The following is a 63,935-nucleotide window of genomic DNA, read 5'->3' on the forward strand; positions in this document are numbered from 1 at the left end:
GTGGAGAGAATTATGCAGCTACTATCAGGCAACTTTGCGTTACTTTATGGCTCAAGGAAGCACCGAATTAATGAACAGTTTACAGCCCCGTGAAAAAGTTCTTTGAGACAAATTCAAGAGTCTAAGTTCTGACGTCGTCATTCTGGCCTAACTGAGCAGAATATAACAGTGTGCCCAGCGAAATCAATATGTCGCCTTTCTCAAAAGTTTGGTTTGAAATATTCTTCTTTACTGAGAACTCTTCTGTACGATATAAAATTTCACCCCTATAAAATTCAGTTGACGCAACATTTGAAAGTGACAGATCACTAGAAGAGACGACAGTTTGTTGACTGGGTATTGGGAAAACGGCAGAAAGATGACAGTTTCGTAAACAAAATCATCTTCAGTGATGAATTACACTTCCATTTAAATGTATTCGTTAACAAGCTGCCGTTTCTGGGGTTCAGAAAACGCTTGCACCATTAAAGAAAGGGGAAATGTAAATCGAGTGACAGTTTGGTGCAGCTTTTGGTCGAGCGTCGCCATCGGCCCTTGTCTTTTGAAAATCAAGAACAGACCGTGAAAGTAAATGGGGGCCAATACCGTACGATGTCAGCAAGTTTTTTGACCTCATTTGGATGGAATGGACATTTACGAGTTGTGGATGTCCATTCATACGAGTTGTGGATATCAAGCAGGATGGTGCTACCTGTTACGCTGCCCACGAAACAATTATGTTGCTTCGTGGACGGTTCCAGGATCGCGTCATTCTCGGAATTCCAACCATCAATGGCCACCAAGATCGTGTGACTTGACACTTGTGACTTTTATCTTGGGATTATCTGAAGTTATAGGAGTATGCAATAAACCCCAAATATCATTGACTTGAAGGAGGAAATTCGAAGGGTTGTCGGCGAAATGGAAGTGAAAACTTATGCAGTCATAGTGGATTTCATGGACAGAGTTGTTGCGTGCCAACGCAGTAGAGGACACATAATACCAACATCATTTTTCATACGTGAAATTGGAAGGTTATATAAACATGTTGATTTATTTATTTTTAGTTTGTATTGAAATAAATATCTTCATTTGATGTATAAAAACCGGCGCTCTTTACAATTATTCTTTACTATACTTACAAATGTATAATGGTTTATATCGTAAAATGAATTTTTTGAGCATATTGGTTCGTTCTAATTGCCATTTGGCTCTGTAGAGCTATTAAATTTACTTAGACGCTGGAATTTAAAAAAACTAAATGGTCGAAATTACTTCTAGGTAGTAGTCTTAATTATAAGAAACGAAGGGTAGTATGTAACATTTATGTACTCCTCTTTGCATTCTTCCTTAGTATAATCTGCAGTGTTTAAGAAAGAGCTAATAGGCCGGTTGGGGCGGTCAATTCGACTCATAGTCTTATAGTAGAGAGGTGTTGATTTGCGAATAACATCAAAGTTAGTTCTGTTATCACTCACAAATATCGGAAAAGTTAAACGTTCATACTTGTCCCAACTTGTAATCTGTTCCGATATTACATTCATTTTCCATCACATACGCAGTTAATTATTTATATGAGTGTTTTAGAGGCTCAGATGTGGAAGCAATATTACTTTTGCTAGAACTAGGCTAGTTTAATTTAGTATTTTTTCAAACTAGTCTATAGGGCTAAGTAATTTTATCGAGGTTCTTAACATAACCTATTGTCTAAACTTGGCTAACTGTGCCTTAAATAATACATTGCAGTTTTAATACGGTTTCTAGCTAGGAGTCCTACTTGGGCTGTATTTATTTTAACCAATGGATTTACAAGACTGCAACACAAAGGTAAGTTATGCTGTTAATTTATCAGGGAACTCTTGGATTAAGTTTGATTTAGCCTGTTTAGATATTATTCAGTGTTCTTAAAATTTATATATTCCAATTAATTGTTCTGACCTGCTTCTAGTTTAGCAAGACAAAGTATGATAAGTGAACTCTGTTTTTATACATTTAATGTTATTGATATTTATTACATTGAATGACAGAACTATTAATCGATTATCATCAATTCTAAAACACTAAATGGCCACAGTATAATAAGCAGATACAATGTCAGTCGAATCATTGATATTCATGATATCTAAAACTACTGACACCAAAATGTCAAACAAATGATGTTATTGGTATTTCAAATTACAGTAAAGTTTAGTTGTTATTATATCTTGAAATGTAATAATTTAATGATGAAATGGAAAAACTGTCTAGAGTATGTATATTTATAAAATATAACAAACAAAACCATGTTTAACCTTAGTTACTATGTTAAGGATAAAAGTGTCCCAACACCTTTTGACACAAACACATGTAAATTGGCTCGTACTTTTGGCCATTACTCAAATAACACACATAATTTTACTTTGTTTGAATTAATTTGGAATGATAGTGTTGTAACTGTATTACGTTATTGGCATTAGGATTGTATTATAGTGAATCTATTTTTTGTCTGTAAGAAAAATACACGTATTTAATATTACAGAAATGGTGGGTAGGGTACGATAAGCGGACCCAGTTTTATTATATCGAAATTGGCAAACGATATTACTTAATCACAACCATCGATATAATCAATCGATACTGATTAATTATTTTGAATTATTAACTTAAATAGTCTAGTATATATCAACAGCTGTAAACGCTTTAAAATAATACACGTAGGGTAATATTTCAATTTTACATAAGTAATTTTAATTATTAAAAATGGCAGTCTATTTTAGAAAACTATACGACATTGCTTTGAAAGATGATAAGACATAAATAAAATGTATTGTTTTTGTGGCTTCATCGTGTTGGACTCGTTAACGAAAACCCCATTATGTCAAATTTATGGGAAAGAAACAACTGTCAAATATAAAAACATTCGACCTATAGATTTTCATAATAATAATTGCCAGCTGTTTTTATTTACCATAATAGTAATATTGTTCAAAATTAATTAAATTTAATAAAGTAAAAAGGTACTTTGGGATTATACTGACCACACCCAGACACGAATCGTTATTTGACATTTTGCTCTACTGATTACTAGATTAGCGTAGAACAATATTTCGTCAATATAAAACAGGAATTGTCTTATCGCAAATCCCTCCCCATCCTCAGGTAGAGGTCAAAGTCGAGCTGTCAAGTAGGTAACGTGATTGTATAGTCTCGCTGCCCGTTCAGCTGGTGCGTCGCTTTGTTGTACTTCCGTGTTTTACCTCTACATTTCTTCAAACACAAAAATTCAACAAAAACAAACATTACCAAACTAAAACAACTCTTTGTTGAAAAAGCGGTACTTTGGGATTATACCGACCACACCCAGACATGAATCGTTATTTCACATTTCGTTTCTACTGATTACTAGATTAGCGTAGAACAATATTTCGTCAATATAAAACAGGAATTGTCTTATCGCAAACACCTCCCCATCCTCAGACAGAGGTCAAAGTCGAGCGTCTAGTAGATAACGTGATTGCAGAGTCTCGCCGCCCGTTCAGCTGGTGCATCGCTTTGTTGTACTTCCGTGTTTTACCTCTACATTTCTCCAAACACAAAAATTCAACAAAAACAAACATTTACCAAACTAAACTTTTTATTAAAAAAACACTCAAAAACTTGTTTTTATTCTTGATCACATTCCGCCACCCAAAATGCGAGTGCCTCCGGCCATCAGCGCGGGCTTCGGCAGCACCTTCGGTGCTGCCCCGCGCTGATGTCGACGAAAGAAAAACATCCCTCGAGATAGTACCTATCAGTAAAATATCAAATTCTAGAGGGGCTAATCAGAAATATAAATTGAATTGTAATGGAAAGGCAATGATGTACCGTGCAAATCACGTGATGCCGCGCGGCCTGCCGTAATCAGGATTCTCGAGAAAGATAAGATAACAGCGACAACAATACCGATCACAATACCTGGAAATGCTTGTAAGTTTGTAATTTTGTAATTGAAGAGTTGTTTTTTCGTTCTATCATGTTTGTTTCTATAAATTTCTATTTTTGTGTTCTTCATACTGGTGTGGTCGGTATAATCCCAAAGTACCGAAAAAGCACTTAAAACTTGTTTTTATTCTTGATCACACTCCGCCACCCAAAATGCGAGTGCCTCCGGCCATCAGCGCGGGCTACGGCAGCTGATGTCAACGAAAGAAAAACATCCCTCGAGATAGTACCTATCAGTAAAATATCAAATTCTAGAGGGGCTGATCAGAAATATAAATTGAATTGTAATGGAAAGGCAATTATGTACCGTGCAAATCATGTGATGCCGCGCGGCCTGCCGTAATCGGGATTCTCAATACCGATCACAATACCTGGAAATGCTTGTAATTTTGTAATTAAAGAGTTGTTTTTTCGTTCTATCATGTTTGTTTCTATAAATTTATATTTTTGTGTTCTTCATACTGGTGTGGTCGGTATAATCCCAAAGTACCAGTAAAAACATTTACGTAGTGAGTAGGCTAGTGACATTGGCAAGAACTACATGGTGATAAATGTGCGATTCTTGTCTCAGTTGTTTTAATCATTGAACAATGGTTTAAAGATAACCAGCAAATTACCTAGATAGTAGTAATCCATCCAAGCATTTTTTTTTAGTGCTGCCAGACATATTTAACCTGTAAAAGTAATCGTAAGTAAGCTGCTCAAACATAGTATAAATGAAGTTTAGTTATTTGATATAATTTTAAATGGGTAGGGTACGATAAGCGGACCCAGTTTGTTATATCGAAGAATGTAGTCTTCGATACCTAATATTCGCATCTCAAATCCTAGACTATCAATCGATATAAAAGTATCTATAGTCCTCAATAACAATCATATGTTTTAAATTAAAATATGAATTTAATATTTACAGTGATCAAACAAGTAATTATAACAAAAATTAGGAAAACTGAAGACGACCATATTTGTTCCTCTCACAGTTACAGTTGTTTCTTTCCCATAAATTTGACATAATGGGGTTTTCGTTAACGAGTCCAACACGATGAAGCCACAAAAACAATACATTTTATTTATGTCTTATCATCTTTCAAAGCAATGTCGTATAGTTTTCTAAAATAGACTGCCATTTTTAATAATTAAAATTACTTATGTAAAATTGAAATATTACCCTACGTGTATTATTTTAAAGCATTTACAGCTGTTGATATATACTAGACTATTTAAGTTAATAATTCAAAATAATTAATCAGTATCAATTGATAATATCAATGGTTATGATTAAGTAATATCGTTTGCCGATTTCGATATAAAAAACCGGGTCCGCTTTTTGTACCCTACCCTTTTAAATACATACTTTTCTTTTACATATAATAATATAGCTTTACCATAATACAATTTTAAAAGCCTAATTTTGTTTGACATTATTGTTCCAAATGAATTTAAAGTAAAACATGTGTTTGGTATTTGAGTAATGGCCGCAATTACAGTTGCAATGTATATGTATGCTTTGTATCACAAGAAGTCAGACATGTTTATTCTAAAAAATAGTAAATGTAAGTAAATATTACATTGTTTTGTCTGTAACATTTTATAAATATACATAGTCTAGATAGTTCTTTTATTTATTGTTAATATATTAATTTATAAGATGTAAAACCAGCAGAACATTATTATTTGAAATACTTTTTACGTAATTTGGTTTGATATATTGTTTTCAGTATTTTTAGATATTCACGATTATTGAGAATTCAATACTCATAAATATTGATGATTCGATTGTGGGGGTGGCTGCTTATCATACTGCAGCTATTAATACTAATTAATTTATATGTTTTAACTATACAAAACAAACCTTTCAACAAAATGATCTATTCAATCTACAATGGTGTTTCTGCACGTACTAATGATGTCATAATTGCATACATTTATTAGAAAGTCATAGTTGGTTTAGTTCCAACTAAACTAGTATACTATGATTGATAGTATATTCATTTAAACTACATTATTAGAATGAAACGACTTTTTTTTCCTGAAAATGACATCATTATTAGGATTGGTTCTTGTTTTGTGCCTCCTGAAAGGAAGCGATGTTGGCGAGAATGAGGCCCACTCTGTCTCCTAAGCTCATATCACGTGAGCACTTGTAAACATTTTATATTTATATTACGTATATATTTACTTACTTATATAGCCTAACTGCAAATAGTGGATAGGGACACAGTGATCTTCTTGCCGACATAACTTCCTTTTGGAAGCAGAAAACAAGAATCAATCGCCATAAAGTTTTATGGGCTGAGCATTAGCAAAGCCTGTCACTCGGAGGTGGGAAAACTTTCATTTGTCTGTATGTCTGACCTCACTATATCTAAAATTCTATAGTGTTATTCACGCCATGGGATTTCGCTAAATGTTAGCGAATGTATTTACATCGGTCTTATGGGTAACCATAATTTATTGTAACGAGAAAAAACAGAGTAAATAAATTTGTAAACAAACAGTACACTCGTAAGAGATTTTGACATGTAACATACAACAGATACATGTAGCCTAACTATCGTAACTCATACAACATCATTTTACAGTGACGTTTTGTGTAGACTTTTATTATTTAAACACTGATATAAAATCCAATTTAATGACAAAAATGTGAAAGTATTATGTGGCAAGATATCTCAAAAAATATTTCATCTGTAGACTTGAAATTTTGTATGAAACTTTATTTATACATGGCAAGAACGAGTTCTATAATATAGCATATCTAACCATGGTATTTGGTTTTAAAAAGCGTATTTGTATGTTTCATTCAGTAGGCTAATCCAATTTCTTTTTGTTAGTGTGTAAACATTTATTTTCTCTTTGATTATCTGCCAGCAATGAAATGAGCTATAGGCTTGAAATTTTGTATTGAACCTCAGCGAAGCCTGTTACATAACACATGGTGTGGCATACTTCTACTTTGTAGTATTTAGTGAAATAAAACATTTTGCATCTGGAATTTTTTTAAAGAACATTTTTTCTAGTCAATGAAAAAATATATTTATTTTTGTTTGTCCTAAGTACATTTTTCTCTATTACTTTTTTTGTTACTCTTACATTTACATTTATTTTATTAAAAGATCCTAAATTTATTGTTTTAAAAATGTATATTATGTTCAAGAGTTAAAATCATGAACTTATACCAAAGAATGAGAAAGTTACAGAAAAAATGAAAAATATTGCACAACAGCCAAAAAAGAGTCCAGTATTCTTCGGTAAACCCAGGACAAGAGTCACAGATATTTCTCAGAGACAAAGACAGATTTTTGTCTGATACCCAAAGGGTCCAACCCTTGATAATTTTGCTTAGAATTAATTCAAACATTAAGTTAAATCATTTATGTAGTAGGTTTTTTTAATAATAATCACAAGTACAATGTTGATGAATCTGTGTTATTTGTATATTATTTCAAGCTTTCAGACACGTTTATTCTTCAAAATAGTAGGAAGAAGTAAGTTCTACACTGCTTTGTTTGTTACTTTTAATATATAGACTTAGATAGTTACAAGGACATTGAATTATTACTTTTTAAAATATAAAAACATAGCTGATCTATACTTTAACTGGAAATACCTACAGTATAAAATTAGATTGACGTTTTGGTTTTTTTTATTGTTGGGCATTTTAGATAATTTGAAATATTAACTGTTTGATTGTTGTATTGGCCGCTTATTGTGCTGCAGATATTATAATAGAGTCAATTTTGAGATACTAATAAAGTCATATAAACATTAAAAGTATAGAATGTTAATTACTTTGATTATTCTAATAGCTTAGTTTTTTTTTACATACGTAGCCTTTGAATTTCAAAATGTATCATACAAATAAGCCAGGTTCATATCTAATTAAATATTTACTGTAAAGGATTGACAGTTTTCTGAGCACGTCAAATTTATTTATGAGAAGAACATTGCATTTTTGCATAAAATAATGTCTTGTGATAACATGAGGGCATAGTTGATATTTATTTTTAAAAGATATGAACCTTCATCTTTCAAAACTTGACGATACCATAATATTTGACATACCCAAATCTGTGAGAGGAATAATAACAGTGGGGCATACCCAAATCTGTGAGAGGAATAATAAAAGTGGGGAATACCCAAATCTGTGAGAGGAATAATAACAGTGGGGCATACCCAAATCTGTGAGAGGAATAATAACAGTGGGGCATACCCAAATCTGTGAGAGGAATAATAAGTGTTGATCTATATTTTATCACTTCACTATTATATAGCAACATGCAAGTATATTGTTGTTTTTCTTACTACAAAAGTAAAGTATAGACCAGTAAACGTTATTAACAAATAAAAAGACACCTCCCTATAAGACCCTGACAGGGCCTTGTATTCCAAATTCATTATTCTTTAAACATTTAAAATTAAACTGTGGAAGAATTGATTTCCCTTTATCTTGCTCCACTTGAAAACTCATACATTTAAATCAACATTCATAACCAAGCATACAGAAATCTCTAATGAACCAAAATAAAAAGGTTTAATTTGAATTGAAGGCATAGTTTGTCTTCTAAAATATGGTGACTAAAAAAATACTGTATTGTATACTGTATTACTTTGAGATTATCTGCTCTTTTTTTTAATATGATCTTTAAAATTATTTTGTGATTACTGATGTGTGTTTTTCAGGTTACTCAAAAGAGGTCTATAACAGAGGACAGTAATGTGAAACGGAAGAAAAAACTTAAAGCTAATCCTAGTATAAAGGTAACAAAATAATGGGCAGTATTATACTAAGGACTGTTATTGATTGTACTTTCTTTTATACCGTTACCATTTATTTATCTCAGTTCTTCGCAGTATTAACTAGAGTTGTGTGTGTTCCCGTGAGAGCTTTCCATTTCTCATAAGACATTGTTAGCATTCAATAAGATATAAAAAATAGCAAATATGTACAAAAAATTACTTGATTAATAGTTTTAGAAATTAAAACATTCACAATGACATGTACCCCATCGAATGTATGTAATCTTCGACAGCTGATGTCACGTACCCTTCAGATACCTGACAAAGGGTACTAATAAATTATAAAATTTGTTTCGCCTTTGTCATTTTGTAGAACATAAACTATGATTTAAGTTAGTCTGACCAGTATTATAGATGGAAGAAACAATTATTTTTGTGTTTATAACATGAAACTCAAAAATGGTTTGAACTAATAGCTTTATTTGTGCATTAAAACATAGTATCCTTTGGAACTAACATCCAGGTATAAATAATCACAATGAAAGATAGTCAAATCCCATGGGATACACAATAAACGTTGAAAGAAGACATTTAGTTAATTTTTAACAAAATTTCAAAGCCCACACATTTTTTTATAATACCTAAACGTTTTACACAAGAAAGAAACATTATTTTATTACTGTACACTATAGCCTACTATATAAAAAAAGAAAAAAGGTCAGGACTAGTTGTCATGAACATGTTGAAATTAGCAATAAAATATTGAATTATGGCATTGTTGTTGATATTTTATATCTTCTTAAAGATTTTCTAAATTTCCTAAACAAATGTTCAACATTATATTTTGCTTGGAAATATTTCCATACAATCATTACCTTCCTAGATGTTGATATGTTTTTAGAAGAAGGCTTTCTTAAAACAAACATTCATGTTAGATATACCAACACTATGAAATACCTAAATTATACTAGTTGCCATCCTACAGATGTAAAAAAGCATTCTAAAAAGTTTAGCCATTCAAGCAAAGAATTTATGTAGCAGAGTCTGATTTCACAAGTTACATTAACAAATTAACTAACACATTCAAAAAGTTAAATAATCCTGATAAACTTGTAAAAAAATCAAATTAATAGGCCAAGAAATTTTAATTGTAACAAATCTTTTCCTCTAGATGAACCTAAATTGACTACCAAATTCTACCCCGGACTTAACAAATTAAACCCTATAATTCTCTTATTCTACAATCATTGTTGGAAACTAAAGATATATTTTCAAAACCACCTATAGTCATCTTTAGAAGACCAACAAATCTTAAAAATATGTTTGTCCAAACCAATCTTAAAAAACAAAAAACGGGGAAAAAATGTAACAGTTACCTGTTAGCACCACATTGTGCTACATGCAAAATCATGTCCTCCAGTCAAAGGTTTAGCAGCAACATAACTAATAAAACATATCCAGTTAAAGGAACTATTGATTGCAATTCATAATATATCAGCTAAATTGCAATTTTTTTAATAAACAATATATTGGCCAAACCTCTTACCCTCTTCGTATCAGAATGACAGGTCACCGTTACAGTATTGTTCATGGAGATGACAAGCCCCTCGCTGTACATTCCAGGGAACACAATCAGGATGAAATTAAAAACTGTTATAAATTAAAAGGCATTAATAATGTTGCTTTGTATACAAATGAAAATATAAATAGATTTAATTTGAAAAGGAGCGAAACTACTCATCAAGTTATGTTAAAATTTAAATTTCCTTTAGGTTTGAGCATTCGTTAATTTCTAAAAAATTTTATTTTTACTCTTTGGTAATTTTGATGAAACATCAACTGTGAGGTATTTGTTCACTGTTTATTTTTCAATTACAGTTTTTCTTGTTTATTTCTAGTTAGTTTATAATAATTCAATTTTGTTAATATTTATTCAATGTTACATCTGAAGAAGTACTCTGGCAAGTACGAAAATTTATAAAGAGTTTACAAATATTTGGTTTTTTTATTCTTGTACAAAGAGAATTCATATATATATATATATATATATATATATATATATATATATATATAAATTAATTCACACTGTTTATTTAAATACCATTGTTTTAGAAATTGATTGAAAGATGTACAAGAGAAAAGAATGATCTCACAGATAGCTTCAAAATGTACTCACAGACTTTTCAAGAATTTGCTCGAAAATACCACTTGGTTCAAGAAAATTTCCTGAAGTATGATAAATCGTATACAGCCTTGGTAGCTGGAGTAAGGAAAGGATTTCCAGAACTGTTAGATACTCAACTAAATGATGAAGTAAGTCAAATGTGTTGGATATCATCATGTTATCGTTGCATTTCACTACTACTGTATAGTGTTTTAATAATATAGCTCTACTACATTGTTTGAATTAAACTTGATCTCTAATATGCTCTGATTATGGATATACTATTGATCCAGGGACAGGTAGCATGCAACATTAAGTTTGCAAAAGAAATTCATCTGTACTTTATATGGAGGCAGTAATTATATACACTCAAATTTGTCTTGAAATTAGGATTTTTTATGACTATTCATGTATTTGTTTTTTTAAGTAGTATACAATCTAATCATTACACACACAAACACATTCTTTTAAAATTTAAAAGATTTTTAAAAGGGAAAAATATAGCGACAAATACCAAAATATTTTTTTAGTGTTTCTTATTATAAGAATTTCTGTAGCTTTTTACTAATAATATAAGAGTTAAAAAATAAATTTGTAAAAAATGTTTCACCAAAGAATTATTACTCTTTTATGTTTAGTAAATTATTTCAGTTATTCAGAAATGTAGTGTTGATAGATTTTTGCTGGCATTTAATGAAATATGGAAATGTTTACAAGAAAATTAAATTAAATTTATAACAATTATTCTAAATTATATATTTTTTCAGAATGGGTATAACTCGTATAATGGTTAAAAAGAAGTATTGAAAACGTTAAATACTTATTCACTTGAAAAACATAATATGTGACAGAAAAATTACCTCAGAACAAAGTAAACATTTTAGCTGTGGTATAGTTTATAACCAATTTTATTAAAATTTGTTAGCTTTACTCAGTTTGACCCAGGAGGTATTACGAGTATGAAAAGTGCAAGATTTTACAATATCCAATATCACTTTTTGTACACTTTGCACAAATCTTTGGTTGCAAAATCTCATTCTAACAATGATTCAGTTTTTGTAAGGTCAGTTGAAGTAGTACTGTAACAATTTTGTAATATGACTTTCATTTGCTTTTAATAGAGGATATATTGAAACAATGACGTAGGCAACACACATTGCATGTAAAAAAGCAGCTGCTGTTTAGCTGAAAGTAGTTTCTATTCAAGAACTTTTATTGATTATATACAGAGTGTTTAGGAACCCTCCAGCAATATTTTGCAACTTTGTTCTTTGTGTCAATATAAACAAATAGTGTAACATAAACATGGGTCAGAAATGCTTATTTTACTTATGTCTGCAGGTCCGTATCTGTGTTTTTTGTTTGTTTTAGAATCCAGTAAGGATTTTAAAAAATCCAATTGGCATTTTTCTTTCAGTGTCAAGTCAAAAGAAAAATTAATATTATCTTATCATATAATGTTATAAGATGGCAGATAGTTGACGATTTTAAATCTTAATAACTTAAAAACTAATCTAGTTACAGACATTTTACACCCAATATATAAAAAATAGAAAAATTTAGATAAGTTTTTATGGCTTACAGCATCATTAACTGTACATTACAACGAGAAAAATAATTAATTGTGCCAAATTTTAGTTTTTTTCTCGGGTTTTGTTATTTCTCACACAATGTCCCAATGTTCAGTCCCATATTGCATATGGAATTGGTGTGTATTGAGGATCTCTTTACATTTTAGAATGTATTATGTATGTATGTCAGGACTCATACATTTACTTTTAAGTCATTATGAAAACCATTTTTATAACACTTTGAATAAGAAGGAATTAGTTGTAGCCTACCTAAGCTTAATTTAGAGTATTTAACATAAAATTCTTATGCTGGAATAATAATTCTGAAATCAGTTCCAAAAATAATAAGAATTGTTTAAGAGGTTAAGAAGTTAAAAATAAAGTTAAAAGAATATTTAATCAAACATGCATTTTATTCCTTTCAAGGATTTTGTACAATGACAGTGTTATGAAATCTATATTACTGTGATTATTAAAGTAACTTATTTGTAGTTTTGTTGTACTCATGTGCATAATATAAATAAATATATTTTTACTTTGACTTTACTAATAAAATCAATTCTTTATTTATATTACCGAACAATTGAGTCAGGTTTATGTTTAAATTAATCTACAAAATTTCATGCAAAGCATTTTTTTAATGGCAGGCCATTGCCACACATTTTAAATTTTAAATGTGTTTTTATACAGAGGGAAGGTTTCAATCCTCAAAACCAGGTGTTATACCTTTCGTAACATATAACACAAAATGGCACACACATGTGGCAAATGCTCGAAGTCTTATTAAATGTTTTATTTAGACAAGTTTTAAATTTTAGAGTATAAGGAGCCTTAAATTAAGGTTACTCTTTATTGCTCTATGGATAGAAATTGTATTTAAATAGTTACAAAATAATAAGTTGAATACATTTTTTTTTTCAAAATTGACAACCGTTTTTTGTAGTTGTAAATTAATTTTTTGTTAAAATGAATAGTATTTATTTCCACACAATATTATGAGACAACTTCAGAATAAAGTAGATAAATTGTATCAGTCAGTAAAGGTTTAGTTGTTGTAACTTCAAAAAAGTGTTCTTAACATAATCTGTTGCAGCCTTTACAAAATACAAAAGAAATTGGTCGTGAAATGGATTGTGAAACTGTAACTAATCAGACCAAACCACTCGCAAATATGGTAAGTATGAATTTGTAAAATAAATCAATTTTTATTTTACATTATGTTTATCAGTTAATGTATGCATTACCCCTCAAAGTGACAGTTAAATTTTGTTTGTAGTGGCACAGTAATTTAGGCTTACTGGCAGTATCTTTTTGAATAATTATTTAAACCGTAACTAATGCACTGAATGTAACATGTTTTATATATATATATATATATATAAAATATACGGAGTGAATTTTATGTCCCGGCACACCTGGATAATTTAAACGGCCCGAGATATCTATGTGAAACCTTGACCCTACCTATTATAACATATTTTTTTAATTTTTCAAGTTGTTGAAAATTTTGCCCCCCTTTTCTAAAAGGGGATAACTAAACATTTTCAAATACAAACCCCTATCATGTGACACCTCATTTTAAAGGGAATAAAAAAAATCCAATAATGTAAACTAGAGGTCTCTATGTTTATTTTAACAGATTTTATGACAAATTTACAATAATAAAATCAGTAACTGTCTTGTCCTGTTTATCGTAACATGAGTCAATACTAACGCAAATTCTAAAAACAGTTACCTGTTTTAATGTAGCAGGTGTTCAAACTGTTCACCTTCGGCTGTTTGACAGTGTGCTAGACGTGTGTAAAAACTTGAGACAGCATTCAAGAAATGATGTCTAGGAATTGTTTGAGATAAGTTCAAAATTCTTTGCGTTAAGTCCTTGTGATTTTTTTCTATGGGGTTTTTTTTTAATCCTGTGTTTATGTGAACCGTCCAAGGACCCTTCAAGATTTAAAGAACTACATCCAGGAAGAAATTGCCAACCTAACGGCTGCTATACTTGAAAAGGTAATAAAAAACACCAGAAATCGGTACACTCAATGTGTCTAGAATGGTGGACATCACTTACCTGATTTACTCTTCAAAACTAGGTAAAACAAAACTATGTATATACCTACATTGTAAAAACCAAATAAAATATTTTAACTCATACAATGCGTTTTATTAAGTTTAAAAAAAAAAGTTGTGCTGCCCCACCCTGTATATTCAGTTTTAAACATCAGTAATCATTTAACTAGATATAGCATTGAATTATAATTTTATATGTGAATTTCATTCATTAACCCTTTTAGTGCCAATGACCGTATATACAGACATTGTGAAAACATTTGTATTCTTTGTTTCAGGAAATTGTCTTTGAGATGATGATACTTAAAGAAACTGCTACAAGTCTTTTTGATATGTATGATGTCTTACAGAAGGAAGCAGATCTAAAAAAGGTGATCATATACTTTAAATAAGCTACAAATATTTACTATTCCTGTTCTTATCACCTAAACCATAACTTAATATTATTGAAGTGGTCTTTGACCATTGGAAGGAAATAAATAAAAATAAATAAAATTTATTGTAATAGTTACTAAGTCCTAGAATAGTTCTCAGTTCACTTACATAAGTTCGACTTTTGCTGCTTATTATTGCTTAAACTTGAGTCTTGTGGAGTCCATGTTCATCAATCTTGTAACCCAACTATTCTATATTTTTTTGGAAAAATGTATACTTGTCTCAGTTAAGTTTTTGCTTCTTAGGCATTCAAGTACAATGCTTAGTATTGAAAGAAGATCTTCTGAAGAACTTTCTTGAACGATTATATAATCAAAGAAGCATTGTACATTTGAAATTCCTTGTAATGTTTTGTCCATAAATCTTTGCCAAATGAAAGGAACAACCTTCACACCAAACATAAGTCTGTTGACTCTGTGTGCTTAAAGTTTGCATTTTAGCGCTTTCCTCAGACATGTTCATATAAAGGTAAGCATTGCTTATGTCAAGAGTATAAAATAACTTGCCACTTTTCATTTGAGCAAAGATATCCTTAATTCTGGGAATATGATATTTTTCCAACCTTTATAATTTTATTGATTGTCAGCATAGATCCTCATATTTTATTTGGGCTTGGCTATAGCTACTATCAGTGTTCCCCAATCTGAACATTCAACTTTTGTAAGAATTCCAGCATCTTCTAACCTATTGAGTTCCTTCTCAACTTTGTCTTTCAGTGTGTAAGGCAATATTCTAGGCTTTATGAATGTAGGCTTGGCATCTTCAATATACCAAGAAACGAGAATGGAATATTATTAGATTAAGGTACATCTTCAGGCTTGGATATTCTGAAATGTGCACTTTCAACAGCAATATTGATCCGATGCTGTTTTCAAAAACTTCTTTGAATTTATCTAATAATTTATCTACTCCAGTGAATTTTGCTACACAGCAAGCTTTTATTTCAGCCCAGTCGAGTTTTATTCTTCTCAACCAATCTCTCCCAAAGATTGGATCCACAGTCTGATTGATTAACCCTTTAAGGAGTTTGGACGTCATATTACGTCCATATTACGGATGTGAGCCAGATTTGTTTGTGGGGTTGCCTTATACACTTTGTATGTGTCAGAGTTTTGTGCATTAGCAAGATCCACATTGTTTTGAACTAAGCCAGAGGTGGACATGAGTTTGTTTTCAGATTTTGCCAACTCCATAGAAATAGCCAGCAGCACTAAATCTTTGTATGATGTTTTGGTTTGATCTTGGCAATAGTTCGGTTCTAATATTACTATCACACATTCCATGATAAATTGCAGGAGCAAAAGCATTTCTGCATACATTTTCTAAATACACAGTTAAAAATCCCAATTTACTGTTCATTTTTTAAAGTTATGAAAAATCATATACTTTCAAACTCTTGTTGTGTTCTTGTGATGACCTTGTGTTGTAATGTTCATACACTTGATTTGGGCTCAACAGAATCTTTCAACTACATTACTAGCTCAGTGTAACTTTTGTCAAAAGGTTTTTCTGGTGTGCAAATGTCATACAATTGATGATGTAGTTGAGTGAAAGTGCATGGGAAAATGTGTAAACTTTTAATTTAGGATCTAATTCATCAGATGTAAGATGCATGAAAACTTCTAGCCTATGAAATTTGTAAAAGTTTCATCTTTTTGAATAGGTGTAAAGTTGAAACTAGCCACGTAAGGTAAACGTGGATTATAATTTTTATGTTTACCATTTGAAAACGTACTGGACACTATTTTACCATGTAACATGTTGTTTAGTGTAGTTTTTAGTTGTAGATACTCATCCTCAATAGTACATCTGTAATTTATTTTATCATCTATTTTGATCTTATCAATTAATGAATCAATTTCGTCCATCTTTTGATAATGATCACAATATTATTCTATTATTTCAACTTTTGACTTAACCTCATTCGTGGTTAGAGTACCCTCCAGCATTTGTTTTTCTTTTGTAATTTGTCCTTTTAAAATAGCTTTCATTTTGAGTAGCCTTGGTAGTTCTTTTATGAGTTGGTCATTATTATCACTTGTTTTCCTCGTTGCCATTATTATATCATACTTAAAAATTTTAATAAAACACATTAAAAACTTAAAATGATGAATTTATTCTCAATCAAACAACGTAGATAAATTATTATGAGTAAAACATATGTTATCATAAGATAAATATAAACACGTGTTTAAAGGGACATCAGATCAAACTTGGAATATGTACACCACTACCTTTACTGGTTGGAATGGAACTCGCATAAAATGGTAGATACTCTCAGTAATTGAGATATAACTGACATTTTATAAGAATCTATTAATTCTAATTTTTTACTCTGATTCTTCCAGAGCAGAGTCTTTATAATAATTTAAAATGTTCTAAATTCTTATATAAAGTCCAAATTTACAGGCATTTTTGAAGCAGTTGGTGGAACAAGAGGAGTTATACAAGAAGCATTTTGAAGTTTTCAAGAGAAACATGATGAACCCTATCGCTGTTGGCAATAACCATGTAAGTCTGGAAACACACTTTTGTAATGAAAAGTTAATATAATTTCAAATTAGACTTAAAATAAAATGTTTATTGCTTGAATTTGAAACAATAAAATAGAATAGAACTTTTTATTGTTCACAGTACATGTGGGTTTATATATTAATTGAGATATCTTGATAAACCCTCCGTTACACGCGCCGCGGACTCACAGTCCGTAAAAACCAGTATTTATAAATATGTTTAGTTAGTCGCATCCCAGCCCACCTTGTGGTCGTCTACCTTCCCCCCTCTACCCCTCTGAGAGGGAGGCAGTGTTGTTTTGACCTTGGCGGTCAACATTGCGTTCCAGTTGTTTGTCTGTCAGAGACGTGGACTGCCGCTCTGCGCGCATGTATTGTCTAACCTGATGTTTGGATTGCGGGTCCGCGCGCGTGTGGTAATTCTCCAGATATTTAAGTTTTTCAGAGTTTTATGTTGATGTTAAATTAGTGTTTTATTGTTATTGAACATAGATGACGCGCAAATTGAGCACGTGCTTGATGAACTCGGAGCATATGATGACAGTGATGTGGACGAAGTGGAGGAAAGTGAACACAATACGGATAATGAGTTGTCTGATAATGAAAACGTAGTGGAGTATGATCCTGTTCCTCCGGGTATTAGAATATTACCCGATTTTCCCCCTGCACAAGAGATGGACATTGCAGAAGATACTGTTGAAACGTCCCAACATAAACTAGAAAATGACCTAGATGATTTTCCTCTAGCCTTTCGAATATTACCTGATTTGCCTGATGCTCAAGATGTGGATACTAACGCAGCAGAACCTCCTCAACAAGGAATAAACCAACAACAACAACTATGTGAGTTAGTCTATGTCAATAGTAATGAACTGTATATAGCTAAAAATGGAACTATGTGGAGGCATACTCAAACTCGAGCTCGACGCTGTGATTTGCTTCGTCATCTCCCTGGTGTCAAAAATGAGGCAAAAAATGCTGATTCACCTCTGAAAGCATTGAAATTGTTTTTCCCTGATGAAATTTTAGAAGAGATAGTTCAGTTTACAAATATTTATATTGAAACTAAAAGGGATAGGTAATTATTCCAGGGAAAGGGATGCAGCTGATATTGCACTAGTGGAACTAAAGGCATGTCTAGGCTTGCTCTTTCTTGGAGGTGTTTTGAAAATGTCTCACACTGACCTGCAAGACTTGTGGAAAACAGATGGAACGGGAATAGAGTTTTTCAGGTTAACAATGGGAATAAATAGATTCAGATTTATACTTAGAAATTTGAAATTTGATAACTTTAGAACCAGAAATGAAAGGAAAGCAACTGACAAATTGGCTGCTGACAGATATTTGGTTGACCATTTCAATAACAGTTGTAAAAAGTATTATAGTCTATCTGATCAGGTGACTATTGATGAAATGCTTGAGGCATTCAGAGGAAGGTGCGGTTTTCGCCAGTACATACCAAGTAAGCCCGCTAAGTTGGGTTGACAATCTTTGCATTATGTGACGCAAAAATGTTTTACACGAATAACATTGAAATATATTGTGGAAAACAACGTGATGGACCTTATGCACAAGACAATGATGCATTTAGTATTGTCAAGAGATTAGTGAAGCCCATACAAAATAGTGGACGAAATGTCACATGTGACAATTGGTTCACATCCATACCTTTGGCACAGGACCTAATGCACAATGAAAGACTCGAGGGAGGTGCTTTTTCTGTGACAGGAAAAAGAACAGGCCAACCAAATATATGTGCACTAATTGCAAGAAGTATGTATGTTTGGAGCATGTGGTCTCATATGTGTGTGGTGAATGCATTATGCAAGCTCAATTCATTGAACATGGACATAGTTCTGATTCAGAGTGAATTGCTACAAACAAATTTAAACTATTGTTTCGTTACCTCCTTATATTCCTGTAATAATGTGCCTGATGGTAGGTTATTATGATTTTATTGTAAGTGATTGTCTGTTATATATTTGTGATCTCGTTGTAATCATGTATACCATTTTGTGTTCTATATTCTCAGTAATATTTTATATTTAGTTGTAAACAAAACCTTTCATAGTCGTAAACTTGTAATAGTTAACATCTTTAATATTTCCACATTTCAATATGAAATATTCTGCATATTTGTTTGTTTAGTTAACACGTTCGCTGCTTACAAATTAAGTAATGTATGTTGCATGAGGGCTAATTTTTTTTTATTAGGATTTCACTTACCAATTTAGTTGTTGTGACACGGGTTGGTACAGAAAGGTCAAATTCCCCCCCCCCTAAACACCAAAAGAGCCGAATTTCGCCATTTTGAAACGTGCTGTAGAATCTACCGCACACGCTCATGGGGCCTGTATATCTTCGATGGCGCGCACCGTTTGTCCTATTGTTTTTGAAAAACAGGACACTAACGATTGTTTATAATAATACTGGGAACAATCAGCTTAGTATAACTAAAAATATTATTGATAAAAAACACTAAATCACTACTATTTTTCAACCCACCATCCTCCCCCAAGGTACGCTTCATTACGTCATGGAATGGTTCAAAAACAATGTGGGACACACATACCAGGCTGTCATCACATTCTAAAACTCCTGCCACATCACGTATTCTTTCTGCCATTTGCATAGCAAAACTCTGCACCTCTTTTGTTTACTTCTCTTTCCACAAGCCACGTTTTCTGTAATCCGTGTGGGTTCACATGGGGGGACGCGGCGGCGCTTCAGAGGTTGAGGAGGCTCGGAAACGTCCGGGGGAGGTAGCTTGTCAAAATCCTCCAGACGGAAGTCGTACAATGGCATTTTGTTTTTCTCCACTTTGATGATTGCGAACTTCGTTATAGAGATAGGGTGCAGTCATAACATCATCTGAATTACGTGGACAAAATCTTTTTATTACCAAAGCAGTTGTTTTCCTTTCAGCAAGGATAATTTGACATCATTTGGTCACTGCGGTCCACGCCTTTCATAATGGTTGTTATTGAACAATTGGTAGTGGTTTTAGTCTCTCCAAACCACCTCGATTAATTGTTTTCACCATGTCTTTTTCAAATTTCAGTGGATATGTAAGAGACAGACGGTTTTGTCTTTACATTTGGCCGACAACAACACTTTAGGCGTAGAGGGCGATGGTTTCACCTTTTTCAGGGTTGCCAGATTTGACGTCAGGAGATATCGTATTTTCGTTCAGCCGAGAGTTCCAGTGCAATATGTTTTCCTACGGAGCAGGGCTTGAGGCGAAGAGTAAAACTATTATAATAATTTCCATAAATAAACTGTGGCCACAATTGAGTTTCCTTGCATCAGCTTCAATCAACTTTGGCTGTCATGCCCCTTACCACAGTAATCAATCTAAAAATCCAGCAATACATAAAAAAACGAAGTTTTAGGCCATGGGGGTCACAAAAATCTGTACAGTTTGAGCCGTACTTATGGCGATTCCTTTTATATATGCCTAATGTAATTCCGTCCCCTCCATATAAACCATTCCACTCGTCCAATGCACAACTTTTTTTTGAGGGGTATAATTAAATGAGTCCATTTTATTGTTGAAGTAGTCAGTAGAAAACTGTACTTTAGAAGCTCTGTTGATTTTGGGTTAGGGTACCCTTTTCAAAATTAATGCAGCGCCAAAATTAAGCCATGGAATTTGTCCCTGGCCATGAATTGGGGGATAAAGCACGTTGAAAAACAGCTTACAAGTTTTCCAATAAGTCTTGATTTCGGGGTATTTGTATTTTTACCATGTGCTGCAATAGGGCCCAATTAAACATTTGAGATCCTCCACGGTAATGTCTTTACCATTTTTGGATTCGTGTGCCTGGGTTGTAGTAGGTCACTGAATATACTCCATCGCGTATCTATTCGTAGTAGCCACAATGCCCTCCATAATATATCACATCCACCTGAATCAAGTAAAATGTGATTGGGTTATTATTAGGCAAAAGGGACTAAAAAAAACTTTTCCTCTTTTGTAAACGGTACATCTTTCTTTCATATTGGTGGTGGGATAGCCAGTGCTGGGCGCCCGGGGAGGGGGGGGGGAGGGGGTGGGGGGGGGAGGGTTGGGGTGGCGGCGTGGAGGGTTAGGAAGAGGGTTGGTAGGGTGGGTGGGGCGGGAGGGGGGGGGGGGGGGGGGGGTGGAGTCGATGGATGGGGGGGGGAGGTGATGGAGAGGGAGGGGGGGGGGGGGGATTTGTGGTAGAGCGGGGGCTCGAATGGTGTGGGTGCTAGGATTTGGTGTTGCTTTGCTGGGGGGTGGGGGATGTCGTGGTGGATTGGGGGTGTGGGGGATTGGTGTGGGCACGCAGGTCGCAGGTGGGCGGTGGGGTAGGGAGTCTTGCTGTCGGGGGGGGGCCTACTGGGGTGGGGGGGGTGCGGGGGGGGAGTGTGGAGATTAAATTTGGTGTTTCGGGGGGAGGTTGCGAAGGGGGGAGGTTAGAGTATGGGATGTGGCGGTGGGGAAGTGGGGTTGGGGTTGCGGTTAGAGGGGGTGCTGGTGCCGGGGGGGGAGGATCGATTGGGAGGCGGGTGGGGGGGAGGGGGGGTGGGACTTGGGTTGGGGGGGAAGTTTGCGGTAAGGGATGGGGTGGCGGGTGGTGGGGGGGGGTGGGGGGAGGAAGGGAGGGAATGGGGGGTGGGGTGAAGGAAAGGAAGGGGGGCGTGGGGGTAGGATGAGGCTACAGGGGTTGGGAGTAGCGGGGGGTGGTGGGGGCGGTGAAGTGGTGTAGCGTGTGGGAATGCTGGGGGGAGGGGGGTGAGGTTGGCACGGGGTGGGGGGTTGGGGGGGGTTGGTGGGGTGGGTAGGGGTCGGGCGGGGGGGAGAGTGTGGGGGGTGGTGGGGGTGGGTGGGAGTGTGGGGTGGTAGGGGTGGGGGGGGGGGGGGGGGGGGGTTGGGGGCGGGATGGGCGATGGTTGGGGGTAGTGAGGGGGTGCGGTAGGAGGATTTAACTTTTTGTTTTGGTTTTCTTGATTGTGTATGTGTATGCTTGGAGTAGGGGGGGGGGTCGGGGTAGGCTGGGATACGAATTTCGCTGGGGTATGTTCATGCGGGCTGTGGTTGTTTGTGGGTTTGGTTTTTACGTCATAGTCTGGGTCTTCGACCTCTGACTCATCAGTCTCGTATTGTTCATCGTCGAGGTCGGGCATATCCAGGGACACCAGGGTCGTCTTTCATAATCTGAATCACTATTAGCAAAAATGACGTCTATTCGGGATTCCACTAGTTCAGGAGCAAATCCAAGTCTATTGTATTTTAAGAATAACACTGAAACACACAACAAAAACGGTTTTTTTTTATTAAATTTGAAGTAGTCTAAAAACTAAAACACAACGCTAACTGAGAACGGCGACCACAAAAAACGCGGGAAAAGTATATCCCCACGAGCGGCAAAAACGGACAACCATACCACGACGAGGGAGTGCTGAAGAGCACACTGACTGGGTTTCTAAACAAATGGCGCTGTGCAGTAGGATTGTAGTCATGCGCGCCTGGCGCGAGGGCAGCCGTGCAGTAGATCTACCGCAACCGCATTGAACGTGTTTAATTTGAAATAAAAATCAGTTTTGCTAACGACCAGACTTTTAATTCAATTCCTTGTAAAAAAATAAATTAGAATATTTTTTGTAACTCTGTGTACATTTTTCACATATTACAAATAAATATAAATACAATGAATATTTAACGGATTCCTGTGAAAAGTTGTTTATAAATAAAAAAACCAATATTGCGGACTGGCAGTCCGCGCGCGTTTGCCCGCGTTACTCACGGCCGCGCGTGTACCCGAGGGTTAAGATTTTTTAAGAATTAAGTTTTATGTTGAAACGGATAATCCTCTCTCAGTGTACGGATCATCGTAACTATTAATATTGTTGTCATATCAATATGTATAATATAAAGGGAGTCCACTTTGTCTGTGGTACCATTGGTATCTAAAAATTGACTAAATTTACAGGAAAGATTAAATGGGCAACTTCACCTACTTTTGAGTAACAATTCTAAAATATGATTTTAGAATTTCAAAAGTTGGCTGTCATTTTCCATAACTGTGACTAACTTTAAAATGTATTCTGTTCACTGTGTAATGTACGCTGTTTTTTAATTGTTAAATTCATTTTACCTATGATTCTATTCCATCCATAAATTGTTTACCTTGAAGAAATTTACAATATAATTTGTATTTTTCCACTGTTTTATGTACACCCTGCTCTGAACTGTGTGATGTGTAAATTAAATTGACGATTTCTTGTAGAAATGTTACTGTAGTGTAGGAGATATATGGGAGATTACATTTGTTCCCAAAACACCATTTATCAAAAACAAATCATGTATAAAACTATATCTATGTCTTATGATTTACCTAAAGTACAAATTTATTTGCAGCCTGATTTTATAGCCAAGAGCAGTTATTACATCAACAAGCTGTGTAGTGGCTTAGAAGAAATGAAATCAAAACGGGAGAAATTGGAAATTAATTGTGGCAAAAATAATTCTGATTTAGTTAAATCATCACAGATGAAAGAAAATGAAGTAACTATTTTGAATAAAGAAAACCCACAAGCAAAATATGCTGCCTGTTCAAAAACCACTGAGACTCAGGTAAATGAGACCCAGTTCAAATAGTTTTATAGTTTAAATATTAAGAAAAAAATGTATGGGTGTCAACTATAAACTCTTAGTGGCAATTATAATTTAAAATGTGAAGAAAAATCTAGAAATTAAGATCAAGATTTCAGAGAAATAGATGAATTTGGAGGGGGTTAAGGGATAATAATTTAAGTAGACAATGTGTCCTGTAGGGGTAGAATGGTACTTAATACACAAAAATTACCATGTTCATCCTTAACCCTTCGCACTCTATAGTCCAGTCTCACTGGACATGGTGGATTCATTTGTCAGTTCGGAATTATTTAGACCGTTTGGCTTCACAGCTCTCCAGTCCTGTATCACTGGACATGGCGGATTCATTTGTCAGCTCAGAATTGTTTAGATCCTGTTTGTCTTCACAGCTCTCCAGCCCTGTAATCACTGGACATGGCGGATTCATTTGTCAGCTTGGAATTGTTTAAATCCTGTTTGTCCTCACAGCTCTCCAGTCCTGTATCACTGGCCATTGTGGGTTCATTTGTGAGCTTGGAATTGTTTAGATCCTGTTTGTTCTCACAGCTCTCTAGTCCTATATCACTGGACATGGCTGATTCATTTGTCAGGTCAGAATTTTTTAGCCCCTGTTTGTCCTCACAGCTCTCCAGTCCTGTATCACAGGACATGGCGGATTCATTTGTCAGTTCGGAATTGTTTAGACCCTGTCCAGTTAAAAGTATAAAGAAAGAATAAAACAAAATTATTAATTGTTTGATTTTAAGTTAATAAGAAGTTTATTCAATAAAGTAAGGATCATCTACAAATGTACAAAAAGTTGTTTACATTAGCAAGATTCAAGCATTTCTTTGTTCTATATGTAGAATATTTAAAACTAATAAAATATTTATGAGCAGTATGAAAGTACAGTTAAATGAATTACATTAAATTTGTAATAGTATTAGTAACATGCTTTCAGTGTACAAACAACACTGTTGTCAAATTTGTTATTTAACTGACAATTACTCAAGGAAATTCTATTTCTTGTTTTGAAATACTTGAGATATTTAATTGTGCTATATAATTGTCTTGATACAAACTAATATATAATTATTATTTCTATTCAGAGTTCACAGAGTTCAGGAATATGTGAATTGGATGAATCATTGTCTTCAGTTGAAAATTTACAGTTAGTAACAGATAAGGTGCTTCAGCCAAATTTTCAGAATTGTGAAAACAGTAATAATCAAATAAACAATGAAGGAAAAGATGATATTAATTACAAAGAGAAATTCAGTGAGAAACAACTGATGCAGAACATAACAAAGGTACTGTGTTTCTATTACATTTTTTATATTAATTTGTTTAATATTTGAGAGTAATTTTCAGCCTTGATTACACCTGAAGTTCTCTAACATTATTTTATTAAAAGTTAGAGTTTTAATACACTTAAATGGTTTCATTTAATCAATTTAAAAAATCACTGTATCTCAAGTGTTGGTGTTCTCAGCCATTTTGTTCATTGCATTTGTTAATAATTTACTATAGATTAATTTCTTTAAAAAAGTTGCTGCTTTTGTTGATGACATCTCATTTGAGTATAACTTTTATTATTATTATGTATTATATGATAAAAGTAATATATGTAATTGGTTTTCTTTAAATCTTTTTGATTTTAATGAGAATTCTTTAATACAGCTTTTAAATAGCCTACTTATATTATGAAGTAAGAGCTTTAGTACTTTGTAAAGCTAGGTAAAAAATTGATTTATAATGTGATTGAATAAACAATAAAGGTATGAGAGTCAGTTTTCTCTTTGAAATTATATAAGCAATGGGATATCAGATTTTTATGTTTTAATGTCAATTTATAATCTGTGTTTATGTAAAGTAGTAAAGTTTTTTTTATGTTATGTAATTTAGTAAAGAAACATTAACAGTAGTATATGTTTGAAATAGTGTTTAATTAAATCAACTGTAGGGCCCCTGCACTAGCAATTAAAATAGCAAAAATTACAACATTCTATTGAAACGAAATCATTGTAGTTTTTATTTAGTGTTGCAACTAATACTAATGTGTACCTACTTCAAAACTAAATTATCTACAAATTAATATTTAATATATACCATCATCCGGAAAGTAAGATCCGTATCATGGTAACTATTTTAGTGGCAAGGGAACAGCGCAATGAAGCTATTAGCAATGAAAATTGTAGAGTACTGTTTACTTTGTGAACTTAAGATATTTAAAACAATTTATCAACCTGTGAAATACGATCAGTTATCCAGATTTTGACAGCGAGGACCGTTCAAGTAGCGGATATTCAGAGACAGATAAGTGAAGTGTACAACCATAATGCGGTGAGTGACAACAAAGTGCGGAAGTGGGTGAGAGCTTTCTTCAAAGATGGATGGGGAAATGTCCACAATGAACAGCGATCTGGCCGGCCAACTGTGATCACTGAAGATTTGGTCAATGTTGTTGTTGAAAAGATTCTTGAAAATCGGTGATTTACCATTTCATCATTAGCACTGGAACTTCTGACCATAAGTAAAATGACACTGCAAAAAATTGTCTCTGAACATGTGAAATTTCACAAATTGTGCTCGTATTGGGTTTCTAGGCTGCTTACTGAGAAACACAAAATGAGAAGAATGGGTTATGCTCTTGGATGGCGATACAAGTTTAGAGAACATTGCTATAGGTGATGATACATGATTTCTCACATAACCCCAGAAACATAATACCAGTCAATGAAATGGTATCACATGATGTCACCAGTTAAAAGTCAAGGCCAAAAAACAATCTCGAAACGCAAGGTTATGGCGTCCATGTTTTGGAATAGACATGGAATGTTGTTAGTTGAGTTTATAGAACGAGGAAGAACAATAAATGTAGCCAACTGTTTTGATACTCTAAATTTTGACGTGCAATACAGAATAAGCGACTTGGCCTATTGACATATAGAGTTTTCTTGTTGTATGACAATGCCAGACCCCACTCTGACATCCAAACCCAAAATCTCATCAGATCATTTCATTGGGAACAGATTGACCACCGCCGTACAGTCTGGACTTGACGCCAAGACTTTCACTTGTTTCGCTACCTCAAAGGGTTTCTCGACGGTAAGCGCTTCAACATTGATAATGAGGTGAAAGAGGCAGTCTAAGATTGGTTATCCTCTAAGATATCAGCATTCAAAAGGTCTTAGAATGTGATGAAAAATGTTTAACCAGAAATTGAAACAATATTGAAAAATAAAGAAATATATCAGGAGTAAAATTAACCCTTTTAGTGCCAACGTCCGAATTTTCGGACGTTGGATTATTGTACGTAGTTTGCCAGCGTCTGTATTTTCGGACGTTTTGTAAAAAAAAATAAAAATTACTTTAATTAGTCAAAATAAACATACTTGTAATGTTTTAGAATCGCAATACAACGATCTTTCTGATAATTACATTACCCAGTGTATAAGTCATACTAGGTAGCCATATTTTGATTTTAAAGTTGGCTATTCTGTGCATTTCGTTTCTCAGCTGTCAACATTAGACAGCATTGTCGTTGTTGTTTACAGTTGTACTTTAGTTGTTCGTGAGTGTTTTAAGTGAAGTGAAATGTGCTAATGACTTCTTTCTATCAAAATGAAACGTTCTCATTCACCTGTTAGTGATAATACCATCGCTAGATTAGTAGAAAGTGAATATCTTTCAGACGGTTTCGTGAGTGAAATTTCAGAAAATGAAAAAGTGTCGAGTTCAAGTTCGGTTGTTGACGATACAGATAATGACCCGACCTACGATCCCGTTGGACCGACAACTTCCTCAGGTAATCAAGGTTTAGGACTGAATCGACTAAACTTGGTAATTGATACAAATTCAGAAGAATCTAACAGTGATTCATTTGATAGTGAACCATCACGTCGTCATAGGGCTAGGCCTAACCAACAAGGTCATAGACTTGAGGCCGTAGAGATACCTCAAAGATCTAGGCCTAACGATAGGAATAGCAGTAGTAGCTCTGCAGAAGACTCTGAGAATGAACCTGACTGGGTGGAAGTGAATGAAACCAATGATATTGAACACAGGCCTCTCCATTCCATACACTTTCAGGAACAGCCAGGAGTCAAGCACTGTCCTCCAATGAACTCTCCTCCAAATGCTTATTTCAAAATTTTCATTACCATTCCTTTGATTGAAATAATGGTTCGGTTTACAAACAAATACGCCAGGAACTTTATTGATAAAAATCGCGATAGAATGAAAGAACACAGTAGGCTAAAATCTTGGAGACCTGTGACTGTAAACGAAATGCAAGCTTTCCTTCTGGTGTTGATAAATATGGCTATCAAAAGACAAAACACTATCGCTTCCTTTTGGTCTACTCTTAAAAGTCAATTGATTCCTTGGTTCCCTAGAATGATGACGAGGAACCGTTTTCAGGCAATACTGAAATTTTTTCACTTGGTGGATACTACAAATTTACCTAAGTCAGGCCAACCAAACTACGATCCTTGTGCTAGGTTCGAACCACTGATTGATCACATGAACCGGATTTCCAAATTGCATTTTACACCAGATAAAAATTTATCTATTGACGAAAGCATGATTGCAACCTAAACACATTCACAGCTTCTCCAGTACATGCCTAAAAAACATCACCGGTGGGGTGTGAAGTTATAGATGTTGGTTGATGCTACCACTCATTATTGTGTAAGTTTTTTTTGTATACAAAGGAGCCAAAGGTAATGAGAAGACAACGGTAAAAGAAAAAGGTTTAGGCTTTACAGTAGTGGATAAACTAATGAGTATGTCTACTTTGTACAATAAGGGATACCACGTTTTTGTGGACAATTTTTTCACCTCCCTGACATTGGCAACACATCTATATTCTAAGGAATCCTTTATAACTGGCACTCTAAGGCACAACCGTTAAGGTATCCCTGCTCAATAAATACAAAAGTTTAAAGTTGGAGAAACAAATTACATGAGGAAAAGTGAAATGATTATTCTTGGCTACAGACAAAAGCAGGCACAAAAAAAGCAGGTTTTGCTGTTGTCTACAAATGATGTCGCTGCTTCAGAGCGTAAAGTAAAACGCAGAGTAAATTTTACTGTCATATCTAACAAACCAAAAATGATACGTAATTACAATGCTAATATGGGTGGGGTTGATAGATCAGACCAAATGCTACACCAATACCTGGACGATAGGAGAAATTTTAAATTTTGGAAAAAAAATACCTTCAATCTCTTATCCAGAATGCTTTTCAAGCAAAACACTACAAAGCCTATATCACATCTAGAATTTCTGGTATCCATTGTTGACGAGCTAGGTGATCAGTGGCTTCAGTTGCAGGAAAGTGCCACCAGTCCTAGACCTATGGCAAGCATCCGTGGTGGTGGTGGTAATGCTGACGTCAGAAAATTATTTGAAAAAATTGGAGTAAAAATGGATAAAAACTGTGGTGTATGTAGCGTAGCAAGCACTAAATCAGGAGGAAAACGAAAAAAATCATCCAATATGTGTGTTAAATGTAACAGAGGAGTGCACACCAAGTATTACCCTCTACACTTCTGCTGAACGTTCTCTTCAAATTTTCTATTTTGTACATTTTTATGTAAATAGTTACTTGTTATTTTAAGTGATCCCTAGAGAACAATATTTATTTATTTCAAGAGAGTTACTATCCTATTGATCTGTGAAATATTTTGACTCTTGTGTTAAGTCCTTCAAGAAAACAAGAAGACATTTAACAGATTAGGCAAAACGGAGTGTTTTTTCAGGTTAGCACACTTTTGATATTTTTTTTGTACTTTCACAATTTTTAATTCATCAGTTTGAAAGTTTGTAAATTTCAATAGAATAAAATTAGGAATTCAGTGATGTAATCAATGTTTTTCCAATGTTCTTTTTACTGTTGTGTATCACAAGTTAAACTCAAAAAAGTAAAAAATAAAAATTTTTAAATATTAATAATTTAATTTTTTTAAAGTAATGAACACAATTTTTTGTCAAATAAAGTGCAGGATACAAAATACAACTATTTAAGTTTAAAAAAAAAAAAAAAACCATGAATTTATCTTAAAAAATAATGTAGTTACAATTGTTTAAAGAATTACGGTACATTTTGGCTAAACGTGGCTGGCAATCTTGGTACAAACATGCATGTGTACGCCTGGCTTTCCTGGTACAAATTTCAAAAATTTTGTTTGGCACTAAAAGGGCACAAGTGTTTTTGAAAAATCTGTTTTATATTTTTTATAAGAAATCAGACCCTCATATTTTTAATATATACTTATACATTTTTTTGCAAATTATATATAAGTATATATACAAGTTTTTGTTTATTGAGGGCAAAAAATATTTTAGTATGTTTTATTACTGAAAATACACATGGTTTTACATTATTATTATATTATTATTACTTCCCTTTAGGGATTTCGCATTTCAGAAATATGTGAATTTAATGAACCATTGTCTCCATTGGAAAGTCCACCACCACCAAATGAAATAGCGTATCCAAATGTAAAACATTTTGGAGACACCAGTAACAAAGAAGAAAAAAAAGCAGAAGACAATATTTTGTATAAGAAGAAATGTAATGGACAATTGAAAAAGCAGGTTGTCCGTTTTATCACTTGATGTTACTATTAATTTCTCTACTAACCTCTTGAATACTGTCACTTTTAACCGTTATTCTGTTTAGAGAGATAAGAATTGTTTGTTATAAATCTAGACTTAAATAAATAGTTCGTATAATATTTATTCACATTTATTTACGTCAATTTCTATATAGACAACATTGAGTTCGATTGTGTTACGTATCCCTCAAGGGACTTGGTTGAGAGTTAGCAACACTTATAACTCAGGGTGATATCACATTAATGAGTTCAGCTATAGACTTGAAATGTGTATATTTTGTTATCACTCAGCGGGTTGGAAAAGTTTCTTTTGTCTGTCTGCGCGCAGGATATCACGAATCAGTTATAGATTTTGCATGTAACTTCAGAAAATCCTGCTAATAAAAATAAATAAAATTAGTACACATTTTATATTTCATGATATTTTATCATGTTTTTTCCTAAAACATTACTACATTTTTCAAAATACATACTAAAAATAAAAAAAATGTATTGCGTAAACATGTATTTACACAAAAATCACCATCATAATTTCTACATTAACATGTTTATAGTTTACATGTATCAGAAACTTGATAAAACTTGGTTTATGGTTGGTAAACAGTCCATTCCAACATTTAAGGATTTTTTTATTACAAACATTGATTTATAATTAAATCATAGAGGTCTTATTGATTCTGACTGCATTATCACTTTTCGTAATTTAAATATTACATAATTGTTGTTTTTATAATTTGCCTGATCGGCACTACTTGTAGTCATTAAAAGATTATTGCTTTTGTTAAGTTTTATTGTTAGTTCAAGAAACAAAACTCCTAGTGTAAATAAACAAACTGTATGTGAAAACTATATTACTAAATGTTATTGTTTCATAGTTCATATGTATATGACTTATTTTACATAATGTTTAAATATTGACAAGATATACTGTCTATTGAATCAAAGAGATCAATAAACATCTATTTTTCTGTTTACATTTTTGTTCTCGTAAATGTTTTATGACTTGACCAGTGCATAAAAATCATCTGTATAAATATGACCTCAGTATCAATGTTGTGTCCTCAGGGGTTGTGGCCAGGTGATAATAGTGTGCCAGCACTGGATGATATGATATCATCACCAGAAGATCCTCATGTGCTAGGATACAATGATTGCTATGGGAGTATCAACTCGCCTAATGTTACTATTAATACTCCTGAGTGGGAAAATAGGCAAACACCAAATAAACCAGGTTTACAGGTAATTTAATTGCCTATCAATTTCAACTGGAAATATTTTATATAATTTAATTTATACAAGAGTGTTATTGAAAAGATTGTAACAAGATTTTACTATTGTCAAAGGTAGCCAAGATCCCTCATCCAATTGTTGCTCAATTGTGCATTTTTGAGAACCAACTGCATTTCTTTCTATAATTATTTTTAATTTCAAGGATTATTTTCTGTGTCATACTTAAATATCTAATGTTAAAAACATTTTGATTTGACTAGTTTGTGCTTATTTCTTTGCTAAATGTTATTGACTTTTTAAGAATAATTTTACAATAGTAATTAGTAGTATGATACATTATGACTCTACTATAATAGTGACAATGGAGTTGCAATGTGACTATGTCCTAATTGCCACCTTACTAATCAAATCAAATCAAATCTTTTTTTTTGCGAAGACAATATTTACATTGTATGGCAAACGTCATGGGGTTTTTTAAAATTTCTAACATTCATATAACAATACACACTCACACATACAATTTTACAGTTACGCCTCTTTCATCCATCGCCAATGCTACCCACTTAGTACAGCGGAGTCAGTCTTCTAATTGGGCGGTCTCCCAGTCGAATGCCAAAATCTCACCTGCATTATAGAATGCTTGTGACACCAATAGGCGTTTAAGGCGAGTCTCTAACGCCTTAGGCGTTGGGGCATCTTTAATTGAATTGGGCAGTCTGTTGGGGAAATAAACACCCACCTGCGAGGGCAGGCATTCATAAACCACCGTTCTGTGTCTCTCAGTTCGGTAGTTAGCACTCCCACGTGTCTCATACATGTGTATGTCTCGGCCTCTGGTTAAGGCACATTTACTCATACAAAAAAAAGTTGTTTCCAAAATGTAGAGGCACGGCAGAGTCAACAGCTGCAATTTCTTGAAAGCTTCCCTGCACGACTATCTAAATTTGATTTTGGCGATTATTCGAATTGCTTTTTTTTGAAGTCTGAATACTCTTTGAAACTGTGTGTTTGCGCAAGCTCCCCAAAGGACCACACCGTAAGACAGATGGGGGTAAATCAGTCCATAATACGCCGTAATCAGTACCTGACTCGGGCAGTATTTGGCTAAAGATCTCAGAACAAAAATTCCAGAGCAGACTTTGGCGCAAACATAGTCAATATGCTCATTCCAAGTCAGCCCTTGATCAAGGTGCATTCCTAGGAATTTTGAAGAGCTGACTTCTTCCAGTGTGGAGTCATCTAACAAAATGGCAGGCCCACACTGGTTGCCTGCGGTGCGCAAGGCAAAATTCAAAACGTTGGTTTTTGAAGAGTTTGTTGTAAGATTGAGGCTGTGAAAGTATTGGACACAGTTGTTGATATCAACATAAGCCTGTTGTTCCAACACTTCACTTGATGTTGCATTGAAGAAGAGAGTCGTAATTTTCCCTTAAAAACATTTGTGTAACCTATTAAAGTAATTGGCGTAGAAAGACCTATTGATTTTATTGTTGATTCAGTTATAAAACTGTAGTGCTTGTTATAGACCACCATCCCACACCACAGTTACCCCATTGTAAAAATACTTAACATTATTCCTTATAGTGATTTATTTTTAGGTGCTTTGAATTGAGTTAGTTTTTTTAGAGAGGTCTTTCTACGCCAATTACTTTAATAGGTTACACAAATGTTTTTGAGGGAAAATTGTCTAAACACATTTGCAACATTTTGGGAATTGAAGTAGTTACCTCTCAGTTATAGAGACTTATGCTACGATGCAAGTCTACAATATACAAATTTAGTGTAGCATAATAGCTTAATTTCAATAGTAACATTAATTTTCTTATATTTAATCTCCATTTTTCCAGGATTCTGAGAACGATAAAACCATCGTTGAAAGGTTGGTAACTGAAATAGGTTCAGATCTCAGCAGTCCAGATCATTATAATGCTGTCTCTGACTTTGGAAATCACTTCTTGGTACCTGAAACAACTATGGCAACAGGAACACAAGAAAGGTTTATGTCTGATGGTTCTCTAACACCCAATCATGTAAGTTAAATAACGTTTTCACAGCCTATGTCATGATCATTGCAGAGAACAACTTATTGTAAATCATAACAGTGTCATTCTCACACTAGAAGTTTGAGAAATCTCTGAAAAAAATAAGCTATTTCGATTGTCCTTACAGCTGCACTTTATGTACGCTTTTAAGAAAAATCTGTGTTTTCATGACAATTGTAATTTTCATTCCTACAAATACTAAAATACCTGAAAATTTTGTATAATTTCAACACAGTTTAGTCATTGTTCGTTTCCTAATTTTATATATATATATATATATATACTGTATATAGCGACCTCGTGTCGTCGCAACCGGAAGAGGGCACCTTCCAGAGGAATAATAATTAACCTTGGATCCGCCACTAGATTCCCCCTATCCAAAACCTAACCAGCTTTGATTACTAAAGATAAACTAATAATTTAGATATGGTTCCGAAAGGTTCCCTAACAATTATACTAAGTCCTAGACCACATACACTCACCTCTACCCGGTCCACTCTACCCGATCGCTGCACGACTCGACCACCCAACCTTCGATCTCAGCCTGCTAACCTAGCAGGATTCATCCTACCAGAACCTGTCCAGAAGAATTCCGGATGGTAGGAGGCTCCTATTGTTTAAGCTATGACCTAGAGGTCGGCGCAGCTGGCTAACGTGTTCGCGGCTACTGATAGATTACGCGGACCAATTTCAAATCTATAGAGGCACTCGCCGCAATATATATATAAAAAAGCACTTGCGAGGACTAGAATCAGATCTTTTACTTCCCTGGTGGTAGTGCGCACACACCCAGCAAGTGAGAGATCTAAGTTTGCGTCCCTGCAGAGCAAGTACTATTTGTGATTCAACGTTTATTGAAATTAAATTAATCTTTTGCCATTCATACAAATGTAATGTATGTAAGTATACCCAGCAGGGATCACTTCTGGCTGGTTTATACCTTACAGTTGAACCTACCACTGGGCACAGCAAAAACCGACGTCACTTAAATCTGGGCAACCTTATGGATGTCCAGGAGCAGCACATCACTAACCACAAATGTCGAGATTCTGGGATTTATGGGCAATTCGGTCTATTTTCTGCTTTGTATCCTTGGTGGAAGTAAGTTGGTTTTAATGGAAAAGACATATTTTGTATACTTCCACATAAAATTTATTAAAATAGCGCTTTTGCCGGTTAAGGCATCATCAGTTTGACATTGTTTACAGAAAAAAACATATGTGTAAAATAGAAGAAACATATGATAAAATAGAATAAAATTTAAAACTAACTGTAAAGACCAAAAACTAATAAATTATAAAAGAATTATGTAGAAAAATATGGTTTGCAATTCATAATTTTGGAATGGATTTCTTTTTTCACTAATGGTATAAAAATATCACTGAAATTTATGGAATGTTGGGAAATACAATTATCTTTTAAAACTGTCATACACGCACTTTCAATTTTATTTCTTTTAGTCCAGGAAGATTCTTTAAACACAACACTAGACGATTCAAAATTTATATGATGATTTTCTTTTACTGCATGTTCAACTAATTTAGATTTTTCAATATTTTCTTTTTTATAATTATAAATATGTTCTTTTACTCTAATTTCCACAGGTCTTGATGTTTGGCCGATATACGTCTTGTTGCAACCACAGTCAATTTTGTATATCACATTCTTGGTTTCTTGATGTTTGTTTTTCGGTTTTAATTTTGTTAAGTAACTTCTTATATTATTTTGGGACTTAAAAACAGTGCGGATGTTAAATTTATAATTTATTCTACGAATTTTTTCTGATGTTCCTTTTACATAAGGAATAGTTACGGTAGTGAGATATTTAGGATTGTCTGTTTTGGTAATTTGCTTGCAAATTTTGTTTTTAGCCTTAGCTCGTTCAATAATTGATGGAGGGTAGTTGTTTTTAATCAAAAGTTCTGTAGTATAATTTTCTCCTAAAATTTTATCTTTGTTATCAGTTACCAAATTATTAATCTTCTGAAACAAATTTTGTACTAATCCAATTTTTACATGTTGAGGATGATTTGAATTATAATTAAGGTACTGTCCACTGAAAGTCTTCTTGTAAAATAATGTTGTTTTAATTGTGTTTTCTTTTGTTTTTGTTATCAAAATATCAAGAAACGGAATTTCACTGTTAACCTCATTTTCAATAGTAAATTTTATCGATGGTCTAATTGAATTGATGTGTTTTAAAAATTCGTCTTGGATGTTAATTTTATTTTCCCATACACAAAAGACATCATCAACATACCGTAACCAAATTTTGGGTTTAATACTCCAGTTTTCAAAAGCAATGTCTTCAAAGTGGTCCATAAATATGTTGCTAATTATTGGGCTGAGAACACCACCCATAGGTAAACCGGATACTTGATTGTAAAATCTATCTTTTAACTGAAAATAGTTGTGGCTAACACATACAGTAAGAAGTTCCATTACACAGTTAATAGATAATGTTGTTCTCATACTGAAGTTGTTATCATTAGAAAGTCGTTGTCTAATCAGACACAAAGCTTCAGAGACAGGTACATTTGTAAACAGACTATTTACGTCGTAGCTGACCATAATATCACTGTAATCAATATTAATATTTTTTATTTTATTGATAAAATCTTCTGAATTCTTGATGTAAGAATTAGCTTGTCCAAATAATGGACTAATAATAGGTAACAAAAATTTTGATAACTTTGATACAGGAGAGTCAATGGAACTTACTATTGGCCTAAGAGGAATTAAATCTTTATGAATTTTTGGTAGTCCATACAAATGTGGTGGCTTTGAATATTGAGGGCTTAATTTTACAATAAGAGGTTTACCTAGTTCATTTTCATGCTTTTTTAGTGTCTGTTTTATAATTTTCTCAATTTTTACTGTAGGATCCTTATTTATTGAAGTATATTCATCACAGTTAACTAATTTATTAATTTTACTATCATACTCTTCCTTGTCCAAGATAACTGTAACTTTACCCTTATCAGCAGGAAGAATTACTATGGATTCATCATTTCTTAGCGATTTAAGAGCACTAATCTCTGTGAAAGTAAGATTGCTTTTGGGTCTATTTGAATTTTCCAGTGTTTGTCGGATCAAAGCCCGGTAATAGTCTTGCTGTTCAGGAGGTAATAGATTAGCAGCTGAATCTGTTGGCATAACTATATCCACGCATGAAAAGTGTCCATTTGATATTGAAAAATTTAGGCCTTTGCTCAACAAGTTTAACTCACAATCTGTCATCGATTTGTTAGAAAGATTAAGAACAAACTGATTATTATTTGTCTGGTTATTATCGGAGTAAGGTAATTCGGAATCAGAAAAAGGACATATTATTTTATTGGCATTACAAAGCCTTACAATCTTTGATACTTGTTTAGTAAAAACATTATGAATCGTATCACTGACAATATCAAAAGTTTCTGCTTGAAATATATCTAATTCAATGGGATGTAATCTCAAAATGAGTAGTTCATGAATAATTTTAAGATATGTACTAACATTGTCTCTCAATTGATACCAATGTTTGATCTCTTCTGTTAGCCATACTTTCTTAGCCTTATATAAGGCAGATTTTGATGAACGAGATTTAGAGTTAATTTTGATTTGGATATAATTAGGAAATATATTTAACTTACGGCATTGGTTATTGAACCAAATATGTTGTGTGCATAATCTTTGTTTTGTTTTAAGTTTCCTGTACAAAACACATAGTCGTCCCGTGTCGCTTTCTTCCAAGAGTTTTTCATTTTCTGCTTTGTATCCTTGGTGGAAGTAAGTTGGTTTTAATGGAAAAGACATATTTTGTATACTTCCACATAAAATTTATTAAAATAGCGCTTTCGCCGGTTAAGGCATCATCAGTTTGACATTGTTTACAGAAAAAAACATATGTGTAAAATAGAAGAAACATATGATAAAATAGAATAAAATTTAAAACTAACTGTAAAGACCAAAAACTAATAAATTATAAAAGAATTATGTAGAAAAATATGGTTTGCAATTTTTGACTGTGCAACAATATGCAAAAATATGCAACAAAAAATTGACTGTGGTTGCAACAAGACGTATATCGGCCAAACATCAAGACCTGTGGAAATTAGAGTAAAAGAACATATTTATAATTATAAAAAAGAAAATATTGAAAAATCTAAATTAGTTGAACATGCAGTAAAAGAAAATCATCATATAAATTTTGAATCGTCTAGTGTTGTGTTTAAAGAATCTTCCTGGACTAAAAGAAATAAAATTGAAAGTGCGTGTATGACAGTTTTAAAAGATAATTGTATTTCCCAACATTCCATAAATTTCAGTGATATTTTTATACCATTAGTGAAAAAAGAAATCCATTCCAAAATTATGAATTGCAAACCATATTTTTCTACATAATTCTTTTATAATTTATTAGTTTTTGGTCTTTACAGTTAGTTTTAAATTTTATTCTATTTTATCATATGTTTCTTCTATTTTACACATATGTTTTTTTCTGTAAACAATGTCAAACTGATGATGCCTTAACCGGCGAAAGCGCTATTTTAATAAATTTTATGTGGAAGTATACAAAATATGTCTTTTCCAATTCGGTCTAGTCTACTGTGGGAGATGACTGTTGGAGTTGTTGGGGTTTGTTCCCTAACCTCAGAGGTTCTTGCTAGCCCCAACAAGGGTATGCCACCCCCTGCCTACTTTTACTGGAGAGGCTGGTTCAGAGCTGGCCTCCCCTTCTTTCAGGAAGACATGACTTTGATATGTAGTGCCCTAATTCTTCCTCATGGATCTCAATAGGAGGCAGCCCCTACTCTCTAACCTTAACCATCCTGAATATCCTGTTACTCCAGAAGCAACGCAAAGGTTATTACAGAACTAAGTGTTCTGACATAAGCTTCTTGTCCTAAGAGAACAAAAAAATGTATGTAAGTAAAATGTCGTTTGACAGGTATTTGTTTTTCCGATCATATGTTAGTTTAGTTATTTAAATATATATGTGACAGAAACGGCCAAATAAAAAAATAATTGTATTGTAAAAAGTAAGGGCTCTGTGATGTAGTGGTAGCGTACTCACCCGGCAAGTGCGAGATTCGGGTTCGAGTCCCAGCAGAGCAAGTACTTTTAGTGATTCAATGTTTATTGAAATTAAATTAGGCTATTGTCATTGATAAAAATTTAATTCATGTCTATACAGGCTGGCCATGACCTAGAGTTAAATCTTTTTGTGAGTGATAATGCAACATTAAATTTCAAAACTAAGCTTTCAGAAAATATGACACATTGTTTTATTTTTGATCTTTTAAGTACAGTTATGTGAGTTTCAATGGTGTAAAACACAATATGTTCAAAATATTGCTAGCAAAGCACAACTGCGATAGATTTATTTTATAGCGTCATGACTTACATTGACGCTGACATATTTTTCAATTAGATCCTGATTAAAATAAAAACTATTTAGATAGTAATTACATACTATATTTGTTATATGTTTAAAACCACATACAAGGATAGCGTCTTAACCATATCTGACTACCTCATCTTATCATGAGATAAGGACACCAATGATATATTTGGTTTGTATAATTTTTATTTCTACTGGATTTGGATCATTTAGTAGTTGGCAGTGATTTCAATATGTCTTTTACAAATCAGGCATATGCATAAATACATTTTGTGTATGGTTTCTGTGATGGCAATGCTAGTGTGGCTCAAAGGGAGTACACTGTCCAATATCCTGGTTGGCGAGTTCCCAGTACACAAATATTTACAAGGCTGCATCAGCGTTTTGTAGTGAGTTGGGAGAATAAGCGTTGGATTTAAACACACAAGAACAAGTACTGGACAGTGTTAGACAATACCTGGAGATTAGTAGCAGGGTTTTGCAGGCAACATCGGTGTGAGTAGAGGTACAATTTTGAACATTTTACAGGCGAATAAATTCTACCCTTATCATTTTACAAAAGTGCACACCCTTGAACCTAATGTTGTTATGCTGTTAGAAAAAAACCTATTGAATTCTGACATTGAACAATATAATTTTTTCAAAAAAAAAATCATATAGACGAAAGAGATCATAAAGACAATGCTCTTTTTACAAAAAAAGCGGTATTTAACTTTCACAACATACATTTGTGGAATACTGAAAACCCAAAAGCTGCAAAAAAGCAGTAATTTCAGAGAAGATTTAGTATTAATGTTTGGGCATGTGTGATTGGCGATCATCTCTTGATATCTCACATTTTTCAGGGAAGTTTAACTAGAGTTATAAATCTTGACTTTTTGTAACACAATTTGCCTTGAATGTTGGATGTGTTCGACCCTATACACCGCCAATATATTATTTATCAACAAGATGACGCTCCTACTTACTTTACTATTGACGTCTAAAATTGGCTAAATGCTAACTATCGAACTTGGCTAGGCAGAGAAGGTCCTGTATCTTGGCCTGCAAGATCTCCTAATCTCAACCGTATGGACTTTTATCTGTAGGGATTCCTTAAATCTAAGGTGTATGAGAAACTTTTGAATAAGATCCAAGTTGCAGCACAGAAACGTAAGGAAAGCTAAGCCATAAAGTGTCTGTTGGAGCAATGCAACAAGAGAGAATGGAGGACATTTTGAAAATAAACTGAAATGAAACTTTAAACTGGTACAGTAGAACCCCTCATATCCGGCCACCACGGGACCGAGCCCTTGGCCGGATAACGATTCAGCCGGATAAACCAACCTACAGTTCACAGCACTTGACGAAACAAAACAATTGTACTGTACTGTACTAACCGCACTGGAAATAATCAACGAACTGTTTACAGGTTAAACCTATTAGCTCAACTGAGGACAAAACAGGAAAATGTAAACAAATAGATACACCAAAATAACGCAAGAGTCGTGGGAGACTAGTGCGTGCAACTGCGCGTCTGCAAGCCGTGGTAAATAAATTTCGATATTGGCTTCCGGGAAGTGGCCGGATAAACCGAGGTGCGGTAAAACCGAGGCCGGATATGAGGGGTTCTACTGTATGAAGCTTTATTTAATAAACTAGCAGTCACCTGCGGCTTAGCACGCAATTTTGTAGACTTTGCATCTGTATGAGCAGTTCTGTGGTTCGAGTGAATTATATTTCTGACGCCAATGTTGAGTTTGCCTTGTTGCCACAATCAAGAAAATACATAAAAAAGTTGATATTTTTAGCCATTGTAAATTACTTTGTACTTAGTATGTTTTGTTCCATACCTGATTTTGAAAAATAAAAAAACCCGCACACATATATGTATATACGAGGGGGTACCCAAAAGTAACCGGAATTGTATTGCTGGCAGCCGGCAGCATGTAGTACACATTCCTGCCGCTAGGCGTGTGTCGCGCAACCCATTGCGAGCTCAGTGACCCCAGTTCCGTTGTCCTAGTGCATTCTGTTCATTCGTAGTGACTGTTTTCGCTAACCCTGTTTTGTTCTTGTTTCGTTTTTTGTCATGGCAAGTTTAAGTGAACAACGTGCAGCTGTGAAATTTTGTTTTTTACTTGGTAAAAATGCTGCAGAAACTATTTTAATGTTGAATACAGCTTACAAAGATGATGCTATGGGGAAAACTCAGGTCTACGAGTGATTCGCTCGATTTAAAAATGGCGACATGTCGATTGAAGACAAACCTTGTTCTGGACGTCCATCAACCTCTCGAACGGACGAAAATGTTGAGAAAATTCGTGAACTTGTGCTCACCGACCGTCGACAGACAATTGAGGAACTATCAGAGAGTAGTGGGTTAACTTGGAGCTCGGTTCAGCGAATTTTAACAGGAGATTTAGGACTGAAAAGGGTTGCTGCCAAACTTTTTCCTCGACTTGTGACTGACCATCAAAAGGCACATCGAGTTGAAACTTGCCGCCTTCTGAAAGAACATCTCGAAAATGATCCCGATTTTCTGGAAAAGGTAATTACTGGTGATGAGTCATGGTGATGGTTATGACCCAAAAACGAAGCAACAGTCAAGCCAATGGAAGTCGCCATCTTCACCTCGTCCAAAAAAATGTCGGCAAGTCAAATCAAACATCAAAACCATGTTGATTTGCTTTTTTGATGCTAAAGGCATTGTTCATTCTGAGTTTGTTCCTCCAGGTCAGACTGTCAACCAAACATTTTATTCGGAGATTTTAAGAAGATTGCGCAACAGTGTTCGCCAGAAAAGACCCAATTTGTGGCAGACTGGAGACTGGTTCTTCCACCACGACAACGCACTGGCACACACAGCCATCTCAGTTAGGCAGTTTTTAGCCAAAAACGGCATGGTTCCGCTGCCCCACGCACCTTACTCGCCTGACCTCGCTCCATGCGACTTTTTTTTTTATTTCCACACATGAAAAGAGGCTTGAAAGGTCAACGATTTGACAGCGTTGAAGAGGTTAAGAAAAAAACGAAGCTCGAGCTTGCAGCCATTTCTAAAGATGACTACAAAAAATGTTTTGATCAATGGAAATACCGTTGGGACAAGTGTATTAGTTGTAATGGAGATTATTTTGAAGGAGATAAGGTCGTATCGTAAAAAATTTGATTATATATAATTTTTATAAAATAATTCCGGTTTTTTTTGGGTACCCCCTCGTATATGTATGTGTGTGTGTGTGTGTGTGTGTGTGTGTATATATATATATGTATATCACAGATTAGAGAAGCCTACAGTTGTCATAAGTGAACCGAGATGTGTTTTATTTCAGTCTTTAAATGTGTAGTAAAAATGTATGGTGAAAAGTCCATTAACAATGACACTACGCGATTGTTTCTTTATTGTTAATATTTTAGAACATTTATAGCTGGAATTGGTAAATTAGTTCAAAATCACAGTCCAGTAAACTTTCATCTAGCATAATTCTTGCTGACTGCTTAAAAAGGAGTCTTTGGTGTCATTTTTTTCACCTTCTTATGTTTTAGGACATTTTTTAAGGTAGATGAGTAGGCTACTTACCTAATCACTGGGATCTAAAATAGTATTACAAATATTTTTTATTTGTTAGAAAATGTACTCACTATAAATGAAAACAAATTGAAAATAATAAACAATGTTTATACAGAACAGTTTAAAGATTACATTATACAGTATTATTAGGATAAATATGTCTGATTATTAATTTGTACTATCAATATTTAGGGATATAAAAGCAGTTATGTTTTGCTAGCAAAATTTTTATCATAATATCGTGTTTTATACTATTGAAACTTACATAACTGTAATTAAATTACAAAAAATAACCGATGTGTCATATTTTCTGAAAACAGGTTTGGAGCAGTCTCTAGCATTTTTTATAAAGAATTGTGAATGTCAGCCTTTTCTTTTAATTTTTTTTTTTTTTCAAAAAATGAGAACTTCCAAGTTTAAGTTGATTTAATTAATATGTATTTAGATTAAAACCCATTAATAGTTATCCATACTTACTCAAAATTAAACAGAATATAAATAGAATATAATGATAGTAATAAAGTTAGAGAAATGTATTGAAATGTCATAAAAACTTCTAATTCTTAACAAATGTTAATTTTTTTAAATAAAAAACAAAAATAATTTTTCTCTGTGTGTGTGTGTGTGTGTGTGTTCAAGTTCAAGTTCAAAAACGTTTATTTTCTTGTAATTTAGAAAGACATATATATTCCATGAGTTCTGTTGTACTCGCGCGGAATAATTTTTATACTAAAACATACTTAAGAAACAATCAGTTGGGTGTGTGTGTGTGTGTCTGAGCGCGCGCGTGTTTGTTTGTGTGTGTGTGTGTGTGTGCGTGCGTGCATGTGTGTGTGTGATAAAAACTTATAATTTCTGTATTTCAGTCACATTTATGTTGTATTATCACCCACAAAAATGTAACACTAGGTCATGGCCACCCTGTATACATATACATGGTGTTTATGAACTCTCCGGAAATATTTTCTGCATTTGTTCATCATATGGAGACAAACAAAAAATATTATACAAACATGGGTTAGAAATGCTTAGTTTACCATCTATCTCTATGTAAGTGTTTCTTAGTTACCTTTTTTATTTTAGAAAAACTTTAAGCTCAACTTCAACATAAAGAACAAATAAAATTAATCATTTTAACTGCATTTTTTTGCTGTCTTAAATCAAGAGAAATTATTATATTATCATATCATGTTTCAAGATTGTAGATGACTGAAATATTTAAAGCTTTACACTATAAAATCCAATAAGATTATGAACTATAGAAACTATAATTATAAGCAGTGATTTTAGACTTTTTAAAGAATAATAAAAGTTGTTAAATTTTATTACAAACACTTTAACACCTACAGTATAAAACAATCTAGACCTATGACAATCAGTTTTGTAAATAATATAGATATAAGGTTTTAACTGTTATAATAAACTGCAAAATTGTCGTTGTTTACGTCATCAATAACTATTCCATACAAATTTCTGGACACTGTTCAAAATAGGTAATGTTTGAACAAAGGTAAAATTTCAACTTAATGTGGACGCTGTGATGGATGGAGAAAATTAATAGAATTTTAATTATTACCACTCTTCTTCTTCTTCTATCAAAGCCTTAAAATAAGCGTGTCACAAGATGGTGCTAGCCTTTAAAATATCTTACTTACATTTTAGATTTTTGGAAATAGGTTAACATTTTTTTAGGATCACTTTTTTTATTTATTTTATGGATGATTTAATATTGCTTACAGACCTTTCCAGAACCTGATGTCCACTCATCAAATTCTGTACCTGAGTCTACTGGACAGTTCTCAATGACAATGATGTGTTGTAAAAGTGTGTTTTCCGATAGTACTAGAATACAAGAGCATTTAGCCCTAAAGCACAGATCTAAACTCTGTGATATATGTGGACTCGATGTTAAAACTGTGGAAAATCTAGTGTTGCATACAAATGAACGGCACAAGTCTCACAAAGTATGTATGCAGTGTGGTAAAATACAAGAGAAGATTAATTTTGCAGCTCATTTGGCATCACATAATGAAGTTATTGTTAAAGAGAAAGAGCACTTTGAACCCTTTGTCCGCCCAAAATCCTTTACCAAAAAGTAAGTATATAGTAATAAGTATCAATGTTAAATCATTCAGTATTTGTTGACAGGTTGAATATTAGTTCAGTATTATTCACCAATCTTAGAAACTTATAGACTTTCTTCTTGGATCACTCACTACTGTCTGCCTTTATATCACTTGTAACTGTCACTAATAAGGGTTCGATATTCCTTAAGGAGTACAAGTTTTACTAATCTTAGACTAAATAAAAATACATGGGAAAGAATATCGTTAATAGCAATTCTGTCTGGCCAACCTTACCAACCTGTTGTTAAATGAAAAATTAATAATTCTACAAGTACTTCTGCTTCGCTAGCCTCATGGGAACATGTAGAATAAACAACATTTCCTACACTTAACAATTTAATAACAAAAAAGTCTTAGGTCAGATATGTTTTTCTGATCCAGAACAAAGTCAGATGAAGCACAAACTAAGGAAGTATCAATTAAGGGGCTACCAGGGGGCAAATGGTTATTAATGCAGTGCAGATCTAGGGTATTCTGTGTTTTCCATAATCAGACCTGCACTAATGTTTGAAGCTGTTGTCTGGTGGCCAAAAACTAAGATTAATGTAACCAGGTTGACAAGTATCCAAAGAATGGACTGTCTGGCCATCAGCAAGCCTTCTCAAGTGTCCCGGGCACTGTCTTGGACTATTGTAATGTTGCTCCTCAGGAGATTACTACTCAGGCTGTAGCCAGGAGATGTATATTGTCTTCAGTGACAGAGAGTTTGGTTTGCCTTTGGCTGCAGCTAGTGGACATTGTAATATAAAAATGATTCAGGAAGATGATGTGACTCTGAGTCTGTAATTTGAAACATCGTTGTCAATTTTTGGCAGCTTATGTCAACTTAAGATTTATTGTACATTTATTTGGAAAATATAGAATTCATTAATTTATTTTGTCTTTGCAATCTTTTGTCAGTTATTCAAATATAGTTGCCAACCAGCATTCCTGTCTAAATTCTCTCAAAACTGCTATGGCTTCACTAACCATATTGCACTATAAGCCTCAAGGTAGCCACTTTCTTAGCAGTCATGCCTTGACACTCTGAAGACTATATTTATTTCTAATCTTGTCTTGCCAGCCTCCTGTGGAGTTCTGGAAGTACATGGGGATTGCTGCCAGTAATTTATGGAGTAATTCTAAATTTTCCAGCACTTATTCTGAATTTCAGTATAATCTCACTAATATTGTGTATTATTAATTTTAAGGATTTTTGTTGAAACACTTACTCATTCTACCATTTTCAGAAACAAATTACAAACTCTTGAGAAAAAGAGTAAAAATCTTCATTATGTTTGTAAACATTGTGAAAAACAGACTTCTACAAGATACGAAACACAGAAACACAATATTGAACATCTGGCAGAAAAATTCAGAAAGCACATTTGTAAAGTATGCTACATCAGTTTTGAGACAGAGTGCAAGTAAGTAGTTTGAATATTATATGCTATTTTGATAAACATATAAAAAGGGAAAGTAAGTATTTTTAGATAGGCAGGCTGGTGAGTGATATGTCTGAGCTTTCTCTTGTAGCAAGCTTTGAAACAATCAAAATAGCTGCATATATTTATATAATGCAGTATTTCTGACCTCTATATGATAAACAACCACCTTATTATTCCTCACAGAGGAAGTGAGCAATACTGCATGTGAGAAGGAGATAAGAAGACCATAAGAAAATCTCTACCAATGCAAATCTGATAGATAATATGTTGGGTAGCTATATGCAAGCCCTGATTCGTAGCACGTGAAGTCAAAATGTTGTTTTTTATTGTGAACTTAATATTTTTAAATAAGTGCTTGAATGTTTCAAAATATTTTGTAGCAAATTATTTATCACTTTTTCTGATAGTCTTATCAGAGTGTAATAAAATTTATTCAGGAATGGCATTTGATCAATATACATCTCCAATTCTTTTTTAATCTATTTTAGATTTGCCAAGGAGAATTATTAAATAGAATTGGCAGTTTAACACATTCGGTGCGGCGCGTCGGGTATACCCGTCACGCTTGTCTACCGCCGCAGCCTGGCGGCGGGTTTACTCGACGCTTGTCCCCTCCACAGTTACTGGCTCAGTCTGACCTCGGCTCTTGAATGAGGAGGTTGTTTTCACTGTCAGGCCCTCAGATATTACTCCTTTGTTCTTTGTGCGCGCCAGTCTAGGCCTCCATTCTGATATCAGTGTATTACCTATACTTTATTGTTTACATTGTATTGTGCTGTGTTTAGTGATAAGTTTGTTTATTATTTTGTGTACTTTGTTCATGAATATGGCGGAAACTTCTGGTAACAATTCAGAAGACAGTGAAAATGAACTTTCAAGCAGCGAAGACAGCGCGGAAGAATACGACACCGACCTACTATATCTGGTCTTCGTAATATCCCTTTTACAGGGGAAAACAAACTTCTTTGGCCAAAACCAACACATAATAGGCCAGTTGATTCGCTTTTGGTTTTGTTTGACATTTTACTAATTGAAAATATAATACAATTTACCAACTTCTATGCCAGGGAACTATTTTTTGGCCTCAACTTGGAACCTCAGTCACGCATAAATGATTGGAAAGACCTGACAGTAAATGAATTTAAAACTTTTATTGGAATATTGTTGCACATGGGTACTGTCAGACTGAACAGAATTAAAGATTACTGGAAGACTAATTAACTTGAAAACTATTACACTCAAGAAGGGAGAAAAAGCAGAACATTATGCAAAGGGGGTTATGGTAGGCAAGTGGAAAGATAAAAGAGTTGTCAATTATATATCAACAGAGTTTGAAAACGACACGGGTGAGGCAAGTAACAGTCGTGGACAAATGAAAAAAACCCATTCCGATGATACACTATAATGCCAAAATGAAGGGTGTTGATCGCAATGACCAACTTTTATCTTACTACCCGTGTGATCACAAGTCCCTGCGCTGGTATAAAAAGGTTTTTGTCCACGTATTGCAGATGTTTGTCACCAATGCCTATCGCCTTTATTGCTTTGCAAATCCTGAAGTGAAAATTCCCTTATACGACTTTAGGTTGAGTATCATTGAGCAACTTCTTCCACCAAAAGACGACATACCTAATGTCCCAGCAAAAAGACAGCGACTGACTGAACATGCCATTTCGAAAATTTCTCAAACTCCTGGTGGAAAATCCAGAGGAAGAAGGTGCAGAGTGTGCAGCAGAGAAGGGAAAAGAAAAGAAAGCATGTATTTCTGTTCGCAGTGTCCTGAAGAGCCAGCATTGTGTGTAGTGCGGTGCTTTGACAAGTACCACAAAGAATAAAATTTGGACCTTTTTATGGGGGTAGGTGGGGATGTAAATAGCTCTAAACAACACATGTGTGGTGTAAATAAACTTTAACAATAAATATCCTACAGTGCTAACTTAAAAATGTTTGTTCTTCGTCTTATTTTTTGTGTTTGGCTTATAAACTAAGTTCAGTGGCTTGATGACAGGTATACCCGACGTTTTTGTAATTGACTAATTTTGTTCCCAGAACCTGAAAAATAACTTTTAAAAGTGTTAAAGAAATTAACTTCAATAAGAAAATCTGTGTACTTCATTTTGTTTAACTTAGAACTATTAAAATTATGTGTGTCATCTTTGGGCCTGGTGACGGGTTTACCCGACGCCGAATGTGACGTCATTATCAGCACCATAGAATCTTCTCAGCTGACTTCTATCAACATTTCTGAGGTCCATGTATGTTAATATAAGAATTTTATGTAAAAATAATGTTAGGCCCGTACCACTGTTTTACGATTTGGCATGCAGCACTCAACGTGTTAATAACTTCTCTAAATGGTAGTTCCATTCTCTTCATTTTTAATCTTCGAGGAAAATTTATAATATTTATTTGCTCTGCGCTAATTATACTTTATTCCCATATATAAAATTATTATTGATTATGTAGATGTTAGATATACAGTATATGTATTGTGTAATAATAGATATACAGTACAATACTTTTAGACATACAATAATTAAATAGTCCTTTCTGGTAGTCAGAATAAGTAGGTAGATTTTGTTACAGCTGAAATATTCATGTGGTTTATTTTATAAATACAAAATTCCAACTACCTTTATACAAAATAAATTTTTTTTACTATATACATATGTAGACAGCAGTCAATTTCTAGATAATGAGATGGTGGAACTGTAACCTACTGGAGGTTATTGAATACAGCAAAACGATTCGCAAGGTGGTCTGAAGGTTCCAAAATGCCATTCTACCTCAAATAAAGCCCTGTATTATATAAGCAGATAAATATATATGCTATATACTAATGTCACTTATGGAAACAATAATTAACCCAAAAAAGCCCAAACAAGTTAAAGGTTTTTATAAAAACTGATCGTACAGGGTTATCCAAAAGTCAGTGGTCACCCCTAGGCGATTTGACCAATGGAAAAAATTGGGATCTTGTAGGTTAATGAGACCTACTTTTTGACGGATCAAAAAATGTTGGGGGGCAGCCCCCAGGCATATTAGCGGCACTCCAACCAGAAGTTGCTATCATCATTCCAAGATGGCAGCCATAAAATTACTTGCCTCAAAATCTACCTACTTCTTCTGACTGTGTCAGAAACTAAAAATAAAGTCTTAAAAGTGTTTGAGGTTTAACATCGTTTTTTTGAGGCTATAATTAATATGGCCACATACAGTACAACTGGCTCTCATATTTTAAAAATGAGACATCAACCGTTATTCTGTATGATTCAATCACTTTCATTTTAGTCATAGAATTATTGGAGACATCTCATTTTAAAGATAAGATTAATACACATACAAACAGGGTTTTACATTATTTTATTGGTTATTCAGAAAAAAAGTAAATATGAGAATTTTTGATAATGTGTTAACAAAATTTGTAGATTCATAAACACTGAAACAATGAAAAATAAGTCGATTTTTATAACTGTTTCTTTGATTTACTATATCTGGAATATCTTTTTTTTAATAACTCTAATTATTGGGATGATATTTTCATTATAAATAAAAACTTTAAAACTATTGCGTACTCAAATGTATATACATATACGTGTGTGTGTGCGTGCGTGTGTACCCAAAAATATATGCACACCTATGAATATATAGGTATCTAATAAAATATCCACGTGAACCCCCGAACCGTGACTGATCTATCTTCACACTATAAACTGTTTTGTTGGTATCGCTATAAATAATGTATATATATAATTTTTTTGAACATATACATATTTATACTCTCGAGTACATCATACCAGACAAAATATAGGTAAGAATAAGAATAAGAATTTTATTCTGCCAGAAAATATTCCACACAAATACATTGGCACGTCAATACAATGTTACAACTTTTGTAATACAATGAATATTCTAAAAGTCTTGTTTTGTCCACACTGTTGAGATGTACTCTTCCACTGAATAGAATGATCTTTTACATTGAAAATAATTTAGTTTAGCTTTAAATTCCATATCACTTAGCATCCTTATATCTAATGGTAACTTATTGTATAGTCTAATAGCCATCATCATTGGGCTTTTGTCGGTTTTAGCTAGTCTAGTTTGAGGTAAGTTGATATTGTTACGACTTCTTGTTTCATAATTGTGAACATTTTTCCTTAGGTTTACTTTTTCTAAATTAGCTCAGAGGTAAAGTAGGCATTGTTGTATATATAAAGAAAATAATGTCAAAATTCTAAAACGTTTAAAAAGTTCTCTGCAACTATGATATTTATTGACTCCTGCCAATATTCTGACAACTTTTTTTTGGATGATGAATACTTCATTTGCGTAAGGAGAAGAGCCCCAAACAATCAAACCATAATTTAAGTGACAGTGAAAAAGTCCGAAATAAGATTGTATAAGAGCTGTCTCCTCAAGTTCACCACATAAACGTTTAATTGCAAAAACACTTTTACTTAGTTTACTTTTAACCCCTACAATTTGCTGATACCAATTTAAATTAGGATCAAAAGTCAAACCTAAAAATTTTGGAAATATATCTTTTTGTGTCTCATTAGGATCTTCTCTGAGGCTAAATATTACAGTAGTTGTCTTATCATTATTTAGAATCAAGTTGTTGGCAGTGAGCCAGTTCTCTACAAGATTAATATTCAATTTGTAGTCTTCTAAGAGTTTGTTATAATCTTTATTTGTAGTTACTATAGTGGTATCATCAGCATATAAAACAATATTTGCAGGTACATTTACACTCAAATCATTCACTGCAATTAAAAACAGCAACAGGGACTCCACAGGTTATTGGTTTACACAGAGATATATCTTTTTCTACTACTACATATTGAGATCTATTCTTTAAGTAAGAGCTAAGTACATCTAAAGCTATCCCCTTAATATTATAATGTTCTAGTTTTTTAATCACAATGTTATGAGACACTCTGTCAAAAGCTTTGCTAAGGTCACAGAAAGTTATAGCAGCAAAGTCTTTCTTTTCATAACAGTCTATAATCATATCAACCAAAGAAATAACAGCTTGAGCTGTTGATAACCCTTTTCGGAATCCAAATTGTTCTCTACAAAGCAGATGTTCCATTTCCAAAAACTGTAATAACTGTTTACATACTGTATGACTAATTCCATGACCTTAGACAAAACCGGCACAATAGCAACTGGCCTGTAATTTCCTATTTCATAGGAGGTATGTGTATACTCCAAAAATATAAATTTGTAGCATTAATTTTTTCCATTTTCAGCCTCATAAAACACTTGAGACTCAGTCATCTACTAAATAGAAATAAATGCCCTGACAAAATACAATGCCTTATTTGTGATATTGAAGTAGACACAGAAGATTTATTATTTCAACACATGACGAATGAACATCAGTATAATGCTTTGGTAAGTATTTTTGTTTATTTTATTACATTGATTTTGCAGTATATTAAAAATGCTTAAATCATAAAATTAGATTGAAATATATTAATAATATGTTGTATTTCAACTTTAACTATATGCCTTTTCAATATTAGCCTGCAAGTACTACACAATTTTATCTAAACATATAATAATTATAATATAAATTATATTGCTAAAACATATTACTTTCAAGCAAATTTAAAAAATAAACACTGATTCAGTTTATGAAACAACAAATATGACTGAATTAATACTTTATATTCAAACACGTTTTGGTAAAAAAATGTATACAAGTGTATTTTCAAAATTGCTAACGATGAAGATTTTATTATTTTTCAAATTAATTTTTTTAATTGAAGGATGTGTTATTAGTACAAATAAATAATAATGTGTTAATCTTGTGAGAAAGAACACAAGTGCCAGCTGAAATAACAGCCATTTTGAGTTCCTGTAAGAAGAATGCCAAATCTTGAATCATGTTACTCTTTTTTTTTAATAATTAAATATGGCTAGTTGTTTCATATTTAAGATACAACACATACAAGTTTTTTTCAGTTAGGTTTTTCATTGCTGGTTGTCTGACAAAATACAACACATATCTAATAAATTGATATTTTAATGTTTAAAAATATACATTTCAGAAAATCTATAAAGCCATGTGGGAATATGTGTTTTATACCATAAAAATAAAAATATATAGAGTTTCCTGCCTAAAATAAGGGAGAAAATAGTGCCTCTATTAACCCTTTGACGAATTTAGACTACTTTCCACTCTAAATACGAGGGTCTTCCAGAAAGTAAAGAACGATTGCGCATCACGGGCGGCGCAGTTCCCCCACCACCGCGGTAGATAGCTTGTTCGTTAGCCACACCTTCTGCCTCAGTGTGAGCTGAGTAGCGGTACCGTGAGGTCACGTTTGCGTCTCCTGTGAAAGTTTAAAATGGCGGCGTTAATTGAAAATCCCGCCAAGTGTGAACTGCGTAGTGTGGTACGGTTTCTGAATGCACAGAATGTTCGACCTATTGAAATTTATAGGCAAATTAAGGCAGTTTACGGTGACAATGCGATGAACGAGTCATCAGTGAGAAAATGGTGCATTCAATTTAAGGAAGGTCGAACTAATGTGCACGACGAGGAACGAAGTGGAAGGCCGTCACTCGTTACTGACGAGTTGGCAGCGAAAGTTGATGGAAAAATTCAACAAAACCGTCGTTTCACTTTGAGTGGTCTAGTGGAATTTTTTCCACAAATTTCAAGGTCGCTTTTGCACGAAATAGTGACTGAACGTCTTGGTTATCAGAAAATGTGTGCTCGTTGGGTGCCTAAGATTCTTACTGATGTCCACAAGACTAAACGGATGGGAGCAGCTCTTGAGTTTTTTGATTCAGTATGACGAAGAAGGTGATGCGTTTCTTGACCGCATCGTAACGGGTGACGAAACTTGGGTTTCCTATCGAACCCCGGAAACAAAGCTCCAGTCAATGGAATGGCATCACTCGAATTCACCAACAAAAAACAGGAAAGAAAAACCAAATTTGAACACCAGGAAATTGATGGCAACAGTTTTTTGGGACCGAAAAGGCCTAATCCATGTGGAGTTCATGCCGAGAGGCGAAACAATCAACTCAGAGGCCTACATCGAGACCTTGCATCGGCTTCGCCGCACTATTCAGAACAAACGACGCGGAATGCTGTCGTCGAAAGTGGTGCTGATCCACGACAATGCTCGGCCTCATTGCAGTGCACGAACCAAAGCAGAACTCAATTCTTTCAAATGGCAAATCTTCGGACACCCTCCGTATAGTCCAGATCTGGCTCCGAGTGACTATCACTTGTTTCCAAAGTTGAAAGTGTTTTTTAGGCGGAAAAAACTTTTTGGGTGACGAAGACCTCAAAGAAGGAGTAAAAACGTGGCTTCATTCCTTGGCGGCAGAACAGTATAACGTCGGTATAGAAAAACTGGTGCCACGCTACAACAAGTGCCTTGACAGTTCCGGCGATTTTGTAGAAAAATAGAGTAAGTTTATAAGTATTTATAAATAAATTTTCATGCTCTTATCTTTTGTTTTTATTGACTTATAACAAAACGTTCTTTACTTTCTGGAAGACCCTCGTAGGTTACACAAACTTGGACATATTCATTTGTGGTATAGCAAAAATGTAAGTGAGCTATTTGCATAGCTCATCAAGTCGGGATGGTTGCTTAGTCTAAGCTACTAGTCTCTGACGTGGGAGTTGGCCTTGGAGGTGGAGGCTCAATTCCCATGGCTGATGTTAGAGATTTTTGTGGTCTAGAGTACTCTTATATGAAGCTCACTAGTCTCTGACGTGGGAGTTGGCCTTGGAGGTGGAGGCTCAATTCCCATGGCTGATGTTAGAGATTTTTGTGGTCTAGAGTACTCTTATATGAAGCTCAGGCATCTTTGTTAAAGCTGTCAGAATGGCCCACCTTAAATAAACTGTGGTCGGCTTGGGTGGAAGTTGACAGGATCAGTGTATCCTTGTATAAGCTACTAAACCCAAAACACCCATTTTGCATTTTTGTTGTCTTTAATATACATTAATAAAAAAACCCACTGGATTTGTATTATTTTTTAGTTATATGACCAAAATAATAGGTTTATGAGTTATAAATCATTTACACCGTTTTAATACCTAACCATGAAAACTCTCATGTTAAAACTAATGTGTCAAAGTGTTAAAGAGGCAGAGTTAACTCAAGCTCTACCTAACTCTCAACTTCATATCATATACAGGAAATGAATACAAACAAAGTAAAACTATTAACAAATTTTACTTTATTATAAGTAGGTATTAACAAAATATTGTTTTATAAGACAAATCTCATGGTCTTTCCAATACAGATGGCTTTTATCTTTGTGTAGGTGAAAAAAGCTGCTAAAGGAGAAGAAAGAGGGAATAAAAAAGATCAGTGTACAGTCTGCCAAGTCTATTTCAAAAACAGCAAGCTTCGAGCAATTCATACCATAATGTTTCACAGAACAGCCCCGTACAGATGCAACTGTTCGGCCAGTTTCTTCACCAAGAGTTTGTTGGACTTCCACCAGTTAAAACACACCAAGGATGAGGAGGCTAGGTATCTAATAAAATATCCACGCGTACCTCCGAACCGTGACTGATCTATCTTCCCACTATAAACTGTTTTGTTGATATCACTATAAATAATGTATAATGTTGTTGGTCAAACTCTTTTATCAACTACTACATTGTCACCAGTTAACTATAACTATCTCTCTCACTTTGTAAACTTGGTTTCTAATATGAATGTAGGTGGGGGGGGGAGGGTGAGTATTTGGAGAATCTCTTGTAACCAGAAACTGAGTATAGATCATTAAAACCATCAATCAAATACTGTCTGTAAAAATATATATTCAACTTAAACATTTAATTATTTCTTCATACAATGTGCTTAAAACTTGAGATGTCTGTAAAGATATAGAACAAAAATTAAAAGGAGGGTGCATTTACTCTTGCTTGTAAACCCAAAATTGTTATGTACAAAGTTGTACATAAATGAAAGGCTGTTGTCAGCATTATTAGTTGATAAGGTGGTTAGTATTCCGGATCCAAAATGACTTCTCTGATGTTAATTTAAGCATAACAATTGCTTTGAATAGTTTTACACTGCACTGTAATTATTTCAGTAAAATCTATGTTATGGCTAGTGATAGTTTTTAGAATATATTGAGAATGAGGACTTTTTTTTAATTCTAGGTGAAATTTTTCATTTATGAGATAGGCCCAAATCTCCAAAACTATATAAACACTCAGACTAATTTAAACATCCTGATCTATAAAATTATCAAGGGTTACATCAAGGACCCAGTGCCTGTATAGGACCATCCCATGGTCGATCAGGTACCCAAAAATGCGTCCAAGTTCTAAGACTTGATAAATTCACAACTGTTTCATTATGTCAGATTGGTTAAAAGAGCTGAGTTTAGTTCAAGAACTTTATATTTCTTAGACTACTGAATTACCCATCCAGCACTATTTGAAAACTAATTTACATATTGGTTTATTTTTACAATCACTGGACTGCATTTGCTTAGTAAAAAGCAAACTTTTTTTTCTCCTTGGTTAAAAATAGCAGTTATTTCCAACTAAATGAAATATGTAATGATTAATTATATACTAATGAACCTTGAAGTATTTAGTGGGTATGGTTAACCATTGTTGATAATATTTATTTATTATAAATGTGATAATCTCATAAGTGTTTGCAATTTTATGTTAATAGAGAAAGAGAGAGAGATAGTTCATCATGATGGGCGTAATGGTGATTGATTATTCTCATTGCGTTTTAAGTTTTATTAGGTTTAGTACTTAACATAGTAAGTAATATGTTACCCCATTGAAGACGAATCACCTCAATGATTGTCGTTCAATGTTCTTATAGAAAAAGATGTAATAATTGCATTATATTTCTGTTAACCATATTTTTACACTGTTATGGTGTACAAAATAATGGCAAGATATTTAGTGAAACCCCATATAAGCTGTTATTTTAAATTTTTATTCTCTATTTTTTTTAATTTTGTTATTATTTATATATTTTTAATAATGGGTTTTTTAAGAAGAATAAAAATAATACAAAATATATGTAACAAAAGCTTAAAGTCCAATATACATACTGTCTGTATAAAACAGATGTCAGTGGTAAATGGTTAAATCATAGATTAAGACCAAAGCTCTGTGGTGTACAAAGAATTGCTTTGTTGGTTATTCAATACAATACAATCATTATATATTTAATATAAAATCTCTTGTTAGTAAACATTTACAAAAAAAGTTTCTATGTGAAGTTTACTTAGATTTTGGTTTTGGTAGACAGATGACATTGGTGTCTCAGAGTTCAGAAAATATTTTATGATGTTGTTTGATCAGCAATGCTACACGTACCAGCAATTTTCACAGAATAAATTGATGTTTTTATCTTTTATTAACATAATTCAAAACCTATGCAACTTATTTAAAAAATGGTTTAGTACTAGGAATTTAAAATGCTCTAACCAATACAGACTAAGTCTAATTTAGTCACTAGCTCTCTTGACAGGCTATGCGTGCTTGGATGAAAAATATTGGGAAAAAATTGATAATTTTTCTAGACAATATAATGGATTTTCAATAGAGATGGGAGAAATGCTCAAAATTAGACGTTTCAATTCTCTTTCAGAAGGCTCGAGAGCAAGCACATTTAACCTAGACCGTAGACATTTCGTTTTGGTTGGATGAAGCAGCAATGGCTTTCCCTTCCTCTATTGTGCCATGTACCAAATACTTTCGTCTTAAGCCCATTTCAAGACCCAACTTACGATTTCCTTAAACTATGGAAGTTACTGTATTTTACAATGTAGCGTGGCTCTGTTTGGTTATACCATACTGCAGTACAAGTTCAGTATAATTGTTGCATTTTAATTACTGACTTTTAAAATTAAATTTGATCTAACATTTATTTAAGACAAAATATAATTGTTCAGTAATAGTGTATTTTGTTTAAATCTTAATTTAGAAGAGAATATAGATTTTTCATACAAGAGTAAAGTTGATGAGACTATCAAGGAAGAAAATGAGGGTTAGATTCCACCCAGTGAACAGTTGATTGAATTCTAATTAATTAAATTAAATTTGTTACTTTGTTAATAAAACTCTGTAACAAACTATATTGAATATAAATTTACCAAACCACAGACCTTTGGTTGTAATTATGTGCTTTCATGATTAATTTGGGACTAGTAATAGTAATGAGGTGCTTTAATTAAGTGCAATACACTTACCAACACTACTAATATGTGATAAAATATTTGTTGTATACTCTATTGAGGTTTAATATACAACATCCAAATTCACTGACTGTTTCAATGTTCATATTATTTATCCATGGCTAAACATTTAGTGGGCTCTGGTTCTACTGAAATGTCTGTACTCATTGTTTCAGTATTGTGTAGAAGTATTATACTTTAGTTTATAAATGCATTTATAATAAAATATGTGAAGGGAGTGTCTTAGACATACTATTACTTGTATTTTATAACCATCTTTTTATCTTTTTGTGTAAAGAAGTATTTATATACATTGCCAATAGAGCCAAAAGTCCTCCTAAAATTATAGGTATTACTATGAACTAATGTGAAATCTGTGATGAATCAACTGGCTGAGAGTGGCCTACCAGTGCCAGAGAGAAGCTTGTTCAAGTTAAAATTATGGCCAAGATCCAAATCTCAATAACATGGATAAGGGATTTAATGAAAACGTATTTATCAAGTTCTCAGCGTTTGTTTTTATGTCATTCTCAAAGTCAAACTACTTTTAACATTTTATTTACACAAACTTTCAGTTCTGCTGTTTATTAGATTAGTTGTAGCATATTAAATTGATACAAGAAAAACACAATGTACCTTCAATTTATCATGCATTACACATAAACCTTAACGTCCACATTCTTCATTCCTCTTACCACTTTCTACTACTTAGATTGTAAAGTAAAATACTGATATGACTAAAAGACGTATTTTGCTAAATTTACCAAACCGTTGCAATGTACAGTGTTATACTAAATTACTGTAACATTTTTTAAACTGGTAAAAATTGTCGAATATACTAGGTGTAGCTTACTGTCATTAAATTCATCAAATGACTAACAATTAGATATGAAATTTTACATCAATAATGATGTAAAATATTCATATCATTTTAATACACTATGACTAATCTGATATAAAAATGAGAAAAATCTAACGTCTTCCTTTTTTTTATTTAATTTACATAATGATTGTGTAAACAAATAGGTTTGGAATGTACACAGTAAACACGTAGGAAACAAATTGTAATAAGAATATTTTGAATAATACTTTTTTAAAGTAAAAAGTACCTTTCTACAAAGAGTTTGATGTATAGAAGACATATGCACACATGTATGTTGTTTTATAAAGTAAAAAAGATCAATGTGAAACAGTTCAGTCAGCTGCACTGGCAGCCATCTTAATTTTAGCGTTTTAAAACAAGACTGTCGTTTCACTGAAGCCAGTTCTTTATTATTTTTAAAGTGTACATCAAAGTATATTTATTTCATTGTATATTTAAAATGTGTAACCAAGAACTTCTCAGTTAAATTCAAAAGTTATAATATTGTATTTTTATTACTTAATTTAGAATGTTAATATTTATTTGTATATGTAATTTATAACGTTCTAATCTTACCAAAATTATTTGTATTTATACTAAAAACTTGAACAAACTTCTGTAGAGACTTGTTAGGCAGCCATCTTGTTTTAATTCAGTTTTATTTTCAGAGTGTTTTATTATATGTATTTGTGAGTTTATTTGATTTTGTAAGACAGGATCACCAATAACTTCACTTAGTTGTTTGAACAAAAATTGTGATTCTATTTTATTAAAGAATTTATTGTGTTAAAATATTATTTTATTCACCCAGTTGTTCATTAGATTAGGAGGTAGTGGTTAACATGGAATATGAGGATGATATGGTTTTGTATTTTTGTCAAGCTCGGGATATTGGTGTAGGGGTATCTAGGATATTGGTGTAGGGGTATCTGGGATTAGAAATGACACAAATCAAGCATGAAATTGTATAATTAATTAAGAATTATAATTCTTGAAGCAGTTGGAAACTTCTCTTCCAGAAAGGATATATTAAAATGATGTTTCCTAGTTTGATCCTCACTAACTCCAACATTGGTGTCAACTTCTTATAATTATCGGTGGGGCTCACCATGTAAAGGATGGATTAACGAACACAAAACCAGCAGTGAGAAGGGTCCATCCCTTGGAAAATGGGGAAGAGATGTGCCATCAATAATATTTTTACTGTCCCACATTACAATGTATTGACAAAGTCATTAGTGTCTAGAGCTGAAGATTACATGCCACTATTCTAATATAAAATTGGAAGATAACATTTCATCAACTGAATAAAATGTTTTTTTTTCTTTTAACCAGTTTAGCATAACATTTTTAAAGTTTTTCAGAGTAGTACTTCTAACACTTAAAGTAGGTTCTAACATATCTTAGAACAATTTGGTTATAATATCTAGTGCGGTAATCATGAGTAATGCCTCTTACACTGAATAAATCTAGGTTTTCTTTAATACAAAATAGGTATTGCAAGATAAAAATACAAGGTAGAGTAAGTCTACCATATTCAACATAAAATGGCTTACATGAGTCTCTGATATTTATACTAAAGATAGTGCGTATAGCCTTTTTTGACATACGAAAACTTCTTTAGCACCACTAGAATTTCCCCATAAAAGAGTACAATATAATAGGTTGAGTCCAGATAGATTCCAAGCAACTTGACCGACTAGAGTACATAGTTGGTACATAGGCCAAAAGCAATTAGTTCAGTTTTATCTTCAATAACATGTAAGCTGTTAGTTTTGCACAAAATTTGTAAGGTCATGATAAAGATTGTGAACAAGAAGGGGCCCAGGACAGAACCCTGGGGGACCCCGCTCATCACCTGCCTAAGATTGAACCTCTAATCACCAGTTTTAACAAACTAGGATTTGAAGGACAGATAGTAGATGAATAGAGATAGTTCCTTGTCCTCTACTCCATAATAACCTAACTTTTCAATAATTTCCCTGTGAAGTACAATATCAAATGCTTTACTTCAATCTAGTAATAAAGTTCTAATTTATTCTTGATTTTCAAATCCGTTAATGATATACTGTACAACACTTTCAACAGCCTTAATAGTGGACAAGTTACGTCTGAAACCAAACTGTACAGACAAATCCATTTTGCTCAAAATAATATCCAATCTGTAATTTGATTATACGTTCTATTTCCTTAGATATTACAGGTACTAAGGAAATAGGCCTATAATTGTTAACATTATGCACTTTTTTATATACAGACACACTTACGGTAACTTTTAAACACTGTTGGTAGATACTAACATTTAGTATCCAGTTAAAATGATGTTTCCTAGTTTGATCCTCACTAACTCCAACATTGGTGTCAACTTCTTAAAATTATCGGTGGGGCTCACCATGTAAAGGATGGATTAACGAACACAAAACCAGCAGTGAGAAGGGTCCATCCCTTGGAAAATGGGGAAGAGATGTGCCATCAATAATATTTTTACTGTCCCACATTACAATGTATTGACAAAGTCATTAGTGTCTAGAGCTGAAGATTACATGCCACTATTCTAATATAAAATTGGAAGATAACATTTCATCAACTGAATAAAATGTTTTTTTTTCTTTTAACCAGTTTAGCATAACATTTTTAAAGTTTTTCAGAGTAGTACTTCTAACACTTAAAGTAGGTTCTAACATATCTTAGAACAATTTGGTTATAATATCTAGTGCGGTAATCATGAGTAATGCCTCTTACACTGAATAAATCTAGGTTTTCTTTAATACAAAATAGGTATTGCAAGATAAAAATACAAGGTAGAGTAAGTCTACCATATTCAACATAAAATGGCTTACAAGAGTCTCTGATATTTATACTAAAGATAGTGCGTATAGCCTTTTTTGACATACGAAAACTTCTTTAGCACCACTAGAATTTCCCATAAAAGACTACAATATAATAGGTTGAGTCCAGATAGATTCCAAGCAACTTGACCGACTAGAGTACATAGTTGGTACATAGGCCAAAAGCAATTAGTTCAGTTTTATCTTCAATAACATGTAAGCTGTTAGTTTTGCACAAAATTTGTAAGGTCATGATAAAGATTGTGAACAAGAAGGGGCCCAGGACAGAACCCTGGGGGACCCCGCTCATCACCTGCCTAAGATTGAACCTCTAATCACCAGTTTTAACAAACTAGGATTTGAAGGACAGATAGTAGATGAATAGAGATAGTTCCTTGTCCTCTACTCCATAATAACCTAACTTTTCAATAATTTCCCTGTGAAGTACAATATCAAATGCTTTACTTCAATCTAGTAATAAAGTTCTAATTTATTCTTGATTTTCAAATCCGTTAATGATATACTGTACAACACTTTCAACAGCCTTAATAGTGGACAAGTTACGTCTGAAACCAAACTGTACAGACAAATCCATTTTGCTCAAAATAATATCCAATCTGTAATTTGATTATACGTTCTATTTCCTTAGATATTACAGGTACTAAGGAAATAGGCCTATAATTGTTAACATTATGCACTTTTTTATATACAGACACACTTACGGTAACTTTTAAACACTGTTGGTAGATACTAACATTTAGTATCCAGTTTAAAACGTAAATTAACGGTTTTAAAGTAAATTTTTTTTTTTTCTGAACGAAGTTAGATGGTCTATAGACATATTCAGATTTAGAGTTACTTAGCCTAATAACATATTTGTACAAATCGTCGGGATTTAAATAAGACTATTTAAAAGACCTAAAGTAATACTTGAGGACTTAATGCTTACCAGAAGACTTTAGCAGATTAATGGCACTAGCTACATTCAGGTTAGGCCCAGTATTACAATTCTTTACATTATTAGAAATATTTACAACAAAAATCATTAAATGTATCAGTCGATAAAGGAAGTTTTGACAGGGAGCATTTATTAGGAACATGTCCTGTTTCAGTATTAAAACATACCAGACCGCCTTCCTTGCACATATTATGTGATTCTAAAATGAAAACATCATTAGCACTCATCTTTGCTAACTTTATTTGATGCTTATAAAATTGGTTGATCCTATTATGCTCTACCAAGAGATCGGAATTAAACTTACTTTTGTCAAAACTTAAATTTAAAATTAGCCTAATTTTCTATAAGAAACGTGTGTACTAGTTTGTACGTTCTTATGATTTATTGTTATTTTTTTGCTTTTGTTTTTAAAGGACAGCAATCAGTAAAAACTATTAAGTTAAAATCTGCATAAAATAATTAAATGCTACATCAAGGTTATCAGCAGCAATTGCTTCAAAACAGTCCATTTTACATAACATATACTAAATTGTTATCATTTAATAATCTATAGCTATATGTTGTTTGTGTACCCAGAATATCATTAGGCAAGGAAGTTGCACAGGATGTTCAATCTTCAACACCAAGCCCAGGTGATCGAATAGATGGGACTGTACTGTTTGACATATATAAGTTGAATGAAGGATTGAAGTTGGAAATAAAGTTGTCCAGGCAGGAATCCAATCTAGTAGGAAGCAGATTGAGGCAAACAGTCATAAGATTTTAGTGGAGAGAAACTCTACTGTCCGAGAACCATTTCCGCTGGAGTCAATGTTCAGGTCTCTGGCTATAACAATTTTGAAATATTACACTATTTAGGATGACAGCTAATAAAATCAAGGAGTTGATATAGTTTCTGTGTAAAAATTTAATTAGAGACTCTTGGGTGATACACAGATACAATGAGCAAGTTAATAGCACTGACAGCAATCATAACAGCCTCAAATTGTTTAAGTTCTTGGAAAAAGTCAATATTTACCACTATAAAGGGGCAGTGAAAAGTCCTTTAAAAAATTGCAGCTCTGCCATAAGGAGTAGGTCTACAAAACCCAGCAGATAGAACATAATCATCAGGTTTATGTATACTTAATTCATCTTGGGTGCATCGATGTTGGTTGATACAGAGTATATATATCACACAGAGTGTTTTTATTAAAATCCTCAAGTAAGTTCACGTAGTTTTTATAGACTATATTATTGTGTGCTAACTCAATTTCACAAAGAGAATTATGCTTATCAACTTGATAGGTCTTTAAACAAGACTTAGGCCTACTAAAATCTGCTACTGCTTACAGGTTTATGTCCTTAGGTTGGATAAAAAAAAAGATGTGTGGAGAGCTCATTGATTAAAATGTATTTTATATATTAATTAAAACCATTTACTGTTAGACTAAGAATAAATCAAAACTCTTACAAATTTATCTAATTCACATATTTTATAAAGTTATTGACAACTAATAATTTCTGAAAATTAACTAAAATTAAAAGTTATAATACTGTATATTTATTACTGAAATTAGAATATCAACATTTATTTGTATATGTAATTTCTAATATTCTGATGCTGCAAAAACCTAAGAAATCCTTACGTGTATTGTCATTAAAACATAAAGTTACTTTTCCTTGGACGG

General features: G+C 33.3%; 1 protein-coding gene across 3 annotated transcripts; it reads left to right on the plus strand.

The window, feature by feature from the left end:
- The first annotated feature begins 1,405 nt into the window (after positions 1 to 1,405).
- On the plus strand, positions 1,406 to 57,865 carry LOC124359103 (zinc finger protein 250-like). 3 transcript variants are annotated; one of them, XM_046811553.1, is made up of 15 exons: positions 1,406 to 1,806; positions 8,626 to 8,703; positions 10,795 to 10,995; positions 13,511 to 13,591; positions 14,763 to 14,855; positions 17,329 to 17,430; positions 23,818 to 24,033; positions 25,143 to 25,343; positions 30,452 to 30,637; positions 31,723 to 31,896; positions 33,735 to 33,917; positions 44,605 to 44,960; positions 46,221 to 46,397; positions 51,671 to 51,815; positions 54,720 to 57,865. In XM_046811553.1, exons 1-15 carry the CDS (start codon positions 1,780 to 1,782, stop codon positions 54,972 to 54,974), a joined length of 2,475 nt encoding a protein of 824 aa, XP_046667509.1. In that variant the 5' UTR covers positions 1,406 to 1,779; the 3' UTR covers positions 54,975 to 57,865. The 3 variants fall into 3 exon arrangements, with proteins under 3 accessions (XP_046667509.1, XP_046667518.1, XP_046667525.1); XM_046811562.1 differs by lacking the exon at positions 30,452 to 30,637; XM_046811569.1 differs by lacking the exon at positions 10,795 to 10,995.
- Positions 57,866 to 63,935: the final 6,070 nt, after the last annotated feature.

This window comes from Homalodisca vitripennis, chromosome 1 (assembly GCF_021130785.1).
Source record: "Homalodisca vitripennis isolate AUS2020 chromosome 1, UT_GWSS_2.1, whole genome shotgun sequence".
Lineage (NCBI taxonomy): Eukaryota > Metazoa > Arthropoda > Insecta > Hemiptera > Cicadellidae > Homalodisca > Homalodisca vitripennis.

What these genes read in the sequence shown, in the direction of transcription:
- LOC124359103 (XM_046811553.1), top strand. Translation starts at nt 1,780, where the DNA reads ATGGATTTACAAGACTGCAACACAAAG. An exon ending in AGGAAGCAGATCTAAAAAAG is followed by an intron (nt 14,856 to 17,328) that starts GTGATCATATAC and finishes CCAAATTTACAG; the next exon opens with GCATTTTTGAAGCAGTTGGT. An exon ending in TGATGCAGAACATAACAAAG is followed by an intron (nt 25,344 to 30,451) that starts GTACTGTGTTTC and finishes ACTTCCCTTTAG; the next exon opens with GGATTTCGCATTTCAGAAAT.